Source organism: Dendropsophus ebraccatus, chromosome 7 (assembly GCF_027789765.1).
Source record: "Dendropsophus ebraccatus isolate aDenEbr1 chromosome 7, aDenEbr1.pat, whole genome shotgun sequence".
Classification (NCBI taxonomy): Eukaryota; Metazoa; Chordata; class Amphibia; order Anura; family Hylidae; genus Dendropsophus; species Dendropsophus ebraccatus.
This window is the reverse complement of record NC_091460.1, coordinates 90055917-90128005: the sequence shown is the minus strand read 5'-3', so window position 1 is coordinate 90128005 and position 72089 is coordinate 90055917. Positions and strand designations below refer to the sequence as shown.

Below are 72089 nucleotides of genomic sequence, written 5' to 3'. Positions count from 1 at the left end.
TCAGTAGCAGCGGTGGGGTTAGTCAGTATGTGGTGGTGTTAGTCAGTATGTGCTGGTATTAGTCGGTATGTGGCGGTGTTAGTCAGTATGTGGTGGTAATATTTGTTACGTGTTATCCGGTACTGTGTTTTATTGGTCTTAGTATACTGGATTTGGTCAGTGGTGGTGATGGTAGTGGTCGTGGTGTGGCGGTAATATTTCCCCCTTGTATACTGGTATTATTGGCAATATTGGTCTCAGTATACAGGATTTGGACAGTAACAGTATGGCGGTAATATATATGGTGATAATATTTTTTCTTTCTATATGCTGGTGTTATTGGTAATATCTGTCTTGCGGTACATATCTATCTATCTATCTACACACATACACCTACCAGTAGCATCACTTGGTCGTGAAAGGGGGGGGGGGCAAGTTGACCTCTCGCACCAGTGCCCAGGAGACATTAGCTACGCCCCTGCCTCTATGCTAAGCTGTGAAGTGCATGTTCCATCAGTGCAGCCTTCCTTTTCTTGGGTACATCGTCTCTGACCATGATAATAATAATAAATAATTTTTATTTATATAGCGCCACCTGATTCTGCATCACTTTAAAATTCTGGGGGTACATACATAGACAAAAATCAGACATTACAGAGATATAAATATAATTATTTATACATGAGGAATGAAGGCTGGCATGCATGAGCTTACAGACCATAATCTGCAAATGGATCCAGCAAAGCTCTCGGTGATTCTTCATTGGCAACGCCCCGTTGGACTTTGAGTTATACAACAGTTCCTGGGGTTCGCCAACTGTTATCGGCAATTCATCCTCCACTTTTCCACCCTATTTGCCCCGATTGCGGCCCTTACCAAGAAGAACGCTAACCCTAGCAATGGCTGGCCGAGGATCGGTAAGCCTTTTCTAGGTTAAAATGTGCCTTAACATCTGCACCAATTCTGTCACATCTAGACCCTGCCAGACCATTCTTCTTGGAGGTGGATGCTTCCTTGGTAAGCACTGGGGCAGTGCTTCGGGGTAGACTAAGACATGTGGCTTCTTCTCCAAGACCTTCTCTCCTGCCAAGCGGAAGTACACCATTGGGGATAGAGAGCTTTTGGCAATCAAATTGGCTCTAGAGGGATGGCGCCATCTCTTGGAAAGGACAAATCATCCAATCACCATCTACACAGATCAAAAGAGCCTCCTCTATCTTCAAACAACTCAGCATCCCAATCCCAGACAAGCCAGGTAGACGCTCTTCTTATCCAGGTTCAACTTTGTAATACACTTCTGTTCGACTGAGAAGAACATAAAAGCCGACGCTCTCTCACAGGGATCTGATGACCTGGGGCAAGAGGATGCTCCTCGTCACATCATCCCCCCTGAGCGTCTGTCATGGCTTTGGTGGCAACCCGTGCCCCAAGGCGCACCCGCTGGCGGCTGTGCTATGGGAACGTAGCTTAAAGGGGTGGTCAGAGAGGTAGAAAGAAAACCATGAGAAGGCAGAGTCCTTGAGGCTGATAGAACGGATCATGGGGAGGAGGAGCTGTTCGTCTACGGTGTCAGACGCCACAGAGAGATCCAGGAGAATTAGCAGAGTATAGTCGTCTTTAGATTTGGCAGTAAGGAGTTCATTGGATACTCTTTAGTAAGGGCACCAAAACCAGATTAAAGGGGGTTAAAGGACAACTCCTGCGGAAATTTTTTTTGGCTTATTTAACACACATTACAAAGTTATGTGGTAATGTGGTTCAATACCCGGTCTGGCCCCCTTCCCCCACTTTCTGACCCCCGACCCACCCACCCCGGAAGTTAAAGAATGTATACATTACCTATTACGGTCGTCACAGTCCTCTTCTCTGGTGTCGGGTGACGTCAGAGCTGGGGGGCGGTCCGGGTCTTCTTCCTCTTCGGCGTCTTCATTGAAAGTGAATGGGAGAGAAAAGGCTGCTGGTGCACATGCGCACCAGCAGCCTTTTCATTGGCTGGAGCGCATCACATGGCTTCCAGCTTGCTCAGCCCTGATTGGCTGAGCTTGGTGGAAGCCATGTGATGCGCTCCAGCCAATGAAAAGGCTGCCGATGCGCAAGCGCACTGGCAGCCTTTTCTCTCTCATGGACCCGGAAGCAAGAGACATCGCTGGACGGCGGACGCAGGTGACGGTGAGGCGGACGGCGGGCGAATGGAGTGGCGATCGTCACCGGAGGGATGGTGAGTATGGTGTCTGTGTGTGTCTGTGTTTTTTTTTTTTTGGGGGGGGGGTCCCGCCGGAGTTGTCCTTTAAGAAAAGTTATCAGAGATAGCGGGTTATGCGGGAAAAGACCAAGCATTCCAAGAGTTTATAGATAAAAGGGAGATTAAAGACAGGTTGATAAATGGATGTCCAGGATGGATCTAGAGCAGTGTTCTCATTCCAGTCCTCATGGCCACCAATGGGTCATGTTTTGAGGATATCCCATACAAAGAACACCTGTGATAATATCTGATGCACTGAGTATAATTATATAATCTGTGGAATACTAAGGAAATTGTCAAAACATGACCTGCTGATGGCCATGAGGACTAGAACTAAGCACTGATTTTTTCAGTAATGGGGGGGAAGACGGCGTGTTTGAAAGTAAAAGGAAAGATCGCAGAAGAAAGGGAGAGGTTGAAAAAAAAAATCTCCTCTCAGTATATAAGACCATATTCTCTCAGTAAGCCGGTATACAGAGTACTGTACAGCCAAAAATCATTTCTCAACAACATAAGCTCTGGACTCAGTATTCACTTATTACACCAGCCCACAAAAGTATAACCTGAAAGCATTTCTCAAAAACTACCACTGGGTGGCACCAAAGCCTCAGTGCTCCCATTACTGTCCCTATTTTGTAACAAAGACAAGACCTAGGGTATAGGTGTTTGTATACCAGGGTGGACTTGCTATCAGTACTTATTGTTTTTTTTTTCCCCCCAAACAAATCAGTACTTATTGTTTACAGCATTGAGCACTTGGTACTTTTCTGTATATATATATATATGTCATTTATGGGAAATTATTTTTGTGATACTGTTTGTTATATATACATGCATGTTTCTCTGTGCATTTATCTAATTGTATATTGGCAAGATCCTTTGTGATTACTGATTTCATAGCTTTACCTGGTATAAAATTGTTGCTCCAAATATTGTGGGGGCACATGTCTAATTACGTTGGCTCTTTTTTGCCGTCTTTTTAATTTTTTTTAAAGGGAACCAAGCAGGCTAAAAACGGCCATAAAGCTAAGGAAACATGCTGGTACATCACCCAGCACGCTTCCCAAACATACCCCTGTACCCTGCATACCCTGTACATATAAACCACAAAGTTAGTTTAATTATCTCCCGCGCTGTATGTAAATTACCTGCTAAGTAGTCATGGTGGGCGGTTGGCTTGTTCAAGTAGTCATGGTGGGCAGGTGGCTTGTTCATCTAGTCACGGTCCTGGGCGGGCTCTGGCGCTGTAATCACGCTATGCGCCTGTGCGTCGTAGTACAGCAGCGTCATTTCCCACTGACGGCAGGTCAGTGACGGCCCAGGTCACGGCAGGTGACGGCAGCATGCAGTTCTTTTCAACACGTCCAGAGGGGCGTGATTACAGCGCCGGAGCCCGCCCAGGACCGTGACTAGATGAACAAGCCACCCACCATGACTATTTGAACAAGCCACCAGCCCACCATGACTACTTAGCAGGTAGTTTACATACAGCGCGGGAGATAAACTAACTTTGCGGTTTATATGTACATGGTACGCAGGGTACAGGGGTATGTTTGGGAAGCATGCTGGGTGATGTACCAGCACGTTTCCTTAGCTTTATGGCCGATTTTAGCGTGAATGGTTCCCTTTTAAGTTTCTTTGATGTTAGTGCATTAATAAAGATTTGCATATTTGTATATTATCATTGGGTGTGCAACCTTTTAATAGCTGAGTCACTTTCTTTCTTTGGTGGTGTATTGTTGTTCAGGACTACCTGTTGGCACCCCATTGCATTATAAATTGAAATATGTGCTGTGCCCACCACTGTTATATATGTTTAAACACCTACTACATACCTCCATCAACACGGCCCTGGCTCAAATCAACAGTAACTCCCAGAATATTAAAAATTTTGAAAGAGAGTGTTGGGGATGGGATGAACACTTGAGATGGTTTAAGAAAAAAAACACTTTCAACATTTTCAAATCACTGGCCTGACTCCCCACCCAGTGATGTTAAATTCACATCACTGGCGTGACTCCCCATTCTCACAATCATCACAGAATTGGACCCAAGTACAGAAGGCATTTGCAAGACAAGTCATTGCAAGATACTTCCACATGAAAAAACACATGCTTAGACCGGGGTCTCTCCGCAAACCATGCTCCCTATCTAGCATGGCACCGCCAATTTGCTGGGATAGGAATGGACCACTACCACCAGTGTTAATCTTGACCCAACATTGCCATACCAGCGAAAAAGTATCAATATGATGCATGATGTTCTTATCTATATTAAACCCACAGAATTTAACTTCATCTCATGGAATATAGCAGGCAACTGCCCAGTCAAGCATACTAAACTACTCACACGTCTCAAAAAACCTATTGAGAACAGCTCAAAACAACTGTACAACTGACAACAGCTGCTACAAAAATTGAAGCACCAGAGCGAGCGCCTGGACATCCTGATGCATAATGTCTCCACCCGCCTGGACGCCATTTCCACTTTGCTTCCCGATAAACCACAGGTCCCAGTATCTCCAGTGGTTCCAGTCTAGTGGTCCAGTCTCATGGCCAGACCTAGGGGCTGCAGGTATCTAGCTTCGCTGGCTCAACGCTATAATAGGGATCCCAAGTTCTGCCGAGGCTTCTTAAACCAGTGCCTGATAGTGTTCAGTGGACTTAAAGCGTAACTATAAAATATTTGGACCATTCTGTTTTAGTTAGCTTAGGTCATGATAAGAATTTTTGCAATATACATTAATAACCTAAAAAGAACAGTTTTTTAAATACATAAAGCTGAAAGTCCCCTCAAAGCTCTCTTTGCCTCTGTGATACTTGTGCATTCCTGCTGGACACGCCCCCTCCCTGGAGATCTGTACCTAGAGTACAGACTCTGACAGCAGCATCAGATAACAGCCCTGACACAGAGAGAAACATAAACAAAACCTCCTCCCCTCACCTCCTAGCAGCACGTTCTCCCCCCTACCCTCACAGAGGTCACTTAGCAGAGCTGAGGGTGTTGTGTGTGAGGAGCAGCACAGGGGAAGAGCTGAATGGTGGGACAAATACCCAGTGCTTCACCCAGGGGGGACATGCCAGCCATGACTCCAATGTACAGCATGAGGGAGAGTGGGTGAGTCACTGAGGGAAGGACTACAAGTCCCAGCACAACACAACTGTAGCCCTTCCATAGTACATATAACATTCACTATCAGATGTCTGCAGCAGGTGCCCCCACCTCCATGGCTGACATTATCCTACAGTGTTATGAGAGCAGATGACTGTATCTAATCCTACTGTGTGTGATATTATCTGCTGGGGCTCTGTATCTAATCTTACATTGTGATATTGTATGCTGGGGCTGTATTTAATCTCACTGTGTGTGATACCACCAGCTAAGCTACTGGTCAGTGAATGGAGGGACGCAGCCAGAGAGATGAGGGATAGAACACGCCCACTTTCTCTCAGCCAGAATAAAAATTCATTTATTCTTCTGAGCCAAACAACTGGGGATATCTCAGCAAGTGCACAAGATATCAACACAGTTTAGGGCTCCTTTTAAAGGGTAACGCGTGGGCTATTTATTTGAGAAATTTCATTTTTTGGCTACTTAAATTATAGTTACACTTTAAGGAAACTGTCGGGGTTTAGCAAGATCTGAACGGACCGCGGCACCGCCTTCCCCATGACGGCGCTGTTCTATTGGTGTGTTAAATTTAAGAGGATGAACCTGGTGGTACATCCTCATTAAACGAAACCCTACCCGTTCCCTATTCATTGCATTAATGGGAAATACTAACTTTCAAGACCTCAGCCCTGTATTCAAAAACTGGCACCAAAATGGTAATCTATATACTGTCTAGTCAATACTATGGCAAAACTTCTACAATAGGCCTTTCCCAGTGTCTGTGCCTTGACATACCCAATCTTCTTACAATGCTTAAACACACCTTAAAAATGCTTCGAGCTATTAGATGCGTGGAGATGACTCCATTTCCCACCGCTCTTAAATATCCCAGCACAAGGCTTCAAAAAGGGGGTATTCTCCTCGTCTTCCTTCTTGAAATGCAGATCCACAGATTCAGACCTGACCCATTGCTTGTGGCAGTGTCCTGCCATCCAAATGTTTTCTAAACCTCTAGAAAACTTTGTCACAACTGACCTACTGAACTTTGTGTCTTTTAATGCCCATTGGGGTATATTTGGCCCAGCTAAGCCACAATAAAGGTGGAACTGTAAATGTATCAAAACGGTGGAAATGTATCTAAACATGCCAGTGCAATGTAAACAGAGAGGTGTAAAGTTGTAGTAAGAGGTGTCCTTACTAACACAGTAATAAAAATAAAAAAGAAGTAACACCATATATAATGAAATTACATGTAGGTAAAAGATATACCAGAGATGACGGAGGGGAAAAGGCAAACAACACATATCTACGACCCACAGGTTTCTTACGGTTCCATCCTGCACTGGAGACAAGACCTGAGCCAGACCTGACCCTAGAATTTGTAAAGACCCTTCAGAGGCACATAAAGATTGCACAATATGGAAGGCAGAACATCAGAAATGAATTTCATAAAGGTCTAAACAAAAAGGTCAATGCTACTATATCCCACCCACATGTAAATAACTGGACATTCAAAGTGACAAATATTTAGAAATTGCAAAGCTGGTGCATTGATTCTGGTGCAAAAAGTCACATGACAAGCAATAAGAACTTCTTCAAAGAGCTTGAAGTAACCAAAAGGGAAATGATCTTGCAGATGGAAGCAGTATAAACACAGAAGGAAGTGGACATGGAATCTTAGTGTGCATGAGTAAAAATGGAGATAATTCAGCCATACCAATGCAGGATGTACTATATTTTCCCAGCAGGGGCGTAGCTAGGATTCATGGCGCCCCATAACAAAAAATATTAAGGGGCCCCCCTACGCACAACACAAAGCACTGTGTATATATATATATATATATATATATATATATATATATATATATATATATATATATATATATATATATATGGGATGTCACGATACCAGATTTTTGAGTTCGATACCGATACCAGCTTTTTTTATTGCGATGCTTGATACCAGTTCCATACTTAATAAAGTTTGGGAAAAAAATTCTAAAAAATACAAATGTAATGACCCCCGCCCAGACTGCGGATATGATGCTGGGATACATACTTCCTTGTTCACAACAACTCCCAGCATACCTCCTTGTGCACAAGGAGGTATGCTGCGAGTTGCAGTTGTGCAGCAGACCCCCGACCCCAACCCTCCCCCTCCCCCCCAAGTCCTGGACCAGATCTACTGCTACTGTATCGGTGGGCCCCCAGGGGGACATGAAGGGCCACTGCAATGGCTCATGGAGGGGAGGGGGATAGATGAAGGACCGCTGCACACTGGCAGGTCCCAGGCACACCATGGCAGCCCCAAGTGTATAGGGGATGCTGATCATACACTATGGCAGCCCCTCAGTGTGTTGGGGGCTCCTGATAAATCACCATGGCAGCCTCCAGTGTGTAGGGGGCTCCAATAGGGCCTTGTCATTGTTATGATGCTGCCCTGCAACAGGCACAGGGGGTGGAGCTATGAGGAAGGTGTATGCCCACCAGGGGTGTCTCAGTCTGTCAATAACACAGAGAGCAGGTCATCCCAGGCTACTCCTGCAGAGTGTGGAGTGCGGTAACGCAGACATGCCTGTGTGTGGTGTGTACAGCTGCAGTCATTCTTAATGTACAGCGAGCACAGCGCTAACCTTTCTCCCCGGCTAAGACCAGCATTCCAAGGGTGACAGACGTTCTCCTTGCCTCAGTGCTGGTGATTAAGTGTTCTGTACAAGCTGCACCACATATGTCATCTGGAGGAGAGGAGGGCCGCGTCTCCTGCAGCGCTTCCTGTGTGTCTGTCCTCCCCAGTGCCGCTGCTGTCTCTCCCACTTTCTGTCTGTGCCTTCTCCTCGGTCCTAGTTAACCCTCTCCGCGCGCTTCTCACTCTTTCTTCACCTCTGCTGCACCCCTGGAGCTGCTCAGGAGAAGTCAAATGCCGCTGTCAGTTGTGACAGCAGCATGTACTCAGTAAAAGAGCCGGTACTGGCCACCGCTGTGTGTCGGCTATTTGAAGTTCGCGCCGCTGTGAACAGAGGGTAAGCGGGCTGAGGAGGGAGCGGCACACAGAGAACATGGGCGGCGCTCAGCTACCCGCCGGCCGTGTTCTCTGTACTATACTTTATGTTAAAGCTGCGCTATTGGGAAGCTCAACATAGAGTATCGATACCAGGAAATCCTAATACCGAATCGTTTTTTTGCCAGGAATATCGATAGTAGTATCGATATTTCGGTGCATCGTGCATCACTAATATATACACTACCGTTCAAAAGTTTGCGGTCACATAGAAAAGTCCTTATTTTTGAAGGAAACGCACTGTACTTTTCAATGAAGATAACTTTAAACTAGTCCTAACTTTAAACAAATACACTCTATACATTGCTAATGTGGTAAATGACTATTCTAGCTGCAAATGTCTGGTTTTGGTGCAATATCTACATAGGTGTATAGAGGCCCATTTCCAACAACTATCACTCCAGTGTTCTAATGGTACAATGTGTTTGCTCATTGGCTCAGAAGGCTAATTGATGATTAGAAAACCCTTGTGCAATCATGTCCACACATTTGAAAACAGTCTAGCTCGTTACAGAAGCTACAAAACTGACCTTCCTTTGAGCAGATTGAGTTTCTGGAGCATCACATTTGTGGGGTCAATTAAACGCTCAAAATGGCCAGAAAAAGAGAACTTTCATCTGAAACTCTATTCATCTGAAAGTCTATTCTTGTTCTTAGAAGTGAAGGCTATTCCATGCGAGAAATTGCTAAGAAATGGAAGATTTCCTACAACGGTGTGTACTACTCCCTTCAGAGGACAGCACAGGCTCTAAATTATTTTTTCTAAATTTTTAAAAGCCAAAGACAGAAGTGTCTGGCCTGAAGGGGCTTTTTTAACGTCAATTGACGTAGAAAGCCTATACACAAGAATTCCTCAGACCTTAGTCGTAAACATAATTGGATCTTTCCTTAGGAGAATAGGGAAGAACACGAATTTTGTTGATTTTGTTTGCGAAGCACTAGGTTTCATTCTGGAAAATAATGCTTTTGTTTTTAATGAGGTTTGGTACGTTACGGTACCGCAATGGGTACGCCAGTTTCATGTACTCTAGCGAATTTATTTTTGGCAGAATTTGAGAGAGTTATGATTTTTAGTGAAAAGAATCCGTTTACAAGAGCGATAAGTGCTTATTATCGCTTTGTTGACGATATTTTCATTATTTGGAACGATACTCCAGAGGCTTTTGGTGACTTCGTAAATTATATCAACAATAATACGTTCAACATGGCTTTCACAAGCAAATTGAGCACATCTGAATTAGAGTTCTTAGATACTACAGTAAAAATCGTCAATAATGAACTGACAGTAGTAAGCTACCGTAAATCCACAGCGTGCAACTCCCTGTTACACTTCAACAGTTACCACCCCCCTCATGTAAAACTAGCTCTACCATACGGGCAATATCTGCGCTTAAGACGCATTAATAGTACAGACATCGCGTTCAGAGAGAAAGCTAAAGAACTGACCCTCAGGTTAGTCCAACGGGGTTACCCAATGAGGGAGCTCCAGAAGGCGTTGGAAAGGGCCTTCTCCAAGGATAGAAAATCCCTACTGCATAATAAGAGTTATAAGAAAAGAACTTCAGATAGGGGCCAACAAAATAAGCAAAATATCACGTTAGCTTTTAAATATAGTCCCATGGCGTCAACTATAAAAGAATAAATAAAAATTGGTACCTTATAAATAACGATCCAATCTTGTCAAAGTGTGTCACAGAACAACCTACAATAGCATTCAAAAGGTGTAAAAACCTTAAAGATATATTATTACGTAGCAAATTTAGCAATAGAGAAGATACAATGTGGATTAAATCTAGGCCACCTAGAGGCATGTTTAAATGCGGTAATTGCTCCTTCTGTGAGCAAGCTATGATAACAAAAACCGTGACCTTAGGCGGAATTCAATATAATATAAATGAGTTCATATGTTGCAGAACAAAATGTGTAGTTTATGCCATCCTATGCAGTTGCGGCATGTTCTATATTGGCAAGACCCTGCGGCCCCTTAACCGCAGGTTCTATGAACATGTCTATGCTATAAAAAATAGAAAAGCAGCAACTAAAATCGTAGAGCAAGTTCACACACAACATAACGGAGACACTAATTGTCTCTCATTTACAGGTCTAAAAAGAGTTATGCATAAACCGGGACAGGATATAAACACAGAACTATTGAAGATAGAAGCACAATATATATTAACTACAGGAGCACAAGGAAAGTGCGGTTTAGAACTGAATATGTTTACATAGGTCGCTTTTAAGTATACACAGTGTACATTGTTTTTATGTAAAAAAAAGGGGTTCTTACCTGTTACACTTTTGCAACGCCCACTCCCAGTACGTCATTACAGGTATTTCACCTGTGACCGATGGGAGAGGCGTCATCCGTAGAAGCGCGCATGTGCGCAAACTGGCCATCATGTTAGCACTGTGAAAGTGGTATGGCGTCTGCCCGCATGTTGTGATGTCTTCATGGACTTTTAACTGCACGCTTTGCGAATAAAGGAGTCATTTTGCCACAGATGGGTGAGTGCCCTTGTCTTTCTCTCTCTACTTGGACTGTTTACATACTGTTTTACGAGGAGCACCCCCGGGGCAAATAAGGCATAGTCCAATACACATGGCAATGTTCCACAAGTAAGCCGCCGATAGAGAGCAGTGCCGGTGACCTCTAACCATGTTTATTTGATTAAACATTGGGTCACTTACATACTGCAGTATATAGGGGGTTAAGCAAAAGGACACACGCTTTTACCTTCTCCCCCGGGGCCCCCCTCCTGTATGGGCCCCATAGCAACTGCAAAAATAAATAAGCCAGCGCCAAAATAAATAAGCACTTAACTTCAACACTGTGATAGAACAGGTAATACTATGCACACATGGACACAATGACTGTATCCACATGTGGCACAGACAATTAGGCCACAGACATCCTGACAGCATACAGGAATTACAGAAAAGAAACCTGACAAAGGATCTTATATTGTCCAGTTGTTCAAACACTGTCAGCTGTGAATATTGCATTAAATCCAAAGCTACAAGGGCCACACTTCCCAAAGCCTTAAGACCACTTGATATTATACACAGCGATGTGTATGGTTCCATGAGACTAAGCACTTCCAGTGGAAACAGATATAGAGTGACCTTCATAGATGACAATTCAAGGTACACAGCTATTTACCTAATGAAAAACAAAAGTGACGTTTTGAGTAAACTAGACTACATAACAAAGACAAGCAACAAGCTTTAACCCCTTAACGACATCGGGCGTAAACTTACGCTCTCGCGCCCTGGTACTTGGCGCATCAGGGCGTAAATTTACGCCCGATGTTTCCCCGATCGCTGCGTGTTCACACACAGCGGTCGGGGAAGATGGCCTGCTATAAATCATAGCAGGCCATCTTAGCTTCACGGCACGGGGGGTGGTTAACACCCCCCGTGCTTACGATCGCCGCTATAGGCTGATCAATTCAGATCAGCCAATAGCGGCGATCGGAACCTTTCCGGGTCATCGGCGACCCGATGACCCGGAAAAAAATGGCGGTCGGTGCTGTCCGAGGACGGCACCGACCGCCATTACTGTAAAAAGTAATGGTGATCGCCGTGCCACCGGCCCGATCGCCGTGAACGGCCGGCCGGTACCGGCCGGCCATTCACGGCGATCGGGCCGGTGGCACGGCGATCAGAGTCCCACAATACAGTAAATACCTGCCCTAGACCCCTCAGCTAGGCAGCCGAGGGGTCCAGAGCAGGTATTTGTACATTACTCACCTGTCCCGGGCTCCTGATCGGCGTCTTCCGGGTTCGCGGCATCCTCGTCTTCGTTCGGGTCTTCGGCTTCTTCCGTGACGTCACGTTCGGCTTCTCTCGGCTATTTTCGGCTCCAGCGTCGGCTCTTTCCGTATTTTGCCTCTAGCGGCTGATATGTGTAATACACTTATCAGCAGCTACAGGGATGTTCAGAATGTAGAAATTTTTTATTTTTTTTTTTCAAATTTTTTTTTTTTCTATTTTCCGCACCCTATCGCCGCTGAGTGTTGATCAGCATCGCACGAAAGTGCGCTGCTAATCAGCAACTCCTCCTTTTTGGCGTAGGGTGTTTTTTTTCTATATTCTACTGCCACGGTCTGCTTATAAGTGCCGCACATAAGTGCGGCATTTATCAGCAACTCCTTTGTTGGCGTAGGTTTTTTTTTTATACTTACTGTAAAAAAACACGTAAAAAACACTACATTACACCACACTACATTGAATAAAGTTTGACACTACACCACTACATATCCCATATACTAATCCCCGTATAAAGATGGCCCCCAGGGTGTTTTCGGCGTCAGAGGGATACGTTATTATTACCTCCGACACCGAAACAGCCAGTGAGGATGAATGGGGGGTCCTTCGTTCCTCCATTCATCCTCATCATCCTCATCCTCCAATGACGTATCTGGGGGTAGCGTAGCGTACGCTGCCCCCCAGACACATCTTTTCCGCCAGTACCGTCCCAATAAGAGATGACGGTATGGAGTGAAATTCTACAAACTCTGTGAGCGTGCCTTAGGGTACACTTACAGATTTCGGGTACGTGCACACTGCGGAATGGCGAAGGATAACCCTTTGTGCATTCCACAGCTGGCACCCGCCGGCGGACTGATGCAGGCGCGCGTCTCCGCCCGTGTCATAGACTCCATGTTATGCATGGGCGGATTCCATCGTCCATCCAAAGAATGAACACGTTGGACGGAGAGCGGAATCCGCCCGTGCATAGAATGGAGTCTATGACACGTGTGGAGACGCGCGCCTGCATCAGTCCGCCGGTGGGTGCCAGCCGTGGAATGCACGAAGGGTTATCTGTCGCGATTCCGCAGTGTGCACGTACCCTTAGAGTGTATGTAGGAAGGGACACCCAAATGCAGCCCCCAGATGCCCCCTCCCCCCCATCCTCGGAGTTAGTGGGAAGATCGTCCGGGAACTGATCTTCCCACTGCTGGATAAAGGTCACCACCTGTACGGGGATAACTTTTATACCAGCGCCCCCTCCTCTGGTCTCTCGCTGCCCTGTAGCTTGCGGCACGATCCGAACATATCAGAAGCAGTAATAGCGCCCTAATATTTAGCAGCCATGGAGCGGACCCAGCGCTTCTGGATATGAAGGACCCCGTATCGCACCAGGGCAACATTTTCCAGGTGACGTCCCCCACACTGGAGAACGGGAGACCCCAGAAGAAGTGCAGAGTGTGGGGTAACAGGGGGATCAGGAAGGATACCATTTTCCAGTGTGCCACCTGTCCCGATCCCCCCGGCCTCTGCATACTGGATCGCTCCTAGGCGTACCACACGTCATTGGGGTTCTACATTATCTAAATTCTGTCCCTTATTCCTATTTCAGGGGTCACGTTGATCCAGGGATTATTCTGATCGCCATTATGGAGTCAGGAAGGAATTTTTCCCCTGTGATGAGGCTACTGTCGTCTGCCTTACGAGGGTTTTTTTTTTTGCCTTCCTCTGGATCAACACAGGTTGAATTTGATGGACACCTGTCATTTCCAACCTTATAAACTAATAATTGGCCTAATACCCCCAAATAAATTAGAATGGTCCCTTTTCCCCAGCTAAGTAGGTATGGCCGCCATTCCCATTAGAGGATGCCATGTCGCAATTACAAAGCCTCTGTGCGGCCAGGACAGTAGAAACCCCCCACAAGTGACCCCATTCTGGAAACTACGCCCCATAAGGAATCTAAGAAGGGGGGCAGCGGGGATATGGCCCCCTGGTGACGGCCACATTTGGGACGTGAAAATGAAAAAAATTGTATTTTTTATTTTCTCGGCACATGTTCTACGTAAGTGCCCGTCACCAGTGGGGTCCATATGCTCACTGCACCCCTTGTTAGATTCCTTATGGGGTGTAGTTTCCAGAATGGGGTCACTTGTCGGGGGTTTCTACTGTCCTGGCAGCACAGGAGCTTTGTAATTGCGACATGGCCTCCATCCTCCATTCCAGCCTCTAAATGGCGCTCTGTCCCTTTGGTGACTTGCCCTGTGCCCATATGGCACATTATGTCCACATGTGGGGTATTTTCGTACTCAGGGGACACTACCCTACACGTTTTGTGTTCATTTTCTTTTTTAACCCCTTGTGGAAATGGAAAAAAAATCAAGGCTAGACCAACATTTAGTGTAATTTTTGTAAAATTTTTACTCTAAATCATTAATCTTGTCATGTTTTTTCATTTTCACAAGGGGTTAAAAGATAAAAAAAACATTTAATGTGTAGAGCAATTTCCCCTGAGTTTGGAAATACCCCACATGTGGACATAAAGCGCCATGCGGGTGCAGGGTAAGCCTCCGAAGGGAAGAAGCGCCATTTGGTTTTTGAAGGCTGGATTTGGATGGAATGGATTTCGAGGGGCCATGTTGCATTCAAAAGGCCCCTGTGTTGCCAAGACAGTTGAAACCCCCCACAAGTGACCCCATTATGGAAACTGCACCCCTCAAGGAATGTAACAAGGGGTGTAGTGAGCATATGGACCCCACTGGTGACGGACACAAATGTGGAACAATGTGGCGTGAAAATGAAATATTACATTTTTTACACTATAATGTTGGTTTAGCCTTGAATATATCATTTTCACAAGGGGTTAAAAGAGGAGAAAAAAAACAAAATGTGTAGCGCAATTTCCCCCGAGTCCGTAAATACCCCACATGTGGACATAAAGCGCCATGCGGGTGCAGGGTAAGCCTCCGAAGGGAAGGAGCACCATTTCGTTTTTGAAGGCTGGATTTGGATGGAATGGATTTTGAGGGGCCATGTTGCATTCAAAAGGCCTCTGTGTTGCCAAGACAGTTGAAACCCCCCACAAGTGACCCCATTATGGAAACTACACCCCTCAGGGAATGTAACAAGGGGTGTAGTGAGCATATGGACCCCACCGGTGACGGGCACAAATGTGGAACAATGTGGCGTGAAAATGAAATATTACATTTTTTACACTATAATGTTGGTTTAGCCTTGAATTTATCATTTTCACAAGGGGTTAAAAGAGAAAAAAAACACACAATATGTGTAGAGCAATTTCCACCGAGTCCGTAAATACCCCACATGTGGACATAAAGCGACATGTGGGCGCAGGGCAAGCCTCCGAAGGGAAGGAGCGCCATTTGGATTTTGGAGGTTGGATTTGGCTAGAATGGATGATGAACGCCATGTCACATTTACAGAGCCCTCCTGCTGCCAAAACACTGGAAACCCCCCACAAGTGACCCCATTCTGGAAACTGCACCCCTCAAGGAATCTAACAAGGGGTGCAGTGAGGATATGGACCCCTTGATGACGGGCACATTTGTGCCATGAAAGTGAAAAAATGAAATTTTTCCCTTTCACGTCACATTGTTCCACATTTGTGCCCGTCACCAGTGGGGTCCATATGCTCACTGCACCCCTTGTTAGATTCCTTGAGGGGTGTAGTTTCCAGAATGGAATCACTTGTGGGGGGTTTCCAGTGTTTTGGCAGCACGAGGGCTCTGTAAATGCGACATGGCCCTTGAAATCCTTTTCAGTGAAATTCAGCTTCCAAAAGCCAATTGGCGCTCCTTCCCTTTGGAGGCTCGTCCTGCGCCCCCTTGGCACTCTATCGCCACATGTGGGGTATTTCTGTACTCGGGAGAAACTGCGCTACACATTTTTTGTCTTTTTTTGCCTCTTATCCCTTTAAGAAAATGAAAAATTGAAGGCTAGAACAACGTTTTAGTGTAAAAAATAAATTTTTCTTTTTTCACGCCATATTGTTCGGAAAATCTGTGAAGCACCTGTGGGGTCCAGATGCTCACCGCACCCCTTGTTACATTCCTTGAGGGGTGTAGTTTTCTAAATGGTGTCCCTTTAGGGGTGTTTTTTAGGTTTTGACACCCCAGAGCCTCTGCCAACCTGAAGTGGTACAGTCAAAAATGACCAAATATAACTGAGGCGTTGAAATTCACTAGGCGCTCCCTTATATCTGAGGCTTGTGGTTGCGTCAAATAGCGCAATAGGGCCACATATGGGGTATTTCTATAAACTGCAGAAACGGGGCAATAATTATTGGGGTGCATTTCTCTGGTAATAGGTTTATAATTATGAAAAATATTGGATTACAATAAAATCTCTGCACAGAAAATTACAATTTTCAAATTCCTTACACACTTGGCTTTTATTTCTGTGACTCCCCTAAAGGGTTAAAACACTTTCTGGATGTGCTTTTGCAGAGTTTGGGGGGTGCAGTTTCTGAAATGGGGTGCTTTGTGGGGCTTTCTAACATACAGGCCCCTCAAATACACTTTAAGGCTGGGTTCACACTATGTATATTTGAGGCTGTATTTGGTCCTCATGTCAGGTCCTCATAGCAACCAAAACCAGGAGTGGATTGAAAACACAGAAAGGATCTGTTCACACAATGTTGAAATTGAGTGGATGGCCGCCATATAACAGTAAATAACGGCCATTATTTCAATACCACAGCCGTTGTTTTAAAATAACAGCAAATATTTGCCATTAAATGATGGCCATCCACTCAATTACAACATTATGTGAACAGAGCCTTTCTGTGTTTTCAATCCACTCTTGGTTTTGGTTGCTATACAGCCTCACAAATACAGCCTCAAATATACATAGTGTGAACCCAGCCTAAACCTGAACAGGTCCCTAAAAATATCTGATTTTGAAATTTTACTGAAAATTTGGAAATTTGCTGCTAATGTTTTAAGCTTCCTATCGTCTAAAAAAAATGAAAGATCGTTTAATAAATGCCGCCAACATAAAGTAGACATGTTGCTAATGCTATTTAATATATAATTTATGTGGTATAACCACTTTCTGTATACGCAAAGAAGTTTCAAAGTTGGAAAAATGCATTTTTTCACCTTATTTGGGTTTTTTTCATAAAGATTTGTTATGAGTATCGACTCCAATTTACCAGAAATGTAAAGTACAATATGTCACGAGAAAACAATCTCAGAATCAGCCGGATAGGTAAAAGCATCCCGAAGTTATTAATGACTAAAGTGACACTGGTCATATTCATAAAATTTGTCTCTGTCATTAAGGCCATTTCCGGCTCTGTCCTTAAGGGGTTAAAGCAAACCTCTGATAATTCAAAGTGATAATGGAGGTGAATTCATTAGACACAAGAAAGCTATAGCAGTGATTTTCAACCAGTGTGCCGTGGCACACTAGTGTGCAGCGACACATGGTCGGGTGTGCCGCGGGGAAAGTTCCCCAAACTATGGTGCCCCTGTGAAACAGGAGAAAACAATGGGGGAGAGAAACCTGGGGATGGGGGAGAAACAGGGGAGAGAAGCAGGGGGGAGAGAAACATGGGGATGGGGGAGAGAAACAGCGGAGAGAAGCAGGGGGGAGAGAAGTTTGGTGGAGAGAAGCACGGGGGAGAGAAGCACAGGAGAGAAGCAGGGGGGAGAAGTATGGTGGAGAGAAGCACAGGAGAGAAGCAGGGGGAGAAGTATGGTGGAGAGAAGCACAGGAGAGAAGCAGGGGGGAGAAGTATGGTGGAGAGAAGCACAGGAGAGAAGCAGGGGGAGAAGTATGGTGGAGAGAAGCACAGGAGAGAAGCAGGGGGGAGAAGTATGGTGGAGAGAAGCACAGGAGAGAAGTAGGGGGGAGAAGTATTGTGGAGAGAAGCACAGGAGAGAAGCACAGGGGGGAGAAGAAAACAGGCCCAGGTTTCACACTGAGTTAGTATAAATACATTTAGAATCTATATTATTAACTATATGTATAATATGTACTGTTTTAGTGGTGTGCCCCGGGATTTTTTAAGTATAAAAAGTGTGCCGCGGCTCAAAAAAGATTGAAAATCACTGAGCTATAGAAATCAACACGGCATACAGCATCAACAGACAGTCCCCTACACACCAGATCAAAATGGGGTAGCTGAAAGGAACAGAACCCTGACTGAAATGATCAGATGTATGCCAACAGATTCTGGACTACGTGAGAAATATTGGGGCTTATTTACAGAACAGATTTTCATCTAGAAGGGCCTGTGCACACTGAGTAAAAGAGGCGGAATTTACAAGCGGAGATCCCATTTGATCTTGTCCATTGTTTGCCCTTCCATTAAAGCGACTCTGTACCCGCAATCTGTCCCTCCCAAACCACTTGTACCTTCGGATAGCTGCTTTTAATGCAAGATCTGTCCTCTGGTCCGTTCAGCAGGGGATGCAGTAATTGTCATAAAAACAACTTTTAATCCGGCAGCGCAGTGTCTAACGGCCGGGGCTTACATTTATATATGCATTAGGCTGGCGCCACCTCTCCGTCCTTCCTCCCCACCCTCCTCATCATTAGGAATGATCCAGGAACATTTACTGCTGTTTGAGCTTTGCACAGGTGTATTAATGGTCCAGCCCATGTTCATTATACACACAGGTGGGGAATAGGAAGCAATCTGCCTGGAGCATTCCTAATGATGAGGAGGGTGGGGAGGAAGGACAGAGAGGTTGTGCCAGCCTAATGCATATACAAATGTAAGCCCTGGCCGTTAGACACAGCGCTGCCGGATTAAAAGTTGTTTTAATGACAATAACTGCATCCCCTGCCAATTGGACCCCTGGACAGATCTTGGATTAAAAGCAGCTATCCGAAGGTAGTTTGGGGGTCAGATTGTGGGTACAGAGTTGCTTTAACAACCTAGGGCCATCAACTACCTTGGGGTTTCCATCCCTGTGGATACCTCCGACTTATATTTCCTTAACTTCCCTTCCCTTCAGCACTGAACCACCTCTGATCTCACTTCCTTCCATTGTGTGAGCTTGTCCTGGTTTGGGTGGATGAGTGTCATTAAAATGGATGTGCTTCTCCAATTCCATCAAAGCCCCATAAAACCAGGTTACTGTGCTAGGACACTCATTCATCACAAACACAGTTACATGGGTGCCTTTATCCATGTAACAGCCCTTGTGTATATGCCCCCGCTCTGAATAAGGGAAGCAATAGCATAATGTGGTGCTGGAAAGGTGCGGACAATGTGGACAGTCAGTGCCGCGAGTCTGCAGCAAAGTAGATGGAATTTTTGACATCTTATCTACACAAAGTGTGAACTTTCCTGATAAAAATGGACAAAGTCAATTGGTGTTGCAGATTTCCTCACTGAAATACATAGGGGAGCTAAAATCCACAACATACCTGTAGCATTTCCACACCAAACAACACATTAGAGATGGGTGTTCCAAAGCCAACAAACTAAACAACTGCATACCCATAAAGAGAAAAAAGACAAAAAGAGAAAAGCGTATATCATAAAGGCAAAGCCACTCCAAATGAGTAAACATAAGAAAATATTTTATTCAGCAATTTCAAAATGAACAGGATATACCAACCCCAAATATTAAAAACACAAAAATACTGCTCAACATAGGGCAATGGAGAAATAATTATGGTCCCAGGACGTGCAGTGCAACTGTACCTCCAAAAACCATTCCCCACACACAAATGCAAAATACATAGAGTATGCAACCAAGTAAGTGCTGCGTGTGTGTATAATTCAACTCTGCTGACGCCACTCCTGTTGCACAGAGTGACACAGCAGTTATTGTGATTTTTTTAACCTGTTGTATGCACCATTGTGCATGTCAGCTGATAATGGTCTTTTAACAGATGCTATTACACCAAATGATTATCCGCCGTAGCAGCCAATAATCCTTTGGTGTAAACAGGGCCCTAACAGTTACTATATCAGTTTGGGGAGAGAGGCAAAACATTGATTGCGGTCTGTGTGTCTCATGCGTTCCGTTCCGTGACAGGAGCTCCTCAGGGATAATGCAGTAAAAGTTAGAACATCCTTATATACTAATTTTCTAATTTGCAATAAATGGAACGTGTAATATCCAGGGCTGTGGAGTCGGAAAAAATGTACAGAATCTTTCAAAATTTTATTATTGAATTTTCACATGAATTTTATAAATGTTCCTCATCAATATATTTTATGTTATATCAATCTAAGGACCTTATTTATAACAACCAGTTACACTTTCTCAAATACATTTAGTTACACAGGGTGAAGCATTTCCACCATATGGGCGGGTTCACACTACGGAATTCTCGCGGACAATGTCTGCGGAATTCCGTCAGCTGTCCGCCCGCACATCTGGGCGCCTTTCATGTCACTTCTTTTAGCGGATCGCGGAATACGCCGGCCCATAGAATGGTGTCTATGGAGCCGGCGGAAAAGCGCGTGCCCGTGCGAGCGGACAGCTGACGGAATTCCCCGGACATTGTCCGCGAGAATTCCGTAGTGTGAACCCGCCCTATATCAGTAATAAAGTACTGGCCCCATTACATAGGGGTGGTCGCAAAAAGTGGGCGGTTACTATATGGCAGTTTGTTTCTGAGCTGGAGAGTCTATTGTGTGAGTGGAGATCTGTGCTGTTCTCTTCCTGGATGCTTGTATATGCGTAGTGTTACATGAAGATATCCTGTGAAATATATAGGAGAAAAAACCACAAGTAGTGTAGCAGTAAACTCTGTCCTCAATGTAGTGTTTTCTCTCTGAGAGGAGATTGTATGTTTTTCTTTAGTGTGCTATGGCTGCAGCAGGCTGTTTATGTGTGTGTATGTGCGCTATGGCTGCTGCAGCATACCGACTCCACATCCCTAGTAATATAAAACCTGTAAACATTGGGAGATGGACCACACCATTGGCACCACAGGTGTGGTCCATCTCCACACACCACACCACAGGTGGCATATCTGCACCTGTTTGCAATATGGATCCCACCCCCTAAGATGAAGTGTGGCACCAAAACAGAATCCGATCAGTTCAATGTCCACACTCCTAAAATATTGTAATAAGCATGCTAGATTAATCCAACCATATGCCGGTATGGTTTCTGATTTTATATATATATATATATATATATATATATATATATATATATATATATATACAGTGGTGCCTTGGATTACGAGCATAATTCATTCTGGGACTGTGCTTGTAATCCGAATCCACTCTTAAACCAAAGAAAATTTTACCATAAGAAATCATATAAATGCTGACAATGGTTCCACACCCCAAAAATAATGATTTATTATTCTGAATAACATGTAAAACAGATGAAACAAAGATTCAGAAACAGCAGAATATGTGATATTATAAGTTACTGTACAGTAATGGAGAAGATGGGAAACACAAGGGCTGACAGAGACTGCAGGGAGTATGAAGGAATGAGCAGGGCAGATGTGGGTACATACATGCAGCACTCTCTGTCCGGGGAGAGAGGGGTTACAGCTATAGAGAGATTACCTCCACACTCCTGTCCCCTGATGTAAGTCTGAATGGGATCTGCTATGATTTGGAAGGTGAGGGAGACTTCCTTGATCAGAGTACAGTGCTGTAGACCCCGCTATGCAGACCATGCACCTCCCCCACTTGTGCTCCCACCCAGTACAAGGAGCTCTTAAACCAAAGCAATGCTCTTAAACCAAGTCAAAATTTTGAAAAACTGTGAGCTTTTAAACCAAAATGCTCTTAAACCAAGGTACCACTGTATATATAGCCGCCAATACAAAGGGGAACGAGTGCCTATGTTCATGCGGGCACATTATCAACACGACACCAGCCAATATCAGACATAACGATGGTGATATAATATAAAGACATATACATAATATAAATACGGTACCACTCTTTATGCACACTATAATCACAGTCAGCACCTGTGTTGAAAAGATATATCCAGAGCACACACACATATCATGCACACCCTAAACGTAGCCAATGTTATATTTACAGCATTTAGAGAATGCTAATGTGGCGCCCTTTCACATATAGCACTGTTAAGGTTAAATTTGGAGAAGAAGTCAAAAACCCAGGTACAGGATGGTTTTTAAATATAACTAGATTTGCATTTCCAGGGAAATACATAGTGCTTGAAAAGAGCGCCCCTTTACCAGTGACTTCCATTTAACTTTAATCCTGGGTGCCGTCCCTTTAAGAGCGACTTGGGTCCCATCCCTTTAAGAGCAACTTGGCTCCCGTCCCTTTAAGAGCGACATGGGTCCCTTTAGGAGCGACCTGGGTCACTTTAAGAGCGACGTGGGTCCCTTCGCTCTTGAAGGGACCCAGGTCACTCTTAACGGAACCCAGGTCGCTCTTAAAGGGACCCAGATCACTCTTAAAGGGACCAATTTCACTCTAAAAGGGCCCCAGGTCGCTCTTAAAGGGACCCAGGTCTCTCTTAATGGAACCCATTTCGCTCTTAAAGGGACCCAGATCACTCTTAAAGGGACCAATTTCACTCTAAAAGGGCCCCAGGTCGCTCTTAAAGGGCCCCCGTTGCACTTAAAGGGACCCAGGTTGCTCTTAAAGGGACCCAGATCGCTCTTAAAGGGACCCAGATCGCTCTTAAAGGGACCAATTTCACGCTTAAAGGGACCCATTTCACTCAAAGAGACCCATTTCACTCTTAAAGGGACCCAGTTCGCTCTTAAAAGGACCCATTTTGCTCTTAAAGGGACATATTTCGCTCTAAAAGGGACATATTTAGCTCTTAAAGGGACCCAGGTCGCTCTTAAATGGACCAATTTCACTCTTAAAGGGACCAATTTCGCTCTTAAAGGGACCAATTTTGCTCTTAAAGGGACCCAGGTCGCTCTTAAAAGGACCCATTTTGCTCTTAAAGGGACATATTTCGCTCTTAAAGGGACCCAGATCGCTCTTAAAGGGACCCAGGTCGCTCTTAAAGAGACCCAGGTCGCTCTTAAAAAGATCCATTTTGCTCTTAAAGGGACATATTTCGCTCTTAAAGGGACCCAGGTCGCTCTTAAAGGGACCAATTTCGCTCTTAAAGGGACCAATTTCACGCTTAAAGGGACCCATTTTGCTCTTAAAGGGACATATTTCGCTCTTAAAGGGACCCAGGTCGCTCTTAAAGGGACCCATTTCGCTCTTAAAGGGACCCAGATCGCTCTTAAAGGGACCCAGGTCGCTCTTAAAGGGACCCAGGTCGCTCTTAAAGGGACCCATTTTGCTCTTAACCTCTTAAGGACATAGGACGTACCGGTACGTCCTATGTCCTCATTAGCACTTCAAAGCGGGGCCGCGCGGCGGCCCCGCTTTGAAGTGCCGCGATCCCGGGTGCCGCGTGTAGCCCGGGACCGCCGCTATTAGCGGGCACGGTCCGATCGCCGTGCCCGCTAATTAGCTAATCGGAGGCAGCTGTCAAAGTTGACAGCTGCCTCCGATTACCGGAGGCAACGTTTCCCTGGTGTCTAGTGGGGGAGATCGCTCCTCCGGGACCTTGTCCCGGAGGAGCGATCTCCGTTACTGATGCCGGCCGGGGACGCGTCCAAGATGGCGCCGTCCTCGGCTCGGCACTCGTTTGTTTCCGGCTGCAGCAGCCGAAAGCAAACGAGTGCCGATCTCATGGATCTCTGCAGCATATCTATGCTGCAGAGATCTCTATGAGAGATCAAAGTGTATATACTAGAAGTCCCCCAGGGGGGCTTCTAGTATATGTGTAAAAAAAAAAAAAAACGTGTTGTTAATAGTAAAAAGCCCCCTCCCCTAATAAAAGTCTGAATCACCCCCCTTTCCCCAGGTTTTAAATAAAAGTAAACAAATAAATAAGTAAATAAACATGTTTGGTATCGCCGCGTGCGTAATCGCCCGAACTATTAATTAATCACATTCCTGATCTCGTACGGTAAACGGCGTCAGCGCAAAAAAATCCCAAAGTGCAAAATTGCGCATTTTTGGTCGCATCAAATCCAGAAAAAATGTAATAAAAAGCGATCAAAAAGTCGTATATGCGCAATCAAGGTACCGATAGAAAGATCACATCATGGCGCAAAAAATGACACCTCGCACAGCCCCATAGACCAAAGGATAAAAGCGCTATAAGCCTGGGAATGGAGCGATTTTAAGGAATGTATATTGGTTAACAACGGTTTGAATTTTTTACAGGCCATCAGATACAATATAAGTTATACATGTTACATATCGTTTTAATCGTAACGACTTGAGGAACATGCATAACAAGTCAGTTTTACCCCAGGGCGAATGGCGTAAAAACACATTTCCCCCAAATAAAAGAAATGCGTTTTTTTTTTCAATTTCACCACACTTTGAATTTTTTTCTGGTTTCGCAGTGTACTTTATGCAAAAATTCAGCCTGTAATTGCAAAGTACAATTAGTGACGCAAGAAATAAGGGGTCATGTGGGTTTCTAGGTGGAAAAATGCAAGTGCTATGACCTTTTAAACACAAGGAGGAAAAACCGAAAACGTAAAAACGAAAATGGGCCATGTCCTTAAAGGGTTAAAGGGACCCAGGTCGCTCTTAAAGGGACCCATTTTGCTGTTAAAGGGACATATTTTGCTCTTATAGGGATCCAGGTCGCTCTTAAAGGAACCAATTTCACTCTTAAAGGGACCAATTTCACGCTTAAAGGGACCCATTTCGCTCTTAAAGGGACCCAGGTCGCTCTTAAAGGGACCCAAGTCGCTCTTAAAGGGACCCAGGTCGCTCTTAAAGGGACCCAGGTCGCTCTTAAAGGGACCCAGGTCGCTCTTAAAGGGACCCATTTTGCTCCTAAAGGGACCCAGGTCGCTCTTAAAGGGACCAATTTTGCTCTTAAAGGGACATATTTTGCTCTTTAAGGGACATATTTTGCTCTTAAAGGGACATATTTTGCTCTTAAAGGGACCCAGGTCGTTCTTGAAGGGACCCATTTCGTTCTAAAAGGGACCCATTTCGCTCTTAAAGGGACCCAGATCGCTCTTAAAGGGACCCAGATCGCTCTTAAAGGGACCCATTTCACTCTTAAAGGGACCCAGGTTGCTCTTAAAAGGACCCATTTTGCTCTTAAAGCGACATATTTCGCTCTTAAAGGGACCCAGGTCGCTCTTAAAGGGACCTATTTTGCTCTTAAAGGGACATATTTCGCTCTTAAAGGGACATATTTCGCTCTTAAAGGGACATATTTCGCTCTAGAAGGGACATATTTCGCTCTAGAAGGGACCCAGGTTGCTCTTAAAAGGACCCAGGTGGCTCTTAAAAGGGACCCGGGCCGCTCTTAAAGGGACCTTGGTCGCTCTTGAAGGGACATATTTCGCTCTTAAAAGGACCCAGGTCGCTCTTAAAAGGGACCCGGGCCGCTCTTAAAGGGACCCAGGTCGCTCTAGCGACATGGGTCTCTTTAAGAGCGACATGGGTCCCATACCTTTTGGAGTGTCCCGTCCGTTTAAGAGCAACTTGGGTCCCGTCCCTTTAAAAAGTGACTTGGATCCCTTTAAGAGCTACATGGGACCCTTTAAGAGCGACTTGGGTCCCGCCACTTTAAGAGCGACTTGGGTACCTTTAAGAACGACTTGGGTCCCTTTAAGAGCGACATGGCTCCCGTCCCTTTAAGAGCAACTTGGGTCCCTTTAAGAGCGACATGGCTCCCTTCCCTTTAAGAGAGACTTGGGTCCCTTTAAGAGCGACTTGCATTCCTTTAAGGGTGACCTGGGTCCCTTTAAGAGCGATCTGAGTACTTATAATGGTAAAGATCATTGCTCGATTACCATGACAATCTTACTCATATCGGGGAGACAAAATCGTTAAGGACCTTCCATATATTACATCTTCTATTGGCCAATAGTGGACATGTGACTGTGGATGGTGTGATACATTGCATGACGAGACCTTAGAGTTCCTATTGGCTGCTATATTTCAGCTATTTGCATATGTGCTGTGATTGGCTGTCAGCGGTTAGAGTGTGGCCATTATTTGCAATGGGCCATTATTTTCTATGGGAAATTTGGGGTCGTTTAACATAAATTTCTTAAAAACGACAAATCCGATCGAAACGAAAAATAGATAGCACACCACACACCGCCGAGGGCTTCGAAACGCAGTTTGAACGGAGTGTGTGCACAAAGCGGTTCGGGCTGTATTACGCGCAGAAATATAGCTGGAAGAAGAAGAAGAAGAAGAAGAAGAATACGGATTACAATATAGTGCTTTTCAAGCACTATAATAAGGCATAGATGAGGCGGTGCTAGTGATTTAGATATTCAGTTATGCGCAATGGCATCTATATTAGTATTCATTATTATTATTCAAAAAGGTCAAAAAGGTTAGAACAATACATTCTTTGCAATGATACTTTCACATTATTCCCACTGTAACAGACAGGCAGCTTTCCTCCGAGAATGTCCTTGAACGCTGATAAACATGTCTCTGAGTGAAATAGTTCTTGAGACAAAACATTCTTTCTAGTGTCCATATCAGAAGTTTTCCAAGGTAAGAAATGTCCCAACTATACGTTAACCCTATCAGGGACTCTCTAATGTGCTGGAGCTTCTAAAGCAAAACCCACAGCATTTCTGCACCAAATTTACAGCATTTCCTCACCAATCCAGCAGAATTTCCAAACCAAACCTGCAGAATTTCCACACCAAACTGGCAGCATAAATTTGCAGCATTTCGGCACCAAACAGACAGCATTTTCACACCAAACCCGCAGCATTTCTAGACCAAACTGGTTGCATTTCCACACTAAGGGCGGGTTCACACTACGGAATTCTCGCGGACAATGTCCGCGGAATTCAGTCAGCTGTCCGCCCGCTCGGGCACGCGCTTTTCCGCCGGCTCCATAGACACCATTCTATGGGCTGGCGTATTCCGCGATCCGCTAAAAGAAGTGACATGGCACTTCTTTCAGCGTATAGCGGAATACGCCGGCCCATAGAATGGTGTCTATGGGGCCGGCGGAAAGGCGCCCAGATGTGCGGGCGGACAGCTGACGGAATTCCGCGGACTTTGTCCGTGAGAATTCCATAGTGTGAACCCGCCCTAAACCTGAAGGATTTCCGCACCAAACCTGCAACATTTCCACACCAAACTGACATTTCTGCACCAAATTTACAGCATTTCCACACCAAAACCCATGCAGAATTATCCTTTAAGTAATGGATGGTGTATTTACTCCTGAAGAAACATAATAGAGATAAAAAAAAAAAAGTGATGATATAGACCATGGCTAATGTGGAGCAACATTATATCTGACAGAACATTTTATATAAGAGAAATGCCTTGATATCCGTATCACACGGCTGCAATGTCCCGTCCAGCCTCCATAGTGTGTGTGGGTGGCCGGCGGCGTCACGAGATCAGAGCCCCGCTCCACTTCCTCGCATTGTGCTGACTTCCGTGTGTCCGCTGATCCTCACCTGTCCCCGAGGTCACGTGACTCGGTGGGGCGCGGAGACGGCTGTGAGGCGATGGGGCGCTGTGTGGAGAGTGCGGGCCGCCTGTGTCTAGGAATCCTCTCATCCCTCTTCTGGGTAAGTGGCTGTTCCCCTCCTCAGCTACTCACACCGATAGTCTAGTGCTGGAGGAGTCAGTACTTATGGTTCAGTGCTGGAGAAGTCAGTACTTGTGGTCTAGTGTCAGAAGAGTCAGTACTTATGGTCTGGGAGTTTGGTACTCATGGGCTAGTGCCCGAGAAGTCAGCACTCTGGTTTATCCGTCTCCCATACAGAAAGGATTCATGGCTCCGACCTGTTACTGCAGGATAGTTGTAGGGCAGGAGCTGCGGCTTTCTTTCAGTCCTCTGTGGTGGAACCTTTGGGGATCTGTGCACTACAAGTGGCTCTGCTCTCCAGGTGGGCACTTTTTGGGGGAGTGCTGGCACCTACACATGCCTTTGTCTAGAGCTGGCACCTGCTGATGTGCCCCTATAGGGGGAGGGGGGGCTGAGGATGAAGCATGTAACCTGCTGATGTGCACTATAGGGGGAGGGGGGCTGAGGATGAAGCATGTAACCTGCTGATGTGCCCCTATAGGGGGAGGGGGGCTGAGGATGAAGCATGTAATCTGCTGATGTGCCCCTATAGGGGGGGGGGGGGCTGAGGATGAAGCATGTAACCTGCTGATGTGCCCCTATAGGGGGAGGGGGGAACTGAGGATGAAACATGTAACCTGCTGATGTGCCCCTATAGGGGGAGAGGGGAACTGAGGATGAAGCATGTAACCTGCTGATGTGCCCCTATAGGGGGAGGGGGGAACTGAGGATGAAGCATGTAACCTGCTGATGTGCCCCTATAGGGGGGGGACTGAGGATGAAGCATGTAACCTACTGATGTGCCCCTATAGGGGGAGGGGGGACTGAGGATTAAGCATGTAACCTACTGATGTGCCCCTATAGGGGGAGGGGGGCTGAGGATGAAGCAGGTTGGAAGCATGTAACCAGCTGATGTGTCCCTATAGGGGTAGGGGGGGGCTGAGGATGAAGCATGTAACCTGATGATGTGCACTATAGGGGGACTCAGGATGAAGCATGTAACCTGCTGATGTGCACTATAGGAGGGGGACTGAGGATGAAGCATGCAACCTGCTGATGTGCCCTTATAGGGGGAGGGGGGACTGAGGATGAAGCATGTAACCTGCTGATGTGCCCCTATAGGGGGAGGTGGGGGGCTGAGGTTGAAGCATGTAACCTGCTGATGTGCACTATAGGGGGGGGGGGGACTGAGGATGAAGCATGTAACCTGCTAATGTGCACTATAGGGGGGGGGGGACTGAGGATGAAGCATGTAACCTGCTGATGTGCACTATAGGGGGGGGGGGACTGAGGATGAAGCATGTAACCTGCTGATGTGCCCCTATAGGGGGAGGTGGGGGGCTGAGGATTAAAGTGAGTCTGTACCCACAATCTGCCCACCCCAAACCGCTTGTACCTTCAGATAGCTGCTTTTAATCCAAGATCTGTCCCGGGGTCTGTTCGACAGGTGATGCAGTTATTGTCCTAAAAAAAAACTTTTAAACTTGCAGCCCTGTGCTAAACTGCCGTGGCCTAGAGTGTGTGTGTGTGCATTAGGATGGCACAACCTCTCTGTCCCTCCTCCCCACCCTCCTCATCATTAGGAATGCTCCAAGCAGATTTTCTACTATTCATTAGCTGTGTGAATACTGCACATGGGCTGGATCGTTAAGGCACCTGTGCAGTTTTCACTGCCGAGAAATAGGAAAAATCCTAATGATGAGGAGGGACTGAGGGGTGGTGCAAAGTTAGGGCATAGATACTCTAGGCCACGCCAGTTTGGCACAGCGCGGCAAGTTTAAGGGTAGCTTCACATGTACCGACTTGCAGCGTTAATAACGCTACGAGTCGGCTAGGTCCTGGCAGATCACTTTCACTACATACACACAGTGGTCTGAATGACCGCTGCGTGTATGTAATTCTGCTGGCCGCTTAACCCCTTCAGCTGCCGCCGACTCCCGCTCTGTACGGGGTCCCGCTGCACGGGGTCCCGGTGTACTGCTCTCCCGCCCGGTCAATCAGTGGCTGCGGCAGGGCAACATACTGATTGGCCGGGCGGGAGAGCAGTACGCCGGGACCCAGTGCAGTGAAGACAGGTAATGTATACAGAGCGGGAGCCGGGTGGCAACAGAAGGGGTTAAGCAGCCGGCAGAATTACATACACAGACCGCTGTGTGTATGTAGTGAAAGTGATCTGCCAGGGCCTAGCCGATTCGCAGCGTTATTAACGCTGCGAGTCGGTATGTGAGAAGCTTCCCTAAAAGTTGTTTTTTAGGACAATAACTGCATCACCTACCGAATGGACCCCAGGACAGATCTTGGATTAAAAGCAGCTATCCGAAGGTACAAGTGGTTTGGGGGGAGACAGATTGTGGGTACAGAGTCACTTTAAGGGTACAAACACACACACCGTATATGCAGCAGATCTGCAGCAGATTTGATGATGAAGACTTGATGCTGTGTTCAGTTATTTAGATCTAATCTGCTGCGTATGGCAGCAGTAAATACGCTGCCTATACGGTGTGTGTTTGTACCCTAATCATGTAACCTGCTGATGTGTCCTCGTAGAGCAGGAGTAGCTGAGGAGGAAGCATATAACTGCTGATATGTCCTATAGTTCATGGGGTGGTGAGGATGAAGCATGTAATCTGCTGATATGTCCTATAGTGAAGTCAAGTACTCTCATTTGATAAGATGCTCCAGCCAAGTACCCCTAAGGATGCGATCGATTTGAAATGCTACCTTAAATGGTAACTCCCGATAAGGAAAACTTTTTTTTTTTATTAAAAGTATATCAAAAGTTATATAGATGTGTCTATATAATGTACAGTGGTGCCTTGGATTACAAGCATACAGTATTATCATATCTGTGCGGTTCTGCCACACAAACTGATGATGCAGACAGGGGCACAGTGTGATGTCACAGCAGGCTTGGCTTGATCCCCCAATAACCTGAGTGATTCACCATCTCTAACCAGCCCCTCTACCCCAAAACTGAGCAGGCAAGGAGTGACGGAAGCGGCTGCTGCAACTTCACTGATTGTGCAAAAGTCTGCAGTGAAATTAGGGCTGTGTTCACACATGTTGGAGTTTCATTGCAGTACTGCAGCATCTGCACCAAAATGATGCAGTAACACAATTATATAATGCTAAACAGCACAGAGGATCAGAGCCGGCACTGCCAATCCCACCTGAACAAAAAATCGAGGCATAACCTCCCATGTAAGATAATGCTGGATAAAGTTCTTATTGTGGGGCTCAAGGTCAAAGACAAAAGATGCTCGATCATAATATGTACATGGAGATGAAAAAAAAAATGTATAAAGTTCTTTATTCCAATATCAGCGTTATAGGTAGAGAGTACAGCATGCAGTGTGATGTTACAGGTAGAGAATACAGTGTGGTGTTACAGGTAGAGAATACAATGTGCTGTGTGGGGTTACAGGTAGAGAATACAGCGTGCTGTGTGGTGTTACAGTTAGAGAATACAGCGTGCTGTGTGGTGTTACAGGTAGAGAATACAGTGTGCTGTGTGGTGTTACAGGTAGAGAATACAGCATGCTGTGTGGGCTTACAGGTAGAGAATACAGGGTGCTGTGTGATGTTACAGGTAGAGAATACAATGTGCTGTGTGGTGTTACAGGTAGAGAATATAATGTGCTGGGTGGTGTTACAGGAAGAGAATACAGGGTGCTGTGTGGTGTTTCAGGTAGTATAGTGTGCCGGCCGCAGCAGGCTTTAGGACCATGTGAAATCCCGGCTTGTATAGGGCGCTGGTGTCCGATAGACCACAGGTTGGAGTGGTTACTTCATAGAAAGGAGTTTTATTAAAATGCAACATTTTAATAAAACTCCTTTCTATGAAGTAACCACTCCAACCTGTGGTCTATCGGACACCAGCGCCCTATACAAGCCGGGATTTCACATGGTCCTAAAGCCTGCTGCGGCCGGCACACTATACCACTTATCGTACGACTCCCTTGGACGTACCCCGGCAGGAGCTGCGGTGTTCATTCTACTATGCCTGATATAGAGTTGTGCCTATAATTTAGCACAACTCTTCTAGGTGAGTGTTACACATTCCTACTGTGTTAGACACTCTTGCCATCTTTTATTGCACCAGGAGGCGCCCCCGCTCCTTTCTTTTCTCTCCCTTTCGTGTTTCAGGTAGAGAATACAGCATGCTGTGTGGGCTTACAGGTGAAGAATACAGCGTGCTGTGTGGTGTTACAGGTAGAGAATACAGCGTGCTGTGTGGGGTTACAGGTAGAGAATACAGTGTGCTGTGTGGTGTTACAGGTAGAAAATATAGTGTGCTGTGTGGTGTTACAGGTGGAGAATACAGCGTGCTGTGTGGTGTTACAGGTAGAGAATACAGTGTGCTGTGTGGTGTTACAGGTAGAGAATACAGCATGCTGTGTGGTGTTACAGGTAAAGGATACAGTGTGCTGTGTGGTGTTACAGGTAGAGAATACAGCGTGCTGTGTGGTGTTACAGGTAGAGTATATAGTGTGGTGTTACAGGTAGAGGTACAGCGCGCTTTGTGATGTTACACATAGAGAATATAGTGTGCTGTGTGGTGTTACAGGTAGAGAATATAGCGTTCTGTGTGGTGTTACAGGTAGAGAATACAGTGTGCTGTGTGGTGTTACAGGTAGAGTATATAGTGTGCTGTGTGGTGTTACAGGTAGAGAATATAATGTGCTGTGTGGTGTTACAGGTAGAGAATATAACGTGCTGGGTGGTGTTACAGGAAGAGAATACAGGGTGCTGTGTGGTGTTACAAGTAAAGAATACAGCGTGCTGTGTGGTGTTACAAGTAAAGAATACAGCGTGCTGTGTGGTGTTACAGGTAGAGAATACAGCGTGCTGTGTGGTGTTACAAGTAGAGAATACAGCGTGCTGTGTGGTGTTACAGATAGAGAATACAGTGTGCTGTGTGGTGTTACAGGTAGAGAGTACAGTGTGGTGTTTCAGGTAGAGTATACAGTGTGCTGTGTGGTGTTACAGGTAGAGAATACAGCATGCTGTGTGGGGTTACAGGTAAAGAATACAGTGTGCTGTGTGGTGTTACAGGTAGAGAATACAGTGTGCTGTGTGGTGTTACAGGTAGAGAATACAGCGTGCTGTGTGGTGTTACAGGTAGAGTATATAGTGTGCTGTGTGGTGTTACAGGTAGAGGTACAGGGCGCTTTGTGATGTTACACATAGAGAATATAGTGTGCTGTGTGGTGTTACAGGTAGAGAATATAGCGTGCTGTGTGGTGTTACAGGTAGAGAATACAGCGTGCTGTGTGGTGTTACAGGTAGAGTATATAGTGTGCTGTGTGGTGTTACAGGTAGAGGTACAGCGTGGTGTTACAGGTAGAGAATACAGCGTGCTGTGTGGCATTACAGGTAGAGAATACAGTGTGCTATGGGGTGTTACAGGTAGAGAATACAGCGTGCTGTGTGGTGTTACAGGTAAAGGATACAGTGTGCTGTGTGGTGTTACAGGTAGAGAATACAGTGTGCTGTGTGGTGTTACAGGTAGAGAATACAGTGTGCTGTGTGGTGTTACAGGTAGAGAATACAGTGTGCTGTGTGGTGTTACAGGTAGAGGTACAGCGCGCTTTGTGATGTTACACATAGAGAATATAGTGTGCTGTGTGGTGTTACAGGTAGAGAATATAGCGTGCTGTGTGGTGTTACAGGTAGAGAATACAGCGTGCTGTGTGGTGTCACAGGTAGAGAATACAGCGCACTATGTGTGTGGGTAGGACCACAATGAAATGATAAAGTACTGCAAATAATTCAATAACACAATGAAACTGCCATGTGTGAACACAGCCTAGATGTTCTTCAACAGTTTAAGGCGGGGAATGGGCAGGGTGGAGGACTGTAATGAACAGCTGTGGGAAAGCATTTCATTCTGGAACCTGTAGTACTGTGTAGAACTGCTCAACCAGGAAGTACAGCCACAAAATACAGAACAAAACCCCCCAAAACAAATGGATTTTTGGAAGTTTCAAAACTGGGTAAGACAGGTAAGCAATGCTATATGCTTCTGCTCCTACATTGCCTGAGCTGAATAGGCGAGGAAATTCAAGCAGAAAACTTTCCTCTTCAATTCCTTGAGAATTGCTCAGTGTGCATATACTCTAATAGTGTGACTGACCTGTAAGACTTAGTAATAATGCTCAAGTAATGTCAAATAATAAATCCCCTCCCCCATAGTCAGTAATACTAAATCCCCTTTCCCCAATAATTAATGCCCCTTCCCTAGTAATAATGCCCCTTGTAGCTATTATTAATGCCTGTTTCCAATAATAACAGCCCCTGTGGCCAGTAATAATGCCCACCCTGTAGCTAGATGCAATGCTTCTTATAATCAGATATGCCCCCTTTAGACAGAAAGGCCCCAGTAGCTAGGTATGACACATTATGTATGGGCCCTGTGAGTTGTATCGACACAGAGAGAGTGTGTGCAAAGCAGGCGCGTGGGATGCATTTAGGGCCGGCCTAAGGGTAGATTCCGCCCTGTGCAGAATTTGCTTTTGGCACCCCCAAAGACCACCCAGCCAGAATGTATACTGGGAGTGTGCTTGGATACTGTGTAGGAATTGCCCACATAAATCCCTTTAAAGGGGTAGTGCGGCGCTCAGAAATTATTCACAGAATAACACACATTACAAAGTTATACAACAATGTATGTTATGTCTGTGAATCGCCCCGTTCCCCCTGTCACACCACCCCCACCCGTGTACCCGGAAGTGTTGGTGCATTATACATTACCTGATCCGTGTCGAGGGCCGTCCGCCATGTTGTGCCAAACGTCATCTTCGGAACGGACGGCCGAGTCGCTGCCGCCCGTCCCCCCTCCGCCGCCACAGTTATGCTCAGCCAATCGCAGCTGAGCATTGGATGACGCTGCAGAGGGCGGACGGCATTCGGGACAGTCGGAGCTGTTCGCCGGCAGCCCGAAGAAGACGTCACTCGCTGAAGATCGAAGACTGGTGTCGGCACGTGACAGGTGAGTATAGCGCACCACACTTCCGGGTACACGGGTGGGGGAGGTGGGACACGGGGAAGGGGGCCATTCAAAGACATAACATACATTACAAAGTTGTATAACTTTGTAATGTGTGTTAGTCTGTGAATAATTCTTTACCGCCGCACTACCCCTTTAAGGGCCCTATTACACCAACAGATTATCTGACAGATTTTTTTGAACCAAAGCCACCAATGGACTATAAACAGGGAACAGGTAATAATGGCAAGACTGAGATTTCTCCCCTTTTCGAATCCACTCCTGGCTTTGGCTTAAAGCGACTCTGTACCCACAATCTGTCCCCCCCAAACCACTTGTACCTTTAGATAGTTGCTGTTAATCCAAGATCTGTCCTGGGATCCGTTCAGCAGGTGATGCAGTTATTGTTCTAAAAAACAACTTTTAAACATGCAGCCCTGTGCCAAACTGGCATGGCCTAGAGTGTGTGTGCATTAGGCTGGAACCACCCCACTACGTCACTGCTCCCTCTTCTGTCTCCATGTAGATTGAAGGCCGGAAGTAACCCATCATCACTGGTGAGAAAAATGTCCGCAATTCTTCTCTAAAATCCTCAAAGGTCCATTTTTACACACTACATACTCTCTATCCCCCTTCATGAAAATAACCTCATGTAGGAGTGGATGTCAGACAACATAGTGCACTGCCTGTATTGGGGCCCTGTAGAACTTGCCCTTCTCTCATATGGCTGCTTGTGCATTACCTAAGCAGAGAGTACTGAGAGGATCTCCAATAGCAATGATCTTCATTGGTTTGAAAACTAAAACTCCCGGCATGCCCAAAGTTGTCCCTTTGCAAACTACTAGCTTTGTGACCACTGTACTATGGGTACAATAATGTTACACAGACTCACATAGACGCCATTGACACCTTGTCAGATTCCAGGTCTGGCTCCTAATGGCCGTTAGAGAAAGGACTTAATTTTTACTGCAAAACAGGCACTATGGGGGAGATTTATCAAACTGGTGTAAAGCAGAATTGTCTTAGTTGCCCCTAGCAACCAATCAGATTCCACCTTTAATTTTTTAACTCCTAGACGACCCTGGACGTAGGGTTACGTCATGGAAGTCTGTCCCCAGACGACCCATGACGTAACTCTACGTCCTGGGTGTTTCTCCCGCTATGAAGCGCGCTCCGGAGCGGAGCACGCTTCATAGGAGGTGGGGGCCGGCTGCAGTGAGCAGCCGGGACCTCACCGGTAATGACACGCTGCAGCGATCGCGCTGCCGCGTGTCATAAACGCCGCGGTCGTTTAAGGGGTTAAAGTGTAAGTGACAGGGGGAGTCCCCTGTCACTTACCGATCGGGACCCCCGGGGTCCCGATCGTTGAAACGGACCGCCGGAGGTCTCTCACCTGCCTCCATGCGGTCCGATCGGCGATCTGCTACAATGAACCTGCACAGTCAGGCTCAATTAGCAGATCGCCGATAACACTGATCAATGCTATGCCTATGGCATAGCAATCATCAGTGTAGAAATCAAACTAGTGTATGTAAAAGTCCCCCAAAGGGACTTCAAATGTGTAAAAAAAAAAAAAAAAGTTCAAAACACTATTACACTACCCCAAAACCCTCCCCCAATAAAAGTTGAAATAATCCCCCCTATTCTATTACATAAATAAAACATATAAAAATAAATAAATAGATAAACATATAATATACCGTAGCGTGCATAATTGTCCGATCTATTAAAATATAACAAGCGTCATTGTGATCGGTGAACGGCGTACAAGAAAAGAGGGAAAAAAGTGCGCAGATTACCGATTTTATGTTACATTATATATTAAAAAAAATCAATAAAAAGTGATCAAAACGTCCGATCTTCAAAAATATGGTATTAATAAAAACTAGAGATCATGGCGGAAAAAATGACACCCCATACAGTGTCACAATAGTCCCATTTTATTAATATTTAATTGCCAAAAAAAGGATTTCATAAAAAAAATATATATATAACATTACAGAATCTGTGTAACCTGCATGTGGTTGTGTTCGGACTGACCTATAGAATAATAGTATCATGTCGCTGTTACCATATAGTGCATTACGTAGACACAGGAACCCCCCAAACGTTACAATATTGCATTCTTTTTTGACGATTTCACCTATTTATATCTTCATAAATAATATATTTGGGATTCCATCATACATATTATGGTAAAATGAATGACGCCATTACACAGTACAACTATTCCTGTAAAAAATAAGCACTTACATGGCCTGTAGATAGAAAACTGAGAGTGCTAGAGCTCTTAGAAGGGGAGGAGGGAAAAACGGAAACACTAAGATCAAAATTTGCGTGGTCCACTGGGTCATTTTGGGCCTGGTCCTCAAAGGGTTAAAGAGGCACTGTCACAATTTTTTTTTATTATTATTATTATAAATCAACAGGGGTTGTGATAACAATCATTTTTGCAATATACTTTTTTTTTTTTTTTTTTATGTTTAAATCTACACTAAACATCTGTCCACCAGGTGTCTCCCTTCCTGCCAAAACTGCAGTCCATGCTTTCAGCTCGTCTTTTCTCTGTTAAAAGAGACGGAGAGGCAGGAAGTGGCAGCCCACACACACACAGAAGCAGTAAGCAGCCATGTGGAGACATCAGTGTTCAGCTCAACCACATGCCACCAACCTCAGCTTGGTATGTATACCCTCCCCAGCACATCAGAGAGAGCCCCCAGTCCTCTATATCCCCTCTCTCCACACACATACACACACGGGGGCTGGCTAGCAAACTTTAGCTTGGGGGGCAAGCACACAGCAGTCGCCCATGAGTAGTGGAGAATCATCACGGCACATATACTTAAAGGAGAACTCTTGTTGAACCTAAACATCCCAAGCCGGCAGGGGGTAAGGGGAACATAATAAAGCATCCATACTTACCTGTCCTCGTGCACTCGCAGTGCAGCGTCACTGCTCACAGACCGGCCTCATGCAGCTTTGGTCCTGCAACATCACGTACTGGGGCGAGTGGGTACTTCCTGCCGGGACATGAAAATGCAGGATCGGGAGGAACAGAATAACGGCATCTCTGAGAGAGCTGGGGCACAGGGAAGTATAGATTCTTTTTTTTTATGTCCCCCCCCCCCCCAGGATTTTTATATGAGGCCAGAGTGTAATCTGCTTTGGATTGGATTGTACCTGGTATAGACATAAACATTATACTAGTACTGACCAAACCCTGTATACGAATATTACCAATAATACTAGTATAAAATGGACACATAATACCGCCACACTATGTACCACATACTACAATCACATAGTAACTACATTATAAATGGTTACTTAATAATACTGTCACTCCACAAGAATTACTACTATACTGGTACTACACTCCACCACACAGGGTTCAATAGTCCCCCATACAGTGACCAAATAGAAGTAGATACTAGCTCTACACAAGCTCTGTATACCATGTCAATACAGTGCAGACACATCCAGTGACTCACAGGTGACGTCTTCTCTGATCTTTTCTTTCCCATTATGAAGACTTTTTCTAACCACAAATCATCACAGCAGTATCTGCCAGACAAACACCTTTTCCCCTTAGCGACCCATGACGTATCTGATACGTCATGGTGCCGCTCGGGGTGTTCAGAGCGGGGTCCCGCCAGGACCCCGCTCTAAACGGCGCTGATCTCGGCTGACACGTGCAGCCGGGCAGTGCCTCTATTAGCCGGCGCGGGTCCCGTTGCCGCGCCGGCTAATTAAGCCTCTAAGTGCAGCTGTCAAACCTGACAGCTGCACTTAGAGGCTTCAGACCTCACGTCCCTGGTGTCTAGTGGGACGGATCTCCCCCCCGCGATGCGATCCGTTCTTCTGCCTGTGCCGGGCCTCAGAGTCGGAATGACGCTGATCCCGGCTTGGCAATAGATTGCTATGGCCTGCAGCAGGCCATAGTAATCTATGACCGATCTAATCGATCTTTGCTGTGTATATACACAGCATTGATCTGTATGAGAGATCAGTGCTATGTATATACAAGCCCCCCAGGGGGGCTTCTAGTTACAGTAAAAAAAAAAGTAAAAAAAAGTGTTTTTATTAATAAAAAATCCCCTCCCCTAATAAAAGTCCAAATCACCCCCCTTTTCCCATTTTATAAATATAAATAAATAAATAAACATATTTAGTATCGCCGCGCGCGTAATCGCCCGAACTATTAATTAATCACATTCCTGATCTCGCACGGTAAACGGCGTCAGCGCAAAAAATTCCAAAGTGCAAAATTGCGCATTTTTGGTCGCATCAAATCCAGAAAAAATTTAATAAAAAACGATCAAAAAGTCGTATATGCGCAATCAAGGTACCGATAGAAAGAACACATCATGGCGCAAAAACTGACACCTGACACAGCCCCATAGACCAAAGGATAAAAGCGCTATAAGCCTGGGAATGGAGCGATTTTAAGGAACGTATATTTGTTAACAATGGTTTGAATTTTTTACAGGCCATCCGATACAATATAAGTTATACATGTTATATATCATAGTAATCGTAACGACTTGAGGAACATGCATAACAAGTCAGTTTTACCATAGGACGGATGGCGTAAATGCAAAACTCCCCGAAATCAAAACAAATTCGTTTTTTTTTCAATTTGACAGTGCAAATGATTTTTTTCCGGTTTCGCAGCATATGTTATGGAAAAATAATTCCTGTCATTGCAAAGTACAATTGGTTTGGCAAAAAATAAGCGCTCATATACGTCTCTAGGTGAAAAAATGCAAGCGCTATGGACTTTTAAACTTAAAATGGAATAAGCAAAAGCACAAAAATGAAAATAGGCTTTGACCTTAAGGGGTTAAGCACCTTACTTTTACAGCACCTTTACCCACCTCATCTGTAGTAAGACCACCTCTTCGTGCCCTGATCTGTAATGAGACCCCCCTTTGTTCCCCATCTGTGGTTGTGCCCCCTCTCTTTGCCCTCTGTAGTTAGCCCCCCCCCCCCCCCCTTTGTGGCCTCATCGCAAGCTGGGCTTTCACTTTGTGCCCCTATGTGCAGTAAGCCCCCCCCCCCCACCTTGTGCGAAGTGAATGGTACCCCTTTGTCCTAATGAACTGTGCCACTGCCCCCCTGCATAAACTGTGTTTCCTATGAACTGTGTCTATAATAGTGCCACTGTTGCCTAACCAGTGTCTTCTCAGGTGTTCCTAAACTACAACCTCCATTATGCCAGCAGCACATAATGGGAGTTTTAGTCTTGTAGCGACTGGAGGGTCACATGTTGGAGAACACTATAAGAAAAAAACTGCCCTCCTAAATTATTGTTTCCCTACCAGTGGCAAAACTACAACTCCCATTGTATCCTGGTGGCAGGACGTGATGAGAGTTGTAGTTTGGTAGCAGCTGAAGGGCCGCTGTTAGGAAGTAATGATATTTAGTGTCTCCACCATGTGACCCTCCTGATGTTCCTAAACTGCAACCCCCATTATATCCGGCAAGCAGGGCATGATGGGTGTTGTAGTTTGGTAACAGCTGAGGAGCATCTGTTAGGAAGAAATCTTTTAGGGGTACAGCTTATTTAGTGTGATCTTCTTGCTGTTCCTAAACTACAATCCTCATTATCTCCTGCCACCAGGTCATGATGGGTAGTTGTAGTTTTGCACTACTGAGGAGTCACAGGTTGGAGAACACTACAAAATGAACTGTATCACTAAATGGTTGCTTCCTAACCAGTGGCTCCTCAGCTGTTACCAAACTACAACTCCTATCATGTCCTGCCACCAGGGTACAATGGGAGTTGTAGTTCTACAATAACTGGAGAGTCATATGTTACAGAACAAACTACAATGTCCTCCCCCTCCCCAATATACTCACTAAACTGGTCCCGAGGTGCTCTGTTGTTCTGGCCTCTTCTAGTCAGGTCTGGCCAGAGCAGAGAGATGCAGGCAGTGCTAATCGCACTGCCTGAATCACGATGGAGGCACTGGTTTGGTGAAACAGGGAGGTAAGTATCCCCTGCTCCAGCCAGTCCTAGGCTATTGTATAGTATTGGTGTCTTACAGACACCAGTACTATACAGTAACCCCCCCAGACACCGAACCCCCCCCCCCCAACCCCAGATACCAGTCCTGGAGGTGGGCGGCTCCTCTCTCGGCAGGCGTCCTCTTCTCCCTCCTCCATCCTCTTCCGTGAGCTGTGCACTTCTCCTTACTCACTGATGGAACAGGCTGCCTACACCACCAATGAGTAAAGGGAAGTGTAAGGAAGAGTCAGCCTCATGCTGCTGACTCCCGGAAAGCAAATGCAGCTGACGCTACTTCAGGGGACAGCTTTAAAGTGGCAGAGCGGCATTAATAACATCCAGCCGCTGCAGCCCTTAGGTGTACTGGGGAGGACCAGCCCGCCCCTGTGCACGCACGCACGCACACACACACACACACACACAGTATATCCCCTCTCCTCAGCATATCACAAGTGCCCCCTTCCCTCCTCCCAGCACTGTATATACCCCCCTTCCCTGTATATATCTTTTCCACAGTGCAGAATCCCCCCTTCCCTCCTCCCAGCACTGTATCACTGTATATACCCCCTTTCCTGTATATACCTTTTCCACAGTGCAGAATCCCCCCTTTCCTCCTCCCAGCACTGTATATACCCTCTTCCTATATATACCTTCTCCAACATTGCAGAATCCACCCTTCCCTAGTCCCAGCAGTGTATATATCCACTCCCCAGCCCTATATATACCTTTTCTACAGTGCAGAGACCCCCCTTTCTTCCTCCAGCATTGTACATAGCCCCTGCCGGTTATCACTGATCTCTTGCTGTATACTGTATATAGTGTGTTAAAGTATACAGTGGTAAAGGTGGTGGTCCCAGTGTGGCATTATTATATATATTTTTTATATACTGGTATTAAAGGGGTACTTCGGGCAAAATGTATTATTAAATATGTTATTAAATAAAGAAAGTTATACAAATCCCTAATATACACTAATTATGGGAAATGCACATATAGTGCGATTTCCCTCAATTTAGTTGATCAGGCAGGCTTATGCTGTGTTTACACGAAACGATAATTGGCCCGATCGTACGATTAACGATGTCGGAGTAACAATTTTTTTTTTCATAACGATCAGCGTTTAAACGGTACGATATATCGTACGGAAAAATCTTTTTACGATCGCGCACCCGCAGCCTTGCCCCTTGCTCATCCGCAGCCCCCTGCGCCACCCCATTTGCCACCCCTGCCGCTCCGATCGCCTCCCGTGCCGCCACCTCTCCGATTGCCGGCGCCGCCGAAGAGGAGCACTGATTGGCTGAAGAGGAGCCGTTTGAAATTCCCGGCTCTCCTCTTCAGCCAATCAATGCACTGAAGAGAGGAGCCGGGGATTTTGAAGACCTGCTACGCGGAGCAGGTAACATATGCTCGTGTCCGGGGCGGCGGGGGCGATCAGAGTGTCGGCGGGGATGGCGATCAGAGCGGCCGCGGGGGTGCCGATCGAGCCGGCGCGGGGGGCCGGGCTGCGGATGAGCGGGTGGGGGGGGGGGGGGCGAGCTGCGAACGGCGGGCGGCCGGACTTTTGCGCGACAACTGTTTAGACGAAACGATCGGCGAATTTTTTGCAAACGTCGATTTAAGAACAAGATAAAAGATCAAAATGAACGATTTCTCGCTCGTCGTTTGATCGTTTGCTGCGTTTACACGTACGATTATCGTTCCGTGTAAACCCAGCATTGCTTCCTCAAAAAAAAAAAAAAAAAAGTGTATGCACCAGCAGGGGGCGTATGTAGAAGTATGGAAATGGAATAGACGTCTATTCTCCCTCCCTGTGCTGGACCCCCCCTCCCTCTGTCACAGGGTGAGCGCTCCTTATCCGATGCTCACCCCAACTAGCCTCCCATCTCCGGTTCCGTGCAGGAGCGCTCACCTTTCGCCCAGTCTCATGCAGGGGACGGTTCGGCCGGCTTACATGAAGGGCGGCAAGTTAGAAGATACATGAGCGCTTACCCTGCCCAGAGCGGAGACGGCCAGCTAGTTGGGGTGAGCGTCGGATAAGGAGTGCTCACCCCGCTGCAGCAGCTGTAATAGGAGTGGGCAGGGGGATGGGACAGAGGGAGGGGGGACCAGCAAAGGGAGGGAGAAGAGACATCTATTCCATTTCTATACTTGTACATGCGCCCCCTGCTGGTGCATACACTTGAGACGTGACGTCACCTTTTTTTGAGGAAGTAAGCCTGCCTGATCAACTAAATTGAGGGAAATAGCACTATATGAGCATTTCCCATAATTAATGTATATTAGGGATTTGTATAACTTTCGGAGGTATGGTGGTATTAGTTACTTTGGGGAGAAGGTGTGTTGAACAAGCCTGCATTATAGAAGCTACTTGCTGGCTGAGAAAAGGCCACTTCCAAAATGTAGCAGAGCTGAGTTTGCCAGAAGCTTGTACAGTGACCTGTGCATGTTTGTATGAATAGTGCAGCTGAGTTTATTTTATAATATTTGTGATACTAATTATATGTTGGTTAGGGCATGTTCACATCTCTTTTAAAGTCCTGCATAAAAGCTGTGTACGTCCCGCAAATGAGCAGTAGTCAGTCACATAATGACTCCGTCCTGCTCATTTAGGTCAATGTGGCTGTCATGTGGCCGTCGGCCATACGCCAGGCTGCACGTCAGCATCCTTTTTGCACTGATTTCTGACGTGTAGCCCGACGTGAGGGCAAAAAACGAGATGTGAACATACCCTTACATTGGTGCGCTGAAGGAGACACTTGACATTCTCAGCTCTGCTACATCTGAACAAGACAGATGTTAGAGTGCTTTGTAGTCTGTAGAGTATGTAGCCCTCTATACAACACCATATACTAGTGTTGCCCATACTAGGCAGCTGTGAGGGCAGATGACATCACTTTCTGTACACACCCACACAGTTTAGAAGAACTGCAGATTAGGTGAGCAGAGGTATGAGGAGAATTGCTGCCAAAGCAAAAGAGTAAAACAATTTTTTTTTTAAAAAGGATCTAGTAGGAATCACACTGCCCGAACAAGCCTGCATGGATTTTTTTTTTCACACTTGATGACGGGTACGCTTTAAAGAACCTGTAAGGAATGAAATCCGCACCCCAAACCGCTCCGTACTCAGGGGGACTTGGTAAGTAAGACAAGCAAGTTTTGGGAGCATTTTATTTTTTTAGGTCTTGGGGGAATACCCCTTTAATATCATTAATAAACAAGTTAGACAGAAGGGGGGTCAGGATGAAGCATGTTACCTGATATGTCCCTATAGTGAACAGGGCACTGAGGATAAAAATAAGTTTCTTACTTTGATCCTTAGTGCAGTTTTCAGGATGTTTGTAGTTATATACTAATGAGGGATTATGGTGCATTGGGTATGGGACTTCCACCCTCAATGCACCGATCCATCTCGGACTGTCACAATATTCATTACAAGGATGAGCTGGCCGAGGTAGTCCCACCCTCAATGATTTAAAGGAGAAGTCCGGCCAAAATTATTTTTTTATATGTTATTACTTATGGAAAGTTATACAATTTTCTAATGTACATTAATTATGGGATCCAGTGACGTCACGACGAATGATGTAATTCCTATGGAGTGTCCAGCAGGGGGCGCTCTCTATATAGAAGTCAATGAGTACCATTGACTTCTATATATAGTGCGCCCCTGCTGGACACTCCATAGGAATTACAGTGTATGTGAATGTAATGTTATGTACTGTACTTTTGTGACTTCATGAATACATTTATGGAATACTTTGGGGAGCAAGTGTCCTTACTCCCCAAAGTATCCCATAAATGTATTCAATGAATACATTTGCAGGGCACCAAGCAGGGAGGGAGAGAAGTGCCATCTACCTCCCCCCTCCCACCCTGCTCGGTGCTGGGCACATATACAAAGTACTACTCCCCCATTATCTGCAGATAATGGGGGAGTAGTACCTGTGCTATTAATGAAGAAAGAAAACGCAGGGCACTCACCGTTAGTTGCTATTCAGACCATCCAATTTATTTTGGTATGCAGGGGTAGCGGGGGAGACAGGAATGGGTTGACCCATTCCTGTCTCCCCCGCTACCCCTGCATACCAAAATAAATTGGATGGTCTGAATAGCAACTAACGGTGAGTGCCCTGCGTTTTCTTTCTTCATTAATAGCACAGGTACTACTCCCCCATTATCTGCAGATAATGGGGGAGTAGTACTTTGTATATAACATAACGGCCTATTCTTACCTCCTCATGCCCCCAGGGGTTCTCCTACATCATCTTTGGTCTCTGGCTGAACCATCCTGCCTTTGCTTCTGAGATGGACTTGTCTGGCATTAGTTATTTTCTAAGTGACAGCTTCCTTTAATTCCTATGCTTGGGGCTTAAAGAGAATGTACCATCAGGTACACTCTCTTTAAAATCGCACGAGTCGAACGGCGCCCTCATGGGGAAGCTGGTGCCGAGGTCCTTTTTTTTTTTGAACCGCGGCCCGGTTCCCCCGTACGGCATCGTTTAATTTTTGTTTACCGGGATGGGGGCGAAGCACTGGAGGCAGGCTGGCCCGCCCCCAGTGGGAGGAAACCCCCGCCCCTCCATGATGCGGCTCCATTGATTCTAAAGGAGCAGTGTCATGGAGGGGCAGGGGTTTCCTCCCACTGGGGGCGGGCCGGCCCGGCTTAAGTGCTTCACCCCCAACCCGATAACCATGAATTGAACGGCGCCGTACGGGGGAACCAGGCTGCGGTTCAAAAAAAGCAGTTTAACTCCTGACATTGAATAAAGTAAATTTAAGCTTGGGCAGTATATGTGAGGTCCCTTCCCCTCTTACGTACACGCAGTGAGCCCGTAATGCGCTGCTCCCATTTTGTGTCCGTATCCACGCAGACCCAAATTCCGAATTAACCGAGGAACTGATCTGGCAGCGGCCCATTGTGACGCTTTAAGGGGAAGATTCCTCAAGCAGTCTTATAGTAAGAATGTCCAATGTTATCTGTATTCCTCAGGTCAGGTTTTACAGAAAACGTGGGCAGTTTTTGGTAAAGCCCGGAAAACCTATGTGATAATGTTGTAGATCTGATCTGATGACTGTTCTTTTCACAGGTTTCTGCTGCAGTGCTGGTATTTGCTGGATACTTCCTGATATCTCTTTATAGAGGATACACGCCTTTTTTTCTTGGCTTTCACATACTTTTACCTAGTGGTTTTGCTATAAGTGGAGCCATTGTTCTAGTTATTAATGGCCTATTGGGATTCAAAATTTCAAATCGAGGTTCCCGCTGTCAACAAGGAACAGTAAGTATGAAATGTCCCCCCTATATATACAGTGCTTTATACAGCAGCTATCACAGGGCAGTATGATTTGTCCTATGAAGTGCCTCCCCCCTCGTATATACAGTACTATGTAGATCAACTATCACAGAGCAGCGTAAATATGAAGTGTCAACTCCACGCATATACAATACTTTATAGAACAGCTATCAAAAGTCAGTGTACATATAAAGTGCCACCCTGACCCCCCCCCCCCCCCCCCCCCCTTGGATATACAGTACTACACACAGCAGCTATCACAGGGCAGGCAGTGTAAGTATGAAGTGCCCCCCCCCTGTGTATATATAGTGCTTTATAGGGCAGCATAAGTATGAAGAGTCCCCCCTGCATCAGTATTGTCAGGACAGGCAGGCAACCAATGTGGACAACCACTTTAAAGCAAAGCTGTAGTGGATGGTACCCACCCCCAAACCGCCGATGCTGTTTTGTACACTTTACGGCATGTCCAGTCCAGGGGTCGGTCCTGGGGCTGGTATTCTAGGAAAAACTAATTTGATTTCTGCATCAAGGTAATACGTCAATAAGGTGGAGATTAGAGCATCAGTGCTCTAAGCCTGCAGTGCCTCTCCCCCACAGATTTTCTAGGTCCTGGCTTATTTTGGCCTTGCCACTAGAATAAAACTTTTTTGCGTATAAAACAACACCAGCGGGTCTGGGTTGGATACTGGTCAGTGCAGATTTGCTTTAAAGTGTACCTGTTAAAATGTAAATCAACAGTATGTGAAGCAATGTGAAATAAAGCAAGCTAAAAATTATTATGTCAATTGCAAACTTGCTTTATTGCATTGTGAATGATGACTTCTCTATTGAAGCCAGGCAGTCTGATCTTGTAGTACCAGAGTTTCGCCACAAGATGTCGTTATTGCATGGCTGTAGGATGCAAAGGGTTATTGTTTATTTGTGTGTCACACGGATCTGTATGCCAATGAGAGTACTTTCTTCTTTTCACCTATCATCTCTCTTCTTACTTCTCACATACGCACTCCTCACCCACTTACAGCACACCTTATATGCGCTGTTGGAAGGAAGTCACATGGGTAGAGGAAGTGTAGGGTCTTTTGTCTTTGGACTCTGTAAAAGAAGGACACAAGCCAGAACGCTCTGTACAGTTTCTTCTCCAGTAACTCCACTAAACACTATGCAGTGTTAAACCTTCACTTCACCGTCACCTTCACTATGCAGTGTTAAACCTTCAGAGGACAAGTCAGGGATCATCCTAACCCACGTCTTGGACAAGGAGACACAGAGTGCAGGACAGTATCCATAAGGAAGTAAAGGAACTGATCCGGATAGAGCAAAGTTGCTAGAAGCCTATGAACTCTATCTTGCAGCGCGGGTGTAAGCAGGGAACACTCAGCATTCCGCTCATCCCAGGTAACAAGGTGGACACTAGTAGGGCAATAGGTGGTGCAAAGACCAAAGAGTCAAAACACAGGCACAAGTATCTTCTCTCTTCTCAAGTATTCTTCTATTTCTACTCTGTAAGTTCCTGCAGAGCACAGTACTATTTGGATTGAGACTCTCTTGACATCCTCCTCTCAACTAATCCTTTCTTCTACCTCTCAGCACGCAGCTCAGTCAGCATGACTGAACCACTCTCAATACAGATCTGGATGCTAAAGTATTAAGTACCTTATTAAGTGTTAAGTATTGTATCAAGACAAAGCTGTATGATCTTCTTCCTACCTCAAGTATCTTCAAAGTAAATAAGATTATATTTACGCTGAAGAGACTCTGTGATCCTTCACTAAGCACCGACACAGTACACACACACTCCTTGAGTGATCTCCCCTTTCTGTGTGTGGCAGTATCAATAGTCCGGGTGGGTCATTATTTCACTCAGGACCAACGTGATAAGTATCGAAGGGACCTCGCAACATCCCGGCAAGTCACTGACCACAGGGGAACAAGGTATAGCTGTCCCATTAAAATAAAGGCAGGTGTGCCACAGTACCTGTGTGCTCAACCAGCACTGGCGTCATGACAGATTACCATCACTGGGCTAGGCTATATCTCGGTCAACCACCATAGAACTGGCGTCACACCTCACCATCTGGCAAGTGACCCGATGTACCAGCACTACCGCACCACTTTTTTTTTTTTTTGTTTCGTTGAGATCATAAAGCCATAGAATTGGTCAATGTAGACTCAAACATTGTGTCATTTTGTCTTTCAGTTCATGTATTGTGTTGTGGTGGTGCTCTGCTTAATGATCTCTGGAGTGGTGTTGGCATATGTATGTATACATTGGGTGAGTACACGATTTTCATCCTAAGGTTTATAGCTATTACCGTATGTAATGCTTTTACTCTATACACTTCTGCTAATCATTGTGTGTTTTGGGGGGGGGGGGGGGAGTAAAATTTGATGTGTGTTCTCATTGGGTTTGTTGTTGCCTAGGAAGCCGAGCCGTACCTTCGTTTTGTTTCAGCTGGTTCCTTTCTGCCTCAAAATTTAGCAAAAACGCCAGCGGCCAGATGTTACCATGAAGTCATTGGGAGTTTATGATCTGCCTTACACACGTGGTGTATTTCTCTCCTCTTTGGCATTTTTGAGGCTATGTGGCAGTTTTTCCAAAATGCAGCATGCTGAGGCATTGGGTGTTTTTTTTTCTGAAAACGGATGTTTCTCTCCCATAGACTTCTATGGAAGTTCTTCAGCTTATGTGTATGGCATTTTTAGTGGCCTTTTTTGGGCCCAAAGTAAAACCCCTGAAGGCCAGACGGTGCTCCATTGGGGGGAAGAGGCGGGTTAAACTTAAAGGAGAAGTCCGGCCAAAAGTATTTTTTAATATGTTATTACATAAGGAAAGTTAGACAAATTTCTAATATACACTTATTACGGGAAATGCACATATACTGCTTTTTTCCTCAATTTAGTAGATCATGCAGAATTCAATTTCTCTAAAAAAATGTGACGTCACCAACCGAACCAGAGCAGCTCTGGGTGTAATTCCTATGAAGCTACCAGCAGGGGGCGCATGTATATGGAGAATTTACATTGTAATTGGGTTGCAGTCATCCATAGCAGCTTGTGCACTCACCGGGTGGCAGGAAGAGGCTCCCCGGCACCAGTCCAACCTGCACCAGCTCCCTTAGCCCCCCAAAGGACCCCCCACACCCATCCATCACACTGGCCACCCTCCCCTAGCCCTAGCGGGGGGGGGGGGGGTGACATGGTCGGGTGTGGGGCCAGCAGCATGGATGTGGCTAGGGGCGGGCGCCAGCAGCATGGATGGGGCTAGGGGAGGGCAGCTAGCAGCATGGACGGGTGCAGGAGGGCTAGGGGAGGGTGGCCAGTGTGATTGACGGGTGTGGGGGGTCCTTTGGAGGGCTAAGGGAGTCGGTGCAGGTTGGGCTGGTGCCGGGGAGCCTCTTCTTGCCAACCGGTGAGTGCACAAGCTGCTATGGATGACTGCAACCCAATAACAATGTAAATTCTCCATATACTGCGCCCCCTGCTGGTAGCTTCATAGGAATTACACCTAGCCCTGCTCTGGTTCGGTTCATGACATCAAATTTTTTTTAGAGAAATTGAAGTCTGCATGATCTACTAAATTGAGGAAAAAAGCAGTATATGTGGATTTCCCATAATAAGTGTATATTAGGAATTTGTCTAACTTTCCTTATGTAATAATAAAGTATTAAAAAATACTTTTGGCCGGACTTGTCCTTTAAACAGTGTCTTCTTCCGTCAGTCTGCCAATCAGTGGCTGAAGCGGGACTTGGCTTAGTAGAGACTTCTTTATTTTCAGCTCAGCCAATCAGCAGCTGCAGCAATACCCCTCCCCAGCTAATGATTGGCTGAGCGGACATTTGAGGAGCCAGAGCCCTGCACAAGCTCAATGTGCGGGGTCTGGTTAAAGAGGTTGTCCAACATTTTTTTCTTATTGAAAATGTGAATAATTTGTAATCCGTCCCTTTCCCTTAGTTGTTTTCTCTAACCTTTTTTCACCTCTATGTCCCTGGGCATCCTCCTCTGTTGCTGATTTTTGGATTTGTGTTTGTTTACATAAAGAACTTCCAGGTCACCGGGGTCAGCAGTGACATCACAGCTCTGCAAGCCTATAGCTCCTCCCCCTCCTCTCTGAATCTAGCTTCACCCACTCAACCCATAGGCAGGGATATGTCTGTATTACTACAAGTGTCTTTTGAGCAGCATGGTGGCTCAGTGTCTGACAATTACTTATGTTATCAAATAAACTAGTTTTTTTCACTCATTTATCTGTTGTAGGACTACAAACCCCAGCACACATGTACATGATAGGAGTTGTAGTCCTGGATTACACATACACTACAGTAGCCATCCTACAGGTGGGGGGTTCTATGAGGCAGGATTCTGCTGCAGGTTTACCTCAGCAAGAAATAGATATAATGGTGTCTGCCATGAGGTGAAGTATCCTCTCTCCTCTCCATATTACACACAGCAGCAGCCTCTCTCCTCTCCATATTACACACAGCAGCAGCCTCTCTCCATATTACACACAGCAGCAGCCTCTCTCCTCTCCATATTACACACAGCAGCAGCCTCTCTCCTCTCCATATTACACACAGCAACAGCCTCTCTCCTCTCCTCTCCATATTACACACAGCAACAGCCTCTCTCCTCTCCATATTACACACAGCAGTAGCCTCTCTCCTCTCCATATTACACACAGCAGCAGCCTCTCTCCTCTCCATATTACACACAGCAGCAGCCTCTCTCCTCTCCATATTACACACAGCAGCAGCCTCTCTCCTCTCCATATTACACACAGCAGCAGCCTCTCTCCTCTCCATATTACACACAGCAGCAGCACTACCCTAACACTGTACATCTTTACACTACAATAGTAACAATATAGGGGAAGATTTAGCAAAGCCTGTGCAGAGCAGTTATCCATTGCAACCAATCAAATCGCTTCTTTCGTTTTTAAAAAATCCTTGAAAAATGAAACCTAGAATCTGACTGGTTGCTATGGGCAACTGCTTCCCTGTTCCTCTGCACAAGGTTTGATAAATCACCCCCATAGTTCCTTTATTTACTGTTTATAGCTCCAACCTATGCTGCAGTGCTGTACAGAGATTGTAGTCTGTCATGCTGGCCTTACTGCTGCAGTTTCTTCTGGGCTCAGATGTTAGTTAGATGTTAGGGGTGGGGCTAAAGAAATGTGGAGGCATAACCCCGCCCACCTGATGACTCACTGTTCCTCACTGGCAGGAACAGGAAACAGAAAGGGAACAGGACATCACAGGAAGTAAAGAAAACACAGGCAGAGTGGTCATGTGACTGAGCCTGAGAACACAGTAAGCGCTCAGTGTATGTAGAATATGCAACACCCACAGAGGTCAATGCAATGCTAGTTTACTAAAATATCCCGGACAACCCCTTTAAGGAAGAAGACACCTGATAGGGAGTTTGAAGGCACCCTCACACACACACACACACTGCACCAGTCTCAGCGAGGAGGGGAGTCACTGGCCCCTGTGGGGATGCAATTCATCACTTAAAGGGGTTGTCTGGTTTAAATCTTTTTCTCTCCATTCTTTCCCTTTTCATAAGTTATACATTACTTACCTCTGTGCCTCTAGTACCAGTCCAGGCATTTTCCAGCACTTCTCATCCCTCTCCTGCAGCCCAGGAAGTCATGTAGTTCTAAAATTTTCCATTAGTGTAGTCGCCACTAACTTACAGGGCGCCATTTTGTGCCAATACGTCGCACAGTGACCTCCCGACACTAGGCAGCACTTGTTCCACATGGCTAATCTGCATATGCATTCTGATTGGTCTGATTGCATCCCTAGTCAGCTTGGCCAGGGTCATGTGACCCACAAATGGCCATCATGGAAATGTTAGATGTCTCTTAGCACTGTAGAGATGTTGCAGATTGGTAAAGAATATTTTGTTTCTATTGTAGCTGGACTATGAGCTGACGCCCATGCGGAGCGCCTTTCAACAGTATAATGGGAGCGGGGCATTTGTCAACAAAGTTCAAAAAGAGGTAACTTCTACATATCATATACCTTATACATATATATTACTTCTACATTTCATATAACATAACTTATAACCTCTAGATATCATATAACTTCTACATATCATATATCTTCTACATATTATTTAACATTTATGCACCTGAGGAAAAAGCTGGTTCGGCTTCAAAACGCATAATTATTCATGTGTTTTAAAATAAATTTTATTAGTTTGATGCTACATTGTGCTCCTGCATGTGACCTGCACCTGATACACCTGTACTTTTTGGAGTAAAAGATTATGTCTGTTACTTACATCTTATTTATATAACTTCTACATATCATATAACCAGGGCAGTGGAGTCGGTAAGCCACAACTCCAACTCCTGAAATTTATCAGGGACCAACGCCGACTCCAACTCTAGCTCCTTCATAAATGGCCAATCAGACACCAGGAGAGTTATTATTTTCACACTGGTGTAAAGTAGATCTGGCTCAGCAGCTTCTTCCTAATGTCCTACATGCCCTATCTTGGGGCGGCTTCTGAGTGAATAAGGAAAGATAAAAAAGCAGATTCTTCTATGTGTTTGTGTGTGTGCTGTGGATGCAGCTAGTCTCCAGCCACCATGTCCTGAACAACTCAAAACTAGACTAGATGGAGCAGGTGGTATTTTCCTGCTGACAGTCTTTCATGCTCCTGAATCATCACGGCCCCACAGGAGCTACCCGCTCAGACAGTCAGTGACTGCAGCTGTGCCCTGCCTCACTCACTGATTGGCTGAATGGGCATTTCTAAGTGGGGCTGTGACATCCCAGAATTGTGAGCCCCACGGGGGGACCATGAGCCGTGACGATGCACTGCCGGGGCATGGGGACGGTAAATAGGACTTTGTTATTATGATTCCATCACCCCCTGTACCCCCTGGATTTTTCACGGTTGCCTAGAATACCCCTTTAATTTCTGCGCCTCTCACACACACCTGCTGCAGCCATAGTGCACTGAAGAAAAACACAGAATCTTCTCCCAGAGAGAAAACACCACACTGAGCACAGCGGTTACTGCCACACTACTAATGTCGTCTTCTCCTCCTTTTCTGTATTACACAGGATATCTTCATATTACACTTCTGCTCATATATATAATCTTTCAGCATCCAGGAAGAGAACAGCACAGGTCCCCCCCCCCCCCACACACACACATACAATTGACTGCCAAATAGTGACCACCAACTTTTCCCAGACCACCCTTATCTAATTAGGCCAGTGCTTTATTACTGATATACGGCGGAAACTAAATGTATGTGAGAGAGGGTTTTTCTGGTTGTTATAAATAAGGGACTTAGATTGATGGAACATAAACTATTGGATATTGGATAGGAACATTTATAATATGCATATGAAAACGCAATTATAAAAGTTTCAAAGATTTTTTTTAAGGGTACAAACACACACACCGTATACGCAGCGTATTTACTGCTGCGATACGCAGCAAATACGCAGCAGATTAGATCTAAATAACTGAACACAGCATCGTATTTGCTGCGTATCTGCTGCGTATACGGTGTGTGTGTTTGTACCCTAAAGCTGGAGTTGGTACATTTTTTTTTCTGACTCCAAAACTTGAAATTTCTAAATAGAAGTAAATTACAAATCTATATAACTTTCTGACACCAGTTGATTTGAAAGAAAAAGATTTTCACTGTATAACCCACATGTACACACACAGGACAGCGCATCCTAAAAAGTCACCTTCCCACTATTTATATCCAGAGCTGACGAATTATACATAATGGGAGGACTTTATTTCTCTTGCATCTGCATGTCTCCCAGAGCGGTTTCCAATGCTGACTATGACCCCTGTCCTTGTAAGGGAGCGCACACAGCTTTCAGCATATATGAGCGTTCTGCACCTTACTGCCCTGAGCCAATCAGAAGCAGTTTCCACATGTCTGCAGCCATTCAGGTGAAAACCTTCATCTCCTCTATTTATATCAGCATTAGCTATACCGTGATTACAGCGGCCATGCTATTGACTAGACTTATGGCACTAACTGGCCTCCCTAGCGAAGTGTGCACAGTGCACAAGGAGGCCCAGGCATCATGTCATTCATCCTTTCTCAGTGGTTCATAGGGGTGAAATGTTCTCATGTGACTGCATCAAGATCATGATAGAAAAAAGGAACATAGAACTTATATAGTTGCATAGAATCACATTGGTCATTGATTTAAAGGAGTTATACAGGCTTACACAGGCCGCTCTCTTCCACAAACAGCGTCTCTCCTGTCCTCAGGTTGGGTGTGGGGCTTTTGTAGCTCGTTTCATTGAAGTGAACTGTAATACCACACACAACCTGGGGACAGGGGTGGCACTGTTTTTGTAGCTGGAATTTTTCCGAGTCTGAATAAGGCTGGGTTCACACTAATTTTTTTTGCAAACTATTTTTACAAAAATTTGTGTGCATCCTTTTTTACTTTTATTTATTTATTTTTTTTTTTATAATGGAAGTTAGTGGAAAAACGGATCAAAGCAGATGCACACAAATGTAAAAATGGATGAAAAAAAAAAACGTAGTGTCAACCCAGCAAAGTCTTTACTCGTCGCCATCAATTAGAGCTTCTTTTGCACAAATGTAATTGTTTTCTATTTCTTCCTTTAGGGTATATGCACACTACAGATTCAGAGCGGAGAACTTCAAGGGGTTTCCGCCACGCGCCCCCACTCGAAGTTTCTCCCGTCCCCTAGGCTCTATTCTATGTTCAGGCAGATTCTGCCGTCTGCCCAAAGAACCGACATGTCAATTCTTTGGGCTGTATTGTACATGTTGAATAGTGAAATACCCCTTCAATGTTCCAAACTGCTGACAGTGTTACATAGCTGTTGGGTAAAGTTTGAAACATGAATTGCAGCTAACAGATCCCCTTTTAGCAAACTTGGTTGAAGCCAGTGACCATTAAGGTCATATTTGGCAATCCTGTGGAAGCTGCAAACTAAGCTGAAGTGCATTAATACCTTTATATCCACACATGGCTCAAGCTGATTGATAGGTGCAAGGATTTTCAGGTAATTATATTGGGGGAGGCTTGTCTTCTGCGCTGTCCCAGCGTTCTTCTGTATTATGCAACGTGTCATGAACATGGAAGCTCTAAAAGGATCAAAGCTTAAAAAGCTCATAAAAAAACAAAACAAAAAAAAAAACAAAACCTCCATCTTATAACATGGCAGTGTTGTGATGGATTCATGGATTTATTTTGTTCATGCATTAGGCAAACTTTGATTTTTTTTATTCTTCTCGTAAAGCTTCACTGCTGCGGCCTTCAGAACTACTCTGACTGGGAGACGACACCGTGGTACCAGAGAACTGATAATCGCACTGTACCTGAGAGCTGCTGTAATGTGGCGTATGCATCGTGTACCGGTAACATCTCAGAGGCACATCAGCTGTACTTAGAGGTAACGGTTTATTACTATAAGGTAAAACGGCTGTTGCTGCTGCTGTTGATATTTTTTTTCATCATATTTAAAGTGACACAGTCCCCCCTTTTTTGCATTCTGACTTCTCTACACAGGTGTAATGGGTAAATTTAGCAGTTTTCATACCTTATTTTATATGATACGTCATGGTGCTTGTTCAAGTAAAAAGTTTTTTTTTTTATCAACAGCGAATTGTGCTAAGTGAACAGGGCTTCATGGCAACAGTGCCACTTAGCCCCGCCCACAGCACCACCATTGGCCCTGCCCCTCTGTGATGTCATCGGCACATAAGCTCCGCCCTTGACGCCATTGGTATAGGCCGGCCTACAGGGGTGGGGCCTAGACCTTTAGGCCAGCCTGTTCCAATGATCGAAGAGGGGCGGGGCCTATGTGCATATGATGACATTGAGGGGCGGGGCCAACCATGGCGCTGTGGGCGGGGCTAAGTGGTGCTGTTGGCTGCAGTTGATAAAAGATCACTTTTTACTTGAACAAGCACCATCACGTATGATATAAATTAGGGTATGAAAAGTGCTAAATTTACCCATTACACCTGTGTAGAGAAGTCAGAATGCAAAAAGGGGGTGACAGTCACTTTAAAGGGGTTGGGCACTTTCTAATAAAATGCTTAGGCAGTCAGGCTTGATTCTAAAGGAGGCGCGCCAGCGAGTGGATATTGGTGCACTTGGGGGTGCTTGACCCTCCTCCAGTGCATAAAGGGTCTGGATTTGCCCCAAGAAACCAGCGCAGATGGCAAATATTGTGCAGTGATTTTCAGGATCTACGCGCCTACCAGGTCATATTAAAAAAATGTTGTTTACCTTCACTGACTTACCTGTCTGTATAGTTACAACAATATTCAATAGCTGCGTCTAAAAACGATCAGCTTCCCGCCATTGTATTGCGGGGAGACGTTCTCGCCACTAGACGACCAATGGCAGGTATTTAAACTGTTACCATGCTGTTGTCAGAAATGAAAGTGTCCTTTAATGCGACTCTGTACCCACAATCTGCCCCCCCCCCCCCCCCCAAGCCACTTGTACCTTTGGATAGCTGCTTTTAAGATCTGTCCTGGAGTCCGTTCGGCAGGTGGTGCAGTTATTGTCCTAAAAAGCTACTTTTAAACTTACAGTCCCGTGCCAAACAATAGTATCTGTGCCCTAACTTTGCACCACCCCTCCGTCCCTCCTCCCCACCCTCTTTATCATTAGGAATGCCACTGAAACATTTACTCCTGTCTGAACATTGCACAGGTGATTACCGATCTAGCCATATTCCGTATTCACACAACTGAGTAATAGGAGACAATCTGCCTGGAGCATTCCTAAATATGAGGAGGGTAGGGAGGATAGATAAACAGTTGAGCCAGCCTAATGCATACACAATCAAGGTCATGTCCGTTGGACACGGGGCTGCCAGTTTAAAAGTTGTTTTTTAGGACAATGACTGCATCACCTGCCAAACGGACTGCAGGACAGATCTTGGATTAAAAGCAGCTATCTGACTGTACAAGCGGTTTTGGGGGGGGGGGGGGCAGATTGTGGGTACAGAGTCGCTTTAAACAGTTAAAATAGCCAGCAATGGAGATTGCTCTGCGTCGGCTATTAGCCAGGGCCCCTACCAGGTGTAAAATTCTCCTAACTAGGTATATTAAGTCGGATTGCAAAGGGCAGCAGGAGCTGTATATATGGCCCTGTTTATTATAGATAGGTTTTCATCTAGTTCATGAAATCCTGCCTTCAGTCTTACAAGAAACCTCAATATTTTTATGTTCCTGTTTTTTGTAGGGTTGCTTTGTAAAGTTACATTACAGACTGAATTTTTACTTATTTTGGTTGTTGTGGTCGGGTATTGCTACAACTGGCACACAGGTAAGCACCTGGATCAATTCCTTCACAGTCCTGTGTGTGAGGGAGATACATCCTGTGTGCATGTGATACATTTTGTGTGTGTGTGTGTGTGTGTGTGTATATATATGATACTGTGCATGTGTAATACATTCTGTGGGTGTTTTATACATTCTGTGTGTTTGTGATACATTCTATGTTAGTGTGATAAACACAATATATCACACACACACACACACATACTATTTGTGTAATACATTTTGTGTATATGTGTGATAAATTCTGTGTTTGTGTGTGAGAGAGAGATACTTTCTGTGTGTGATGCATTGTGTTGAGAATGTATTACTCACAAACACAGAATGTGTGTGATACATTCTGTGTCGGCACATGTCCAGGGAGATCTAGATATTACTTCACTTCCGCTCTGGTGCTCATCACTGGAACGCTTATCCGCCATCTGGGGCCGAGCAGAAACAATGTCCATGCCCTTAATCCCAGAGCATGCACACAGCCTCAAGTAAGGAACTTAAAGGGGTATTTCCCCCAAGAGCCAAAAAAATGAAATTCTCCCAAACCTAGCTGGTCTTAGGGCCCTATTCCACCGGACGATTATCGTTCAGATTATCATTAAATCGTTCGAATCTAAACGATAATCGTTCGGTTGAAATGCAGTTAACGATTAACGACCGAACGAGAAATCGTTGATCGCTTTATAAGACCTGGATCTATTTTTATCGTTGCTCGTTCGCAAAACATTCGTAAATCGTTCGCATTGAATAAGACATCGTTCGGTCGTTCGCAATAGATACGAACGCAATAGTGAATAAATAGCGAAGAAAAACGATCGCAATTACGATCATAAGTAACGATTATCGTTCCATGGAAATGAGTGAACATTTTCAGGTCTTTCGCAATAGCGGTCGTTTGAGATCGTTAATCGTTAACGATTATGCAAACGATAATCGTCCGGTGGAATAGGGCCCTTACTCACCAAGTCCTCCTGAGTATTTTGAGCCATCCCCTGTCTTTCTAGCTGCAGCCGTTCCTAAGATAAAGTTTTTCTAAAAGTCGATATATGTATACAAGATGGTGCTGGCCAGGAAACTACATTTCCCAGCATCAGTAGCGGTCTTGGGCACCAAGCATCCCACGCAATTGCGTGGGGCCCCGCTCTGGTGCCCAAGACCGCTGCGGCTAACATAGTTACAGGCAGCAGCGGCACTGACAGGGCAGGAGCCATTGGCTCCCTTCCTGTCAGTCACTCTTGTGGCCGCAGGAAGTGTTTTCCCTGCGGTCACAAGAGGCCGCTCTGTGTCTCTGGTGCCGGCGCTCGAAGCATCACTGAAGCGCCGGTGCCATGACAACGGGAGAGCGGCCTCTTGTGACCGCAGGGGAAACACTTCCCGCGGCCACAAGAGGGAAGAGAAGAGAAGAGGAGAAGCTGGACCCAGGTGAGTAAAAATGTTTTTTTTTTTTTTGTTATATACTATATAACTATATATACTATATATACTATATATATATACTATATATATATATACTATATATACTATATAGGAGGTAGAGCACACAGTGGGGGCCTATATAAAAAGGGAGGAGCGCACAGGGGGGCTATATAAGCGGGGGGAGCGCACAGGGGGCTATATAAACGGGGGGAGCGCACAGAGGGCTATATAAACGGGGGGAGCGCACAGGGGGGCGATATAAACGGGGGGGGGAGCACAGGGAGGCTATATAAACGGGGGGAACGCACAGGGGGGCTATATAAACGGGGGGAACGCACAGGGGGGTTATATAAACGGGGGGAACGCACAGGGGGGCTATATAAACGGGGGGAACTGAACAGGGGGGCTATATAAATGGGGGAGCGCACAGGGGGGCTATATAAACGGGGGGAGCACACAGTGGGGGTCTATATAAACGGAGGAGCGCACAGGGGGGCTCTATAGAAGTGGGGGAGCGCACTGGGGGCTATATAAACGGGAGCACACAGGGGGCTATATACAAGTGGGGGAGCTCACAGGGGGCTATATACAAGTGGGGGAGCTAACAGGGGGCTATATACAAGTGGGGGAGCTCACAGGGGCTATATACAAGTGGGGGAGCTCACAGGGGGGCTATATAAGGGGGAGCACACAGGGGGGCTATATACAAGTGGGGGAGCTCACAGGGAGGCTATATACAAGTGGGGGAGCTCACAGGGGGGCTATATAAGGGGGGAGCACACAGGGGGGCTAAATACAAGTGGGGGAGCTCACAGGGAGGCTATATACAAGTGGGGGAGCACACAGGGGGTATATAAAACTGGGGGCAGCACACAGGGGGTATATACAACTGGGGGCAGCACACAGGGGGTATATACAACTGGGGGCAGCACACAGGGGGTATATACAACTGGGGGCAGCACACGGGGGGCTATATACTAGTGGGGGAGCACACGGGGTATATACAACTGGGGGGAGCACACGGGGTATATACCACTGGGAGCAGCACACAGGGGGTCTATATAGTATACTGGGGGAGCACACAGGGGGGCTATGTATAACTGGGGGATCACACAGGTCTATATATAACTGGGGGAGCACACAGGGGGGTCTATATACCACTGGGGACAGCACACAAGAGGTATATACTACTGGGGGCAGCACACAAGTGGTATTTACTACTGTCGGCAGCGCACAAGGGGTCTATATAACTGGGGGCAGCACGTAGCGGTCTTTATTACATTGGGACTGCACAGAAGTGCCTATATGCCTTACTACTATACTGGGACACAGAACATACCTAATTATTAAGTGGGGGCACAGGGACACCTTTAATCTGTGGGGGCACAGAGGGGCATAACTACTATATAGGGGTACATTGGACCTAACTACTGTATGTGTTGGAGCCTAAAATATTTCTCTGACAGATTCTGGAGGGAAGATTACCAGCCGGGGGAATACTTCAAGGTGGCCCAGGCTGGATGGAGAGAGAAAGAAAAAGAAGTAAAAGATGCTGATCAGAGAAGACGCCTCCTGGAAGTCACTGGAGGTAACTGCACTCTGTTATAGGGTCTGTAGTGATAGGGGTCATGGTCAGGGGCGGTCTTGGCATTTCTGGCCCCCCCCCCCCCCCAGTAGTCCTCTTATAACCCTCCTACCACCATACAGAGATTACATACCACCTCAAAACTGCTCTGAACAAAACAGGAAGATATTACCAATGATGCCATAACATAATACTGCCACACCATGACCAGTGGCGGTCTTTGGCACCAAGCACCCCAAGCGATCGTTTGGGGCCCCCAACATCCAGAGGGGCCCCCACGCCCTGCTCTTGTGCTCAAGACCACTGGACAGGGCCGCTGCCCCGCTCGCTGCTGCCATCTGAACTGTAACTATGAGCACTCGTAATAACCGCTCATAGTTACATGCAGCAGCACTGACAGGGCGGGAGACATTGGCCCCTTCCTGTCAGTCACTCTTGTGGCCGCAGGAAGGGTTTTCCCTGCGGTCACAAGTGGCAGCTTTGTCATTGTGGTGCCGGCGCTCCAGTGACATCACTGGAGCATCGGCGCCAGGACAAGGGGAGTGCGGTCTCTTGTCATCGCAGGGAAAACCCTTCCTGCGGCCACAAGAGTGAAGAGAAGAAGAGACGCCCGGACCCAGGTGAGTATAAGTGTTTGTTTTATTGTGTTATATACTATATGGGAGGGGGAGCACACAGGGGTCTGTTTAACTGGGGGAGCACACATCGGGGGTCTATATAAATGGTGGGAGCACACAGGGAGGCTATATAACAGGGGGAGCACACAGGGGGGCTATAGACGACTGGGGCTTCACAGAGGGGTCTATATACTACTGGGGGCAGCACACAGGGGGTCTATATACTACTTGGGGCAGCAGAATGGGGTCTATATACAACTTGGAGAGCACACAGGAGGTCTATATCCAAGTGGGGGAGCACACGGGGCTATATACTACTGGGGGAGCACACAGGGGTCTATATACTACTGGTGGGGCACACAGGGGGTCTATATACTACTGGGGGAACATACAGGGGGTCTATATACTACTTGTGAGGCACACAGGTGGTGTATATATAACTGGGGGAGCACACAGGGGTCTTTATACTACTGGGGCAGGAGGTCTATATCCAAGTGGGGGAGCACACAGGGGGGCTAAATACCCCTAAGGGAGCACACAGGGGGCCTATATACTAGTGGGGGGAGCACACAGGGGGTCTATATACAACTGGGGCAGCACACAGGAGGTCTATATACTTCTGGGGGAGCACACGGGGGGCTATATATAACTGGGGGAACACACAGAGGTCTATATACTACTGGGGGAAGCAAACAAGGGGTATGTACTATTGGGGGCAGCACACAAGGAGTATATATTACTGACGGTAGCGCACAAGGGGTATATGTTACTGGGGGCAACACACAGCGGTCTATTGTTTTGGAACGCGTGTCGAGGGAGGGGGCCCCCAGACATAACTTCGCTTGGGGCCCCAGAAATGCCAAGACCGCCCCTGACCTTACCACAACCACATGTGGCATAATAGATCACCAATACTGTTGCAGGAAATATAATCCCTGATCTCAAAATTCTTCATACCATCAGCAGACATAAATGTATATGCCATATCAATATTACCACAAGCTCTACATTCCCCACATGGAAAATATCTAGTCCTTTGACTTCTATTACAACCAAAAGGATTTGCTGGTTTTAGAGTGTAATGACTTTAAACCAGCAAATCCTTTCGTTTTTTTCCTCTTTGTGCTGTCATAAGAAGATTTTCTGGCTATAATTGGGTTTGTTTGTAAAACAGCATAATGTTTGTAAATTGCCTCCCACATAATTTCCCATTCTGAATTAAATGTAGAGATAAATCTGATTTTATCATTTTTTATTTTGTTTTTCACTGTAAAAGTTGTTTACACTGTGTATTTTTTGCTCATAAATAAACTTGTTTTATTGTCCTCTTACTATATCCCCTCTCAGCAAAGTCCCTACACTCAAAATGTGCCTCTGAGAAACAGATTCTCCTCATTCTCAAGAATTGTCCCATTGGGACTGTCCTTGTTGATGGCACATGGGCTGAAGAGGCATGCAGTGCATTCACAGACACCGTCTTGCGATAGTCGTCCATCTCCAAATGTCCACTGCTATCTTTTTCATTCAACACATCAAGGAATTACATTTTTTGACATTTGACATTGAACTCATTAGTGTTCAATTCTGTCATAAACTCTTTTAGCTGAGATTCTGACCTCTGACATATAAACAAAACATCATTAGTAATATGTAACCAGCACTGCACATGGGTGGTGGAGCCCGCGCCCCCCATTGAAACCCAATCTTTCCCCATGGCAGTGCCAGATTGCTGTAAATAAAAATTCTCACGAAAAACGAAAAAATTATGTGTGGGGAGTTCTGGGCAAAATAATTTTAAGATATGTTATTGCCCAACAAAAGTTATGAAAATTACTAATAGACACTTAATATGGGAAACTCACCTATTTTGTGCATTTTCCCTGCACTTACTACAGCATGGCGTGTTTAGGTCTCTGTAAAGTTTGTGATGTCACGTCACATAAACTGCCGACTACTGCTATCAACTTTACAGAGACCTGAACACGCCATGCTGTAGTAAGTGCAGGGAGTAGGGGTGAGCCAATGTGGTTACTTTATACTTTGCTATATGGGGATAGGTGGTCACAATTGTGTTTTTTCTAGCTAGAAGGCTGTTTGTTTACATTCTGCGTGTATGTGCGTGATACACTCCATGTGTAAGTGATCCATTCCTTGTGTAGAATACATTTTGTGAGGGTGATACATTCTGTGTCTGTCATACATTGTTACATAGTTACATAGTTAATACGGTTGAAAAAAGACACATGTCCATCAAGTTCAACCAAGGAGGGGATGGATACAGGGAAGGGGGAGGGGTGATAGGTGCTGTACATATGCATTTATGTTATTTTGCTCTAAGAACTTGTCTAGCCCTGTTTTAAAGCCCTCTACTGTTTTTGCTGTGACCAGATCCTGTGGTAGACTGTTCCACAGATTCACAGTTCTCATTGTAAAGAAGGCTTGTCGCCTCCGGAGATTGAACCTTTTTTTCTCCAGGCGGAGGCAATGCCCCCTTGTCCTTTGAGGGGGTTTTACCTGGAACATCTTTTCCCCATACTTCTTGTAGGGGCCATTTATATATTTAAATAAATTAATCATACCTCCCCTTAAATGTCTCTTCTCCAGACTAAACAAATTTAATTCTATTAATCTCTCCTCATAACTAAGATGCTCCATTCCCCTTATTGGTTTAGTTGCCCGTCTTTGTACCCTCTCCAGCTCTAGAACATCCTTTTTATGAATCGGGTTCCAAAACTGGACGGCATACTCCAGATGAGGCCGCACCAAAGCTTTATAAAGCGGTAATAATATATCCATGTCCCGAGAGTCCATGCCTGTTTTAATGCATGACAATATCCTGCTGGCCTTAGAAGCAGCTGACTGACTTTGTGTACTGTATTGTGTGGGGTAAACATTCTGTGTGCGTGCATGGGATATATTTTGCATGTGTGTGTGTGAGAGGTCAATTCCTTGTGTGTGATACATTTTGCATGGGTGTATATTAGTGCCTGTGTGATACATTCTCTGTGCATGTGTAAGATACATTCTGTGCGTGTTTGATACATTCTTTGTAGAGGGATACATCCTGTGTGTGTTATACATCCTCTGTGTGTGATACATTTTGTGTTGTGTGTGTGAGATACATCCTGTGGGTGATATATTCTGTGTGTTTGATACATCCTGTGTGTGATACATTGTGTGTGTTTGTGTGTAATATATCCTGTGTGTGTGCGTGACACATTCTGTGGGTGATACATGCATCCTAATGATACATTGTGTGTGATACATGCATCCTGATGAGACATTGTGTGTGTGATACATTGTCTGTGATACATCCTGTGTGTATGTAATACATTTTATGTTTGTGTATGATACATTCTTTGTGTGATGCATCCTTTGCTCGTGTCATACACACATACAGACACAGAATGTATGATACATACAAACACAGATTGTGTGATACATCCTGTGTGTGATACATTCTGTGTGCGTGTGAGATACATTATGTGTAATTCATGCATCCTGATGATACATTGTATGTCGGAGATACATTGTGTGTGGTACACTCTGTATGTGCCTGATACATTCTCTGCATGTATTTGATACACTCTGTGTGTGATACATCACATACACACACAGAATGTACCACACACACACAGCGCAGATGACTCCATATTCCAGCCTTCTCCCCGCCTCCTTCAGCTTAATTGACATTTTGTTTTATCCTTCTCTCGTGTTGGATCCGACACCAGCACATGGGCAATTCACTGTCAAGTTTCTCTGAAGCTTCTGTGTGTGCCGCGTGAAGCAGTAGGGTCGTATGGGACCTATAGACAGTTAACCTTAATCCAGGAGGTGTGGATGGGCGCCAATCTTTAAGTGAATGGAGTGTAATTGCAAACCATACCTGAACTGGATACAAGAGAGGTGCTGTCTCTGGAAGAAAGCAGCCATGTTTTTCTAATGCTGGATAACCCCTTTAAGGCTACACATTGTAAGAGAGGTGATGATGTCATTTTCTGTGGTTGTTTATAATTCATTTTTGTTCATTACAAGGTGTTGGCGGTTATTTCTGATGGGATATTGATGACCCGAAACCCTTTCCAGGATTTCCGAATTCTTGATTCTGGAACATTTGCATAGAACCTATGAAATGCAATCATGAAGATTTAATGCATGTTTTATGTTTCAGATAACTTTCTTTTGTGCAATATTTTTCATCTACCTTTTTGTGTGTTAATGATTGGTGGGGCATCAGTTAACATGTAAATATATAATGATTACACTAATACATAATGAGAAAACACTAGAATAACTAGCAGTATATGAAGAGCCTCCTTTTAGTGGATGCAACACCTTTTAGTGTAGTACGGCGTGTAACATTTATTCACTAAATAGCACACATTACAAAGTTATACAACTTTGTAGTGTGTGTTATTTAAGTGAATGGCTCACTTCCCTGTGTTCCCCCCACCCCAGAAATGTGGTGCATTATACTTACGCATTCGCTGTTGACCCCGGCCGCTAATTTGGGTCGACGTTAACTTCGGGAGGCCAGCCTTGACCGTTCCAGCCGTCCCTCATGCCGGCCCCCCTTTGCTGCTTTATCAGCTGCTCGGCCGTGATTGGCTGAGCATAACTATTCTCAGCCAATCGTGGCTGAGCAGCTGATGACGCGGCAGAGGGGGGCCAGCATGAGGGAGGGCTGGAGCGGTCAGGCCAGCCTCCCGAAGATGACGTTGTCGACCCAAGATGGCGGCCCGGGTCGACGTAAGTAGAATGCATCACACTTCTGGAGTGGGTGGAACACGGGGAAGAGGGCCATTCACTTAAATAACACACATTACAAAGTTGTATAACTTTGTAATGTGTGTTTAGTAAATAAATGTTAAACACCGCACTACCTCTTTTAAGCCTTTATTTTGTTGTTGAGGCTGTAACCACAATGGAAATCTTTTTTGTGCCTAAAGAGTTCTGGTTTGTTAACAACACCTGAATCATTGAGATTTGCTTACCTGAATGTTTATTTTCCTGGAGTCAGTAGGTAGCACAAGTTCCCACCTAATAAATATAATATTGTGTCCGTCCTCTATAGCCTTTATATTAAACAGGTACTCAAGGTTTGTTGTTTTTTTTTCCTTTCAAATCAACTGGTGTCAGAAAGTTATACAGATTTGTAATTTACTTCTATTTCAAATATTTAAAAAAAATCAGAAATTGGCATGGCTCTGTGGCACGCCGCATGTGCCTAAAGTACAGACAAAAAATAAAAAGTGCAAAAGCACTTGCAGGTGCAAGGGTTTACTGTACTTACTCCCCCGGTGTACACACAATGAAAACCTGCTCTATAGTTATTAAAAAAATGAGGATCTTAGCAAACCATTTGATCAAACAGAGTGTACCATGTCACCACGTTAAGGTGTCCTCAGAGACTTGGTCCTACTTTAGCATTCCCACACTAGCAATGGCCTCTCCTGGGCTAACATTAAGCCTACAAACTGGACAGATAGGAACCAACTCATCTCTATTTAAAGCAACTCTGTATCTACAATCTGCCCCTCCCCTCCCCCCAAACCACTTATACCGTTAGATAACTGCTTTTAATCCAAGATCTGTCCTGGGGTCCGTTTGGCAGAATATTCAGTTATTGTTCTAAAAACAACTTTTAAACTTGCAGCCCTTTGTCAAATTGGTGTGGCCAAGTGTACCCCTGCCCTTCTCATCATTATGAACACCCCTGGGCAGGATTTCTCCTATTCATCACCTGTCTAAACACTGCTCATGTGCCTTAACAATCCACCACATGTGCAGTGTTCAGACTAGTGAAGATTAGGAGAAATTCTTCCCAGGAGCATTCCTAATGATGAGGACTAGGGCACAGACACTCTAGGCCACACCAATTTGACACTGGGCTGCAAGTGTAAAAGGTGTTTTTCAGGGAAATAACTGCATCACCTGCCAAACTGACTCCAGGACAGATTGTGGATTAAAAGCAGCCACAGGACATGAGTGGAGTGCAAGCCAACAGGAGGTAGCCACACACCCCACATACAAGTTATGGGTACTAGATTACATGTGATAGGGCCTTAGGATTAAGGCCCTATTACACAGGCTTATGCTGAGGAGCAAGTGAGCACCGACCTGTCAGGTCAGCGCCTGCTTGCTCCTTGTTCCCCACTCGCTATCGGCACTATTACACGCACTGACAGCGTGCAGGGTGCTGTAGGAGGGATCTTTAGATTGTCCGGGTGACTCAAAGAAAATAATGGCCTGCTGCTGCCACTCCTATTGACTGGAGCGATAGCCAGTAGACTGTCACTATCTGCTTGGCTTTTTTTCAACGTGTTGAAACACAACAAACACTCGATACTTTGCATGTCAGCTAATCGTTGCTTTTTAACACTACCTATTACACCAAGTGATTATTGGCCTTAATGGCCGTTAATCGTTTGGTGTAATAGGGCCTTTATTCTGACTGCCATGGTGGAGTCGGAAAGGAATTTTCCTCCCTGTGATGGGGCAATTGGCAATTTTCTTCTGGATCAACACAGTAGGGTTACAGGTTGAATTTTTTCAACCTTATTAACTATGTAAGCACAGCTCCCCATCAGTTAACAGTTTAGTGTAAGCGCCATCCTAGGTCAGTCTGCAGTGTAGTGTAAATGCTGATTGCTAGGCATATACACTATACAGCCTGTTGGCAGTTATCACTGATCCCTAGTGATGTATAACATATACAGCGTGTTCACCACTGTTGCTGATCTCTAGCAATATATAGTATATTACCTTATTTTAATTATTGCTATGGATATACAGTGTGTTACTGGTTAGCACTGATATCTAGAAGTATGCAGTATAAATTAAACAGCAGTGTTCTAGCTCATTACCCAACAACCATAGAAGTGTGGCACTACAATATCATTTACCAAAAAAAATATTCTATTACTTTCCCTTTATAACATGAAAATAAAAACAGGCCTGTTGAAACCAGAGGTACATAGCAGAATAAAATTATTATAAGCAGTGATAAAGTGCTGGCCAAAAGTATTGGTACCCCTGCAATTCTGTCAGACAATACTCAATTTCTTCCAGAAAATCATTGCAATCACAAATGCTTTGGTAATAATATCTTCATTTGGCACCCTCAGCCTAATACTTGGTAACACAACCTTTAGACAAAATAACTGCGAACAACCGCTTCCGGTAACCATCAATGAGTTTCTTACAATGCTCTGCTGGAATTTTAGACCATTCTTCTTTGGCAAATTGCTCCAGGTCCCTGAGATTTGAAGGGCGCCTGTCAGGAATGTGACTTTGTGCTCCTCGGTCCGTGCTGGGCAACCAAGGAAGCGCTGAGCCTCTGGTTGTTTTTTGTTTGCAGTTCTGTCTGAATGCTGTCTTAGTTTCCCAGCAACACCCGCATTGCCTGTTACACTCTGGCAGTGCGGGGATTACTCCTTCTAAAGACCTTTCCAGCTGAGCTGGGTGCTGGGATCAGGGCTGATCCAATCAAGTGCTGGACCCAGTCCCTGATTCCAGATAAAAAGCAGCACTCTTCATTTCCCTGCTGGCTATTGAGTGTTACTCAGCTAAGCGCTTCATCTCTCCTGGTTCTGTTACTTCTGTTGTCTGACCTATTGCTTAATCTCCCAACCTGCTTTGTCTGCTGCTTGCCCTGACCTCCTTGCCTGTCCCTGACTCTTCTTCTGCCTTACATTTTTGTACCTTGCTGAACGCAGTTGCTGACCCGGACTGTAGACTCTTCATTATTGTGTTTGTTTCGTCTGTCTTGTTTTGTGTATCACCTGGTGTAGGACAGGGACTGACACCGTGGCTGTCAGCGGCCGTTTAGGGCCGTTGAGGCAAGTAGGTAGGGACAGAAGGTGGGTTCTAGTGGTTAGGGCTCACTGTCATGTCCTGTTCCCTACCTACGTCCGGCACTTTTGTGACAGAATAGCCAGCCCAAAGAAGATTTGTGGGCCACCTGCATCTTGGACCCTATGAACACCCTGGTGACCCAGATGCAGGGTCTGAATACGTTGGTTCAGACCCTTGCTGAGCGTGTGCAGGAACAAGAGTCCTTGCCCAGGCAGATGTCTCTGACCCCCCCCCCCCCCAGGCTCCTGAACCCCCTTGCAGCTCCCTGAGAAATTTAAGGGGGACAGGAAAAGTTTCCGGACCTTTCGGGAGGGGTGCAGATTATTTTTTTGGCTACGTCCCCTCTCCTCCGGAGATGAGACCCGGAGGGTGGGCATTATTATGTCCCTCCTGCAGGGCCCACCCCAGGAATGGGCATTCTCACTACCTTCTGACTCCCCTGATTTGATGACCGTTGACAGATTTTTTACAGCCTTGGGCCTTCTGTATGATGACCCAGACCGAGCAGGAGAGGCAGAGCGCCAATTGACTACACTCATACAGGGTAAGAGACTAGTGGAAGAATACTGTGCTGACTTTAGGCAGTGGTGTGTACCCTCTGCTTGGAATGACCCAGCTCTGCGTTTTCAGTTTTATGCCGGCTTGTCTGACCAACTGAAGGACTTGTTAGTAGCCTATCCTAATCCTGAGACTGGAGGAAACTATGACCTTAGCCATACGGGTAGATAGGCGTATGCGGGACAGACGAAAACAGAGACGTCTAAATTCCCTTCTGGTTCATGTCCTTTGACCTTACCTCCTAAACCTTTTTCTTCCTCTCCTGTGTCCCCTCTGCAAGACGAACTTATGCAGATTGGGTCAACTGACGCCAAGGCTAGACGTGCATATTGCCTCCAGAACCATCTGTGTCTCTACTGTGGTAAGGCGGGGCATCAAGTACGACAATGTACCGCTAGACCTGGTTCACCGCCGGAAAACTTCAGCGCCTGAATGATTATCGAGGGGGTCATTCAGGTGCACAGGTAACCTTCGACAAGAAAAAGAAGTTGTTGCCTATTTCTTTGACTTTGGGAGATAAATTTATCTCCAGATATGCTCAGGTTGACTCTGGGGCTTCTGCTAACTTTATTAATACTGCTTTTTGGTCTGGGGGCATGTCTGCTTCAGCTTAAATGTCCGTTGAATGTGACTGGAGCGGACTCTGCCCCTTTTCCTCAGGGTAATATACGATACATTACCCCCCATTTTGAGGTAAAGGTGGGATCAGTTCATTTTGAAAAGCTTGACTTTTTGCTTATGGAAAATTTGTCTGCTGATGTTATTCTGGGGTTACCCTGGTTGGCAGGGCCGGGACAAGGAGTTTTGGTGCCCTAGGCAGAGAAGGCAAATGGCGCCTTCCCCCACCCCACACACACAGGAGCATGCTGGGAGCTGTAGTTCTACCTTAGTCACACAGGTGCATGCTGGGGGCTGTAGTTCTACCTCTGCCACACAGGTCATGCTGGGAGTTGTTGTCCTACCTCAGCCACACAGGTCATGCTGGGGGCTGTAGTTCTACCTCTGCCACACAGGTCATGCTGGGAGTTGTTGTCCTACCTCAGCCACACAGGTCATGCTTGGAGTTGTTGTCCTACCTCAGCCACACAGGTCATGCTGGGAGTTGTTGTCCTACCTCAGCCACACAGGAGCATGCTGGGACTTGTTGTCCTACCTCAGCCACACAGGAGCATGCTGGGACTTGTTGTCCTACCTCAGCCACACAGGAGCATGCTGGGACTTGTTGTCCTACCTCAGTCACACAGGTCATGCTGGGAGTTGTCCTACCTCAGTCACACAGGTCATGCTGGAAGTTGTCCTACCTCAGTCACACAGGTCATGCTGGGAGTTGTCCTACCTACCTCAGTCACACAGGTCATGCTGGGAGTTTTCCTACCTACCTCAGTCACACAGGTCATGCTGGGAGTTGTCCTACCTCAGTCACACAGGTCATGCTGGGAGTTGTTGTCCTACCTCAGTCATACAGGTCATGCTGGGAGTTGTCCTACCTCAGTCACACAGGTCATGATGGGAGTTGTTGTCCTACCTGAGTCATACAGGTCATGCTGGGAGTTGTTGTCCTACCTCAGTCATACAGGTCATGCTGGGAGTTGTCCTACCTCAATCATACAGGTCATGCTGGGAGTTGTCCTATCTCAGTCACACAGGTCATGCTGGGAATTGTTGTCCTACCTCAGTCATACAAGTCATGCTGGGAGTTGTTGTCCTACCTCAGTCACACAGATCATGCTGGGAGTTGTCCTATTTCAGTCACACATTCCACTAAAACACACACACACACTCACTCCATTAGTACACAAATACTCACCCACCCACAAAGCAGTAGCAGTGGAGGATGTTTCTGAGGATGCCGATCAGTCTCCTCATCGTTCTCTGCCGGGATGGGGGGCGGGGGTTGGGGCATCTGCCATTACACTTCTCCCTGCACTTCCCCCCTCTCCTGATTGGCTCCAGAGGTCATGTGACATTAATTAGAAGCTTTTCTTCTGCTCCGGAGCCAAGCAGAAGAGAGGAGGAGCAGCGCAGGTCCTGCCATTGCGGAGCTGGAGCAGAGTGGAGAAGGGATTCTGCTGTGTGAGGTCAGGTGGGGGGATTTTTACGTGAAGCTACATTGCGCCCCCTGTAATTCACCAGGAGATGGCGCCCTAGGCCATCGCCTACCCTGGCCTACCCTTTGTCCCGGCCCTGCTGGTTGGACCAGCATAACCCCGTGTTTGACTGGCCCAACAGGGAACTGGTTCGATGGGAGAATGAGGTCTCATTCTTAGGGTATAAGATCACCTCCAACTCATTTTGTGTGGATCCCCTTAAAGTGACAGCCATTGAAAATTGGGAGCAGCCCAGTAGCCATAAGGCCCTAGAAACTTTCCTGGGATTCGCCAATTACTATAGAAAGTTCATTAAGGGTTTTTCTGTCATTGCTAAACCCTTAACTGATCTAACCAAAAAGGGGGCAGACCTGGTTAATTGGAGTCCTAAGGCTATCCTGGCATTTGACTAGCTTAAGAGGTGTTTTGCGGAAGCTCCTGTGTTCAGAGACCCTCACCAACCTCAGACCCATAGCCTACTTTTCTTGGAAGTTCTCCAAGGCTGAAAGCAACTATGACATTGGTAACAGGGAACTTCTTGCCATTAAATTAGCCTTTGATGAATAGAGACATTTTCTGGAAGGGGCTAAACATAGAATTAAGGTGTTAACAGATCATAAGAATCTTATATATCTGGATAAAGCCAAACGTCTCACTCCTCGTCAGGCCAGATGG

At 45.7% G+C, this 72089-nt stretch overlaps 1 protein-coding gene across 1 annotated transcript; it reads left to right on the top strand.

The window, feature by feature from the left end:
* The first annotated feature begins 27513 nt into the window (after positions 1-27513).
* Positions 27514-65521, top strand: LOC138797562 (tetraspanin-3-like). The gene is made up of 7 exons (XM_069977881.1): positions 27514-27683; positions 45768-45959; positions 48172-48246; positions 51892-51975; positions 55245-55397; positions 57206-57289; positions 64948-65521. The coding sequence occupies exons 1-7, from the start codon at positions 27621-27623 to the stop codon at positions 65032-65034; spliced, it is 738 nt and encodes a 245-aa protein (XP_069833982.1). The 5' UTR covers positions 27514-27620; the 3' UTR covers positions 65035-65521.
* Positions 65522-72089: the final 6568 nt, after the last annotated feature.

What these genes read in the sequence shown, in the direction of transcription:
- LOC138797562 (XM_069977881.1), top strand. Translation starts at nt 27,621, where the DNA reads ATGGGGCGCTGTGTGGAGAGTGCGGGCCGCCTGTGTCTAGGAATCCTC. An exon ending in CACATCAGCTGTACTTAGAG is followed by an intron (nt 55,398 to 57,205) that starts GTAACGGTTTAT and finishes TGTTTTTTGTAG; the next exon opens with GGTTGCTTTGTAAAGTTACA. An exon ending in TTGCTACAACTGGCACACAG is followed by an intron (nt 57,290 to 64,947) that starts GTAAGCACCTGG and finishes GTTCATTACAAG; the next exon opens with GTGTTGGCGGTTATTTCTGA.